The 72,089-nt window shown below is 37.0% G+C and overlaps 2 protein-coding genes across 2 annotated transcripts in view; one reads left to right on the forward strand and one right to left on the reverse strand.

Moving 5' to 3' along the window:
* si:dkey-10f21.4 (Transmembrane protein 56-B-like) overlaps positions 1-6,018 on the reverse strand; it is a 7,093-nt gene extending 1,075 nt beyond the window's left edge. The window contains exons 1-7 of the mRNA XM_056466183.1: positions 5,835-6,018; positions 4,039-4,205; positions 3,635-3,724; positions 3,127-3,185; positions 828-922; positions 670-743; positions 1-598 (exon numbers count right to left, since the gene is read on the reverse strand). The exon at positions 1-598 is cut by the window's left edge and continues 1,075 nt beyond it. Coding sequence (XP_056322158.1) covers positions 280-598; positions 670-743; positions 828-922; positions 3,127-3,185; positions 3,635-3,724; positions 4,039-4,193 — 792 coding nt within the window. The 5' untranslated portion in view covers positions 4,194-4,205; positions 5,835-6,018 and the 3' untranslated portion in view covers positions 1-279. The remainder of the gene's footprint in view (positions 599-669; positions 744-827; positions 923-3,126; positions 3,186-3,634; positions 3,725-4,038; positions 4,206-5,834) is intronic.
* A 7,368-nt stretch (positions 6,019-13,386) lies between these two features.
* cnn3b (calponin 3, acidic b) lies at positions 13,387-41,136 on the forward strand. The gene is made up of 7 exons (XM_056474143.1): positions 13,387-13,645; positions 36,042-36,163; positions 36,861-36,927; positions 37,059-37,196; positions 37,290-37,406; positions 37,508-37,654; positions 40,080-41,136. Exons 1-7 carry the CDS (start codon positions 13,589-13,591, stop codon positions 40,425-40,427), a joined length of 996 nt encoding a protein of 331 aa, XP_056330118.1. The 5' UTR covers positions 13,387-13,588; the 3' UTR covers positions 40,428-41,136.
* The last annotated feature ends 30,953 nt before the right edge of the window (positions 41,137-72,089 follow it).

A 72,089-nucleotide genomic window follows, 5' to 3' on the forward strand; every position in this document is an offset into this window, starting at 1 on the left:
TGCAACCACAACTTATGTCCTGATTGTACATTGTGATCAGTCTCATGCCTCTTAATCACCTGATTTCTTAAAATAAGTGCCTGTGACTGACTGATTTGAAAATGACATCATATAAGTCATTATTAACTCAACGACTGGCTTTCCACGCAGTTGATTGGTCGGTTTAAAAACTCAAAAGTACAGCAGCGGGAGTAACGCATATGACATTTGCACTCCAGTATCATGATACAAGATGGACAATTTGTGTGCTGATGTGTTGTTTCTGTCTGTTTCTCCATGTCAGTCTGTCTTTCTAGTTTCCATCTCAGTTCCTGCTGGTCGTGTCCAGGCCGAGCGAAGGACTTTCAGACACCCACGGATGATTCTGCGCATCCACATGATGTTCATGACATCCAAAGACACGCTGGAAATGACCCAGGCACAGCGGGCACCAATAGGTAGCCGATAGAAGTCATCTGTGCCGAAGACTGAGTACATATGGCTGTAGTAGCCTGGAATGACAGCGATCCTCACCAAGAAGAAGGTAAACGCCATTGCGACACCATTAAGCAGACTTGGTTTAGAAAGTTTGTGGTAGCCTAACATGTGAAAAAACCAACTGGAAAACAAAATGTGAAAATTAGATCTTGTGACTTGTGATTTTTAGATGCATTTCGACATATTACTTACCGCTGGTTCACAAAAGGGGTGGAGAATTCAGATAGCAGCCGAAAATTTGCAAAGTAAGGCAAAATCCCTTGACTCTGTAGAGGGGAGAAAAAGGACAAAATGACCTTTGAAAGATTGAGGAAGTAATATTACACAGGCCAGCTGGAAACACAACTCACCAGCACATAATAGTATGCATAGAGGGCAGCGAAATGATGAATGACAAAGTATTTCTCTCCAATTGACTCCCATGAAGTGAACATGAGCAGGAGATCTGAGACAGGAACACAGAGCATGTTAACTCTTAGTGTTTCTATGATGTAAAAATAAAGAAATGATTTCGTGCGCATCTTAATTAGGGCTGTGCAGTATGACAATATACATATACAGTGCTCAGCATAGTTGAGTAGACCCCATTTTGAAAATTAATATTTTTATCCATTTCTCAGTGAGTATAGGCAATGTAGTTTGGTGCATTTCATCAAAACAGATTTAGTAAACAGATATATTTATTAAAATAATATTTTAGTCATGAAAAATATTTAGAAATTGAAAGATAATGAAAGGGACTATAAGCATAATGAATAAATGAATGAATGAAAGATAATACAATTAAATTCAAGCTAAATATTGCAAAAATAAAATTACAACCTACAAAATTTCAACTAAATTTGTCTTTTTTTTTGCTTCTCTCGATTTTTCCTTATTTTTAAATTTGTATTTAATATTTTCTATAACATATACATTTGGGTGTACTAGTTTTTGGGCCGTTATCATAAGTTATTTTCTTTGTATAGCTACAAAATTTGGCTTTAGTACTGACTAATGTAATGTATATGCACAAACATAATATTGTATAGCTTCCTGTTATAAATATGAATTTAAAAGAAAGATTTGTGAGGGGTGTTCTTATATATGCTGAGCATTGTACATTATATGGATGAAACAAATAGTCTATCGAAAACAAAGCTTACATTTACCATTTTTTACAATATTTGTTAGGCTTGTAAGCACATTCAAAAAAAATAACTCATTGGATGAACTCAGGGCAGGATTTCCATCCAATAAATTTGTTTAGCACCAACTAAAAAAAAAACTTAATTACACAATTAAATGCAATGGAGATGCTCCAACGTGATTTTATCAAATAAAAGTTTAAATACATTTGTATTTTTATTTAACTTAAACTCAAAGGTCTGATAATACCAAGTATGTCTATTATGTGTTGTACATTTCGAAGTCTCTTAGTTTTATTTGAAGTTATCCTAAATGAATTAAAAGAGCCATTTTTAAGCATATTTCATGATTTACACATACAGTTGATTGAGACTGATCTCAGAACTACTTTTAGAACAGTTATTGTTCACTGAGCAAAGCAACAAACTGCATTTTTGCTAATTAGGCTGCCAACACACAAATCATGGGTGCTTCTGCAAGGTGGTAATCTCAAAACTCAACGCATTGCATAAAAATCTTCTAAACATTTAAACTAACAAATCTTTCTATGAACTTTAGACACCTAAGATTACTAATATTGTCATTATTTCCCTCTCTTAATTCAATTCCCATGCTGGGAACTACAAATCTCCCAACCAGAAAGCTGGATTAACACAATTCCTTCACGTTGTCCCAACACAAAACGCTTAAGTTAGCTTAATGGTTTACAAATTTAAGTGGACTGAACATAAAACAATTAAATTGGCCAAAGAAATTACAAGAATTGGGTTGTTTCGGCTCATTTTAAGCAGGTAATTTGAACAAGCAGGAGTGCATAAGCCTAATGGTTGTTTTTTTAAAGGGGTTTTCTATTTCATGAATATTTATTTTATTATTTTCTACATTCTTAATTAAACATTTGCCCAGTTTTAAATAAAGTGAGAAAAATAATCATATACTGGTGAATATTTTGACAATATACTTTAAAATGGAATAAATATATGTTTTATATAATATATATTATATATATATATATATATATATATATATATATATATATATATATATATATATATATATATATATATATGATATTATTTTGTAATAAACAATATTTAAACTATTATTTGATGTAATTTCTAGAAAAGGTGGTCTGTTTTTGTATTTCATCATAATCGAGATATGATTTTTTTGTCATATTGCCCAGCCCTTTCAGTCATTATTCTAAAAAATATATTTGCAATGTACAATATATAGTTTTTAAAGTAAAAACGTTTTTTAAATAAACAAACTATTAATTAAATAATTTAAAAAACATAGAGACTCTACCATTTACAATTTAAATACAATAATATTGTGTATCTATGAAATTGAATTATTTTTAAGACCCTGATTCATTTAATAGATGTATTTGCCAGTAAATTAACAAATAAATTAACTCGGTCATGATTTTTAATTAAGAATTGCATTAATTTGATGAACTATATTTTGTATTAATTTTTGCATAAATGCAGTGAATCTAATGCCACATAAAGCACTCACCTGAGATGAGATAGCCTGAAGTAACAGCCACATTTAGTTTCACCAGTGTGGCGTCCCCCCTGTTCACAAATAAGAGTTTAGATAAGAAACATTTTGTGATATCACCAACAACTTTAGGCAGTAGACTGAAAAACTAGTGAGGAAACACTTTTCCCTTCAGTTATTGTTGTTTGTTTCTTTTTAGGCTTCAACCAATAATTGTTGTAAAAACTATTTTTCCTCCAAAAACAAGTATAGAATCGGTTTTGATTATAAAATTAATTAAAAACTAAAACTAAACTAGTATTTTCTTGAAAAGCAGCCTCCAATAACCATTGTTTATTCATTTATATTCATAATCATTGTTATTGACAAAAAGGATATTGGCCTTTTTACACAGAAACCAAAGATGCCTTTAATTCAGTAGTTCTCTGTAATTTCAGTCCTCGGGACCCACCGCCCTGCAGGGTGAGGGGTCCCTAGAACTAAAATTATGAACCACTATTGTAAATAAACTTCAAATCCTCACCAGACAGGATCTTTCTGGATGGGTTCATCAAAGATGTATATGTAAAGGCAGAAAAGCCCCACAACCAAGGCGTGCACTGTAGAGACGGCTCTTGGAGAAAACAGAGACATTCCAACTTCAGTTAAACTCATTACAGTAGTGCACAATACTAAAAAAAACAAATGAATCACATGCTCTTACAGTCAAAACATTATGTTTCCTCAAACTACCTATTTTAAATGAGCTGGAAAAAACGCATAATTCAAACACAAGTGTTTTTAATTGGGACAACTTAATTGTTTTAAATTCAATCCACTTATATTTGTAAAAACTAATAAGTTAACTCAATTCCTTCAGGTTGTCCCAGCACAAATTGATTGTGTGCACCCAGCATTTTTCACAGTGTGGAAGATAAAGTCTGGCACCTGGAGTTCCACTCCGTCCTTTGTGTAGGGCTGAGCCTGAGGAAGCCCCCGCAGAGGTGCTGAGACACCCAAGGGCTTCCTCTGTGGAAGAGCCACTGGAAGCTCAGGAAACTTCCTGCTACAACCACCAGCACTTGCGGGCTGAGAGGCTCCATGCCTGCTGAGCCCTGGAGACAGAGAGAGAGATGAAAGCAAGACGCTGACAAACATTCAGCAATAACTCTTCCACTGACCACCCCCCCCATCCATCCCTTCCCAATAATAACCACCCCCAACCTCACACCACTATTTCACAAATCCAAATGTTTCTTACTCCAGACCAGTTGCGAGCATAAAGCCCCCAGTCATCACCTGAGCTGCCGCAGTACCTCTCCACTGCCAAATCCCCCAGTACACAGGCGCATTTGCATATGCGCTGACACAGCCACAACAGCCACCCAGAGGTCAGCTGACTCCAAAAAACGTCTCAGATTGCTCCGTCTGTGATTTATAGGAATCACGCGTGGCTTTTTGTGGAGATCTCAGCGTCCCATAACAAGCAGCTGATTGTGTGGCTTTAGCGCTGCATGCACTAACTTCCATCCTGGCTGAGGGGGAGTGTGTGTGTGTGCATGTTACTCCCGCTATACATTCCTGCAGTGTATGGGCACAGCGATCGAAATGAAACAGCAGGAAATCAATGCGTTCTGATCAATGTGGTATTGTTCTGGTCCACTGGGACGCGACCACTCCCCTGATTCGTCCTCGTATACCCTTGAAAAAGGCATCAAGCTTCGGTGCTTTTGGTAACTGGATAGTAGGAGGAAGTCATGCTGGCGTGACCTTGTCAGATTTGAGTTCTACTGACATTTTGCATTCATGGATTTTGCGAATGCATTTAATGTGAAGATATTGGTAGAACCCAAGTGTATTATTGATATGCCATTAACAGATTTGGAAGGAGGTTGGAGAAGAGGTTAAATGCAAAGGAGACATGCAAAAAACTTTTGCTTTTTAAATAACATGAGCATGTAAAAGCTCTAGTGTGTGACTTTATAGTGCCAATTCGTCAAATTCAATTTACAATAATTGATTTTACATGAGCTAAAAGCACATTAAATGCAGTAGATTTCTAATGCTATAGATTTTGTGAAAATAAAATATTGAAATATGGGTGAAAAAAGGTTCCATCATCGTTCTATTCTTTGAAGCAAAACATTTATGCAAGTATTAAATTTATTCATACCTGTACTTACTTAAGTGATCATAACATTTTTACAATTTTTAATGTTTAGAAGTTTGGGCTGACAAATAGGTAAGACCTAGCAATGTGTAGGATAGTAGCAAAGTCTAAAGATGTAAATGATCTGCATTATGATCTTTTTAAACATGTTTTTTAAATAGATTTATCATAAATATGCCTGTTTTGGTCAACTATTTTTACACAGAAAGACAGAATCTTCTATAAAATTTGTTAAAAATGTATGATATTCAATATTTTTGCTCAGGAAAAAGCAGGGCATATTTAGATGTATGAAAAAATTGGCCAACACTTAAAATTAGTGTTGTGATGCCTGAAAAATCCCTTGACTTGTACGTAAAACATAAAAAGGCCATAAAATCCAGAAATAAAAATTGCAGTAGGACATGTTGTGTTTTTCATTTTCAGTGTCTGATCAATCAATCTTGCCATTTGCTTTCATTTGCATTTCATTTTCTCTTGCGACAGCTGAATGACATGCATTTCAGTGACTATTAAAGATGATATGTGCTCTTAGCAAGCAAATACAGCCAGTGCAATGCATGATCAGACTTACCCGTTCCGTTATAAAAGACCCATGTTGAACTGGCCATGGACTGCATTCATCAACTCAGCTGGACACGAGGAGAAACACAGGGTGTAAGTAATCGGTACAGCAGCTCAGTTCACCTCAGATAGGAACAAAGGAGACTGGCATAGAGATGCGAACACAAATCCCTTCTCTTCTTCTCTCCACTGTCCTTGTGCAGTCAGTAAGTGCTTTCTCTTGTACCGTCCAGTGTCATTTTATATCTTTGAATGAACATAATTACATAGCTGGACCACTAGATGGAGTGAGATACCCAGTTGACTGAACATTCTCTCCATTGGAGAAACTGAGCTTCAGTCGTCAATGATGAGCCAAAACTTCATGACCAGTCACTGGTGAAGAAAATACCTTTGATCATCTCCTAATAACAACCAGTTCTTAAAGTCGATGCATTGTTGAGGAATAGAGATTCAAGCTAGTTTGAGAAAGGCTGAATTTGATGGCAAGAAGATGGAGTCAGGGTAAGGGAGTAAGATTAGCTCCCAGTCATAAAGGAGGAACAATCCACAAACTTGCATTGGTGTTGGGCACCAAAGCTCGATGCACAAGAGCAAAGAGAGCTTCTACATTTTCAGAAAAAAAATTACATGTACCTCATCAAAAGTTTTTTGTAACATGAACTCACTTATCACTCATAGGAACTAGCACCAGGCCCAGTTCCCCAAGTGGTTGAGTGCTAGTCTTCCCGGTTGCACACCATCAGTTGGAACTCTGAAGTAAAACAAGCTGGCTAACAGTGACACTTACTGTTGTGTTGAAAACAAAACGGAGAATGGAGGATGCCATAAAATAAACCAATAATAATGGAGATGGAACATTGATGTACACGTTGTGTGACTGAAACAGCTAAATGGACTTACTCTCCAATGATAATTTGAAGTGCTACATATGGTTAAGGCTGAAAAAGAACATAAGACCACAGACAAAAGCAACAGGTAAATGTTGCTAACATTAGTTTTCTGATTGAGTATCCCTTGTAACTAGGGATCCAGCGAAAGGAAAATTCCTGGCCAAAAACTGAAAATATTTAGCAATAATTAGTTTTAATAAATAATATAAAGTAAGACCTTTTAAATTTAACTCATTAACTTAAACTATAGTCAACATTGTGCTCGGCTGCTCTTGCACTTAGTTTGTGCAGCAACAAATCGCGCTTGCACAGTGCAAGCCATTGAAATGAATGGGTTTCATTGTGGCTGAAAAACAAAAATCCCAATTTCGGCAGAAAATTTTTGGCAGCCAAAAATGTGGTGTGTTCTTACTTTTAACAGTTTAAAATACTGCCAGTGTTTCTTATTGCATGCAGTCACCCAATCAGCTTATACTTACGTCAACTATAGTTCTTATTGTACCGGATTAAAACCTGTTCTGACGTACGAGATAATTTAGTTCCTCCAAATGATGTTTACTAGAACTAAAACTCTTCCTGACTCCTGTAGTGCAAAACCAAGAAAAGCAAGTTTTACTTCTAATAGTTTTAGGACAAAGTTTAAGAAATCCCAAATATATATGTGGACTTTAGGTGCTAATGCACTGTTAATAATTTCCTGTAGAATTTAAAGTAACTCATGGTAGCAGTTCGCTAGTAACATCCTGTAGATCAATTATATGTGCTTTGAAATCTGCATTTTTATTGGATGTTTGATGTAATCTCAAACGATGAGCGGGTGGGACATAGAGTAGCTCCTGCCCTTTAAAAAAAACAGCCAGTAGTGTTTTGTTTTATCATGGCTCTGTCAGTGAGAGTAGTTGATCTTAAGTGCATAAAATAAAAAGCAAATGAGAAGCGTCTTTAAGGGGGCGTGGCATGTCAGATACAAGAGAGCATTTGATTGGTTGAGAAACTGTAATGTGATGAGAAACTGTAGTATGAGGTGACGTGAATAAAAATCCATTTAGGCGAAAATGTCAGACTACAAGCTTTACATGTTTATATCAGTTTTATATCTTCTAAACGTGAATTTTGTCACTGTTTTGGAGCACACGAGCATATAGATATCCTAAAAAACGAATAATACTGATAATAATATCTAAAAAATTTTATTTTAATTTAATGGGATCTTTAATATTGCTGTATATGTATCTACAGAATTGTGTGTATATTTTTACTGTAATATACAGTAATTTTTACAATGCAACTTTTAAATACAGTAGAATACTGCACAACTGTCCTACAATAAAATACAGTACATTTTACAGTTAAATACTGTGTAATTTACAAAAATCGTTAATACTGTATATACCATTAAGTCCCCAATATGAGTCCTTGAGAGGTAAATAAGGTACAAACATGACCCTTTGAAAAAAGGACTGCCTATATATATATATATATATATATTTGTGCCTGTGATGGCACAGATATGTATCGTGGGACAATGACAAGCCAGCGCAGGAAGTTTGACGCCCTCAGCAGTGTTCTGCTTCAAAACCATTTTATTCATTCATTCATTTTCTTTTCGGCCTAGTCTCTTTATTAATCCAGAGTCGTCACAGTGGAATGAACCGCCAACTTATCCATCTCTTGGAAACATCCATACACACTCATACACTACGGACAATTTAGCTTTCCCAATTCACCTGTACCGCATGTCTTTGGAATGTGGGGGAAACCGGAGCACCCACGCGAATGCAGGGAGAACATGCAAACTCCACACAGAAACGCCAACCGACCCAGCCGAGGATCGAACCAGCAACCTTTTTGCTGTGAGGCGACAGCACTACCTACTGCACCACTGCGTTGCCCCCATTTTATTCATGTGGGTGCAAATTTGACACATGCTATAGCAGCTAAGCTTGCCTACCAGATACAACCCTTCAACACAATGCCTAGTCTGCATGTTAAAGCATACTGCCACCCTGCGCACACATTATTGCATGAGTTCAAGGGTTTTACCCTCTACTGCAGATTACCCAGATCTTAATGAATATGTGGGATGTGCAGGATCTATTATAGCCACAGGACTCCTTCAGGGGTCTATTGGAGTCCAAACTTCGAAGAGTGTGCACTGTTTTGGCTCCACACAGAGCACCAACAGTTCACTGGTCATAATGTTTTTGCTCCTCTGTAAAGCCCTGTCGTCTTTAATTTCCTGAATTCTCTGCTTAAACAGGATCCATTATCAGACCTAACCAAGCAAAAATAAACCTTAACCCTATTTAAAAATCACTTCAGCACGGTCTTCTTGTGTTTACTGCCATAATGAAGTAAGTTTAAGGCAAAGCAGTTAGTCCTGCCTTACAGCTTCAGGTAATAACACCCCAACCTCCTCTATAGCACAGTTGTTGTTGTTGAGTCCGTCTGCATGTTGCGCCTCAGGGACGAAGCAACAAGGCATTCCTGTTTGATGAACCATTCATCCCAAAGGATTGCTGCTCATGGAAAATAAAGGGATGTTGTCTCTAAATGTGTGTTCTAATATATTTCTCTCACTTATCAGCTCTGGGTTATATAACAGGATTGGGGGAACTAATAGCCTCCCACTGTCTCCTGTAGACGCTGAGTGAAATGAATACTCGAGAAACAAAAACATGAGGAAATTCTGTTGCTGACAAAGGAATCTTTTCACATCTCGTTTTGTGTCATGATGTAGTATTATAATTGGGAAAAAATGTGAAATTTAAGTACAGATTTAAAATAATATCAATCCATATATGCAGCTGAATATTAAGTTAGAAATGTTCTCTTGTGACAATGAAACCCTATACCTGTCACTTATAGAAATTCGTTCATTCATTCATTTTCCTTTGACTAAGTCCCTTTATTCATCATGGGTCACCACAGCTGAATGAACCGCCAACTTATCCAGCATATATTTCACACTTCCTTTCCAGCTGCAACCCAGTACTGGGAAACATCCATACACACTCATTTACACACATACACTACGTCCAATTTAGTTTAGTCGAGAAGGAAGATGTGTCTGTGTCCAGTACTTTACAGAGGCTGGAAAAACCTAAAGGAGGTGGTGGTGGTGATGGTGGTGGGGGGGGGTATCTGTGTCCAGTACCATTCAGAGACTTTATAGAGGCTGGAAAACTAAAGGGGTGCCTAGTCTGTCCTGTGCACCGGCTGCCATCGGAATAGTCTGTGATCCGGGGGTGTTATAGATTGTACAAGACAACTGAGGAACGGGAAGGGGGTGAAATTCCTGGAGTTTTCCGGGAGAAGTGACAAAAAGGGAGATGGGTCTGAAATACGGGAGACTCCTGGGAAAAACGGGAATGTTAGGAGGTATGATGCCAACTGACCCAGCCAGGACTCGAACCAGTGACCTTCTTGCTGTGAGGTTGCAGTGCTAACCACTGAGCCACCGTGTTGCTCCAAATAGAAATCATGCTATGGTAAACCTTAGTTATAAGATATAAACAGGGACTTTTTTGGGGCCCTAAGCATTTCCAGCCATGGGGCCAAACTCCTGAAATGCACCACCCTTTTTACTTCTATTTCATTTTTATTTATATTGCTGTTTTTTATATCACTCAATCATCTTTTACATGATTAGTTTTCTTAAAATTAATTTACAACTAAAAATAATTTGTACATTTTTTTATAAACTTGACTGCTGGACTGCATGGATATTTAATTTGGTAATATTATTATTATTATATAATATTACATTATGATAATAATATATTTGATTGTATACTAAATAATATTTAATTATGTTAAAATTGTATTTGTTTCTCACCAAATATGGTAGAAAACAATGTTATATATATATAGTTTATTGGTGTAATTTATACTTCTTGATATTTATTGAGGGCCCTCAGATTTTCTGGGGCTCTAAGTGGCCGCTTACCTCACTTATTGGTTAAATCCGCCGCTGGATATAAAATCCCATTTATGTATGTGACAGAACAGCTTAACAGTTATTAAAGAGTCAAATTCATAACATAGTCAATACAATGAGATAAATGAGAAAAAAATGCTGATGATAAAATCTAAACAATTACAAAAAATATGAATATGATTAGATTAATATGAAGAGAACAGTCATATTTATGTGATAAAAAAGTAAACATTATGACATGCAAGTCAAAGTTTGATCATTTTTATAATAAGTGACAAAAATTTTACTTTTGTTTGAATGACGTATATTGTATGTCATCATTTTTAAAAAGAGCTTAAATAGGATTCCATGCATTATTCATTCATTCATTTATTTTGTTTTCGCTTAGTTCCTTTATTAATTTAGGGTCGCCACAGCGGAATGAACCGCCAACTTATCCAGCATATGTTTTACACAGCGGATGCCCTTCCAGGTGCAACCCAGCTACACTCCCATTCACACACATACACTACAGACAATTCAGCTTACCCAATTCACCTGTACCGCATGTCTTTGGACCGGATCACCCGGGGGAAACCCACGCCAACACGGGGAGAACATGCAAACTCCACACAGAAATGCCAACTGACCCAACCGAGACTCGAATCAGTGACCTTCTTGCTGTGAGGCGACATCGCTACCCACTGCACCACCATGCAGATGAATCATCCATATTAATGTAATACAAATCTGTAAATACTCAAATTAAAACTATGGTAATTGTTAATTGAGGTTAACCACTGAACTGTTTTGCAGTGGAAATAGGTCTTGTGCTTTTCCTATCTTAAACCAAATGTCAGGCAACAATCACTTGCAATGGCAAACACACCTTGTTTTCAGGCGGTTTCTTTGTTCCATCACTATAGCAATGAGCTAAACACGAGCAACTATATCATTAAGATGCAAGTTTTGTCTTGTCTTAATTAATTGCATGACAAAAGGCATGATGGTACTTTCCATTTTGAGAATAAATCAGGTTGAAAGCTACATGTCTATAATGACACAGCATCTTTCATCTTCAGACATGATCAGGTGATGATTAAATTATAGCATTGTATGATAGGGCCCTGAGCTCAGACAAACAAGGAAGAGCTCGAATGAAAAGAGAAAGAGAAATCTGTCTGAGATGAATACCTTCTGGCATTAAGTTATTGTTGTTTCCTGAGACCAGTTGACAGCAATGTCTCCTGGGATGTGTCTTAGGAAACATGCTGAAGGCTGAACTCCATATGTAGGATGTCCCGCAGAAAAAAGTCATAAAATCAGGGCTTCAACCTCCAGATATTTTTAGCACATGTTAAACAGTCGACGATGATCACAATCACTAATCTACAATAGTAAATTCAATACACACTCACCGGCCACTTTATTAGGTACACCTTGCTAGTAGCGGGTTGGACCCACTTTTGCTTTCAGAACGGTTTTAATCCTTAATGGCATAGATTCAACAAGTTGCTGGAAATATTCCTCAGAGAAGCAGATTTGTTGGCTGCACATCCATGATGCAAATCTCCCGTTCCACCACATTTCCAAGGTGCTCTATTGGATTGAGATCTGGTGACTGTGGAGGCCATTTGAATACAGTGAACTCATTGTCATGTTCAAGAAACCAGTTTGAGATGATTCGTGCTTTATGACATGGCACGTTATCCTGCTGAAAGCAGCCATCAGGAGATGGGTACACTGTGGTCATAAAGGGATGGACATGGTCAGCAACAACACTCAGGTGGTTTTTCCAATCTTCTATTTGACAATTTTGGTGAGCCTGTGCGAATTGTAGGCTCGGATTCCTGTTCTTAGCTGACAGGAGAAGTACTGGGGGTGGTCTTCTGCTGCTGTAGCCCAACTGCATCCATCAATGTTGGACGTGTTGTGCATTTAGAGATGCTCTTCTGCATACCTCGGTTGTAACAAGTGGTTAATTGAGTTACTGTTGCCTTTCTATCAGCTGGAACCAGTCTGGCCATTCTGGCATCAACAAGGCATTTGCGCTCACAGAACTGCTGCTCACTGGATATTTTCTCTTTTTCTGGCCATTCTTTGTAAACCCTAGAGATGGTTGTGTGTGAAAGTCCCAGTAGATCAGCAGTTTCTGAAATACTCAGACCAGCCCATCTGGCACCAACAACCATGCCACATTCAAAATCACTTAAATCACCTTTCTTCCCCATTCTGATGCTTTGGTTTGAGCTGCAGCAGATCATCTTGACCATGTCTATATGCCTAAATGCATGGAGTTGCTGCCATGTGATTAGCTGATTAGAAATTTGCGTCATCATTCTATATTTATCATTAGTCATAATATATTTAGTAATATACATAAAAGTATTTAAAAGTAAGCAAAATACAAAAGTAACACAAAATAAATCACATTTGTTTTGTAGGTTTCTATTTTAATTTTTATTTTAGAGCAAAAATACATGAAATTGTACTACTGCGAAGGCTTAGAATTTGAATATTAATAAGGTCATTCGACGTCGCTTGGTAACCTCATTACATCAAGCCTAAACTAATTAGTATTCATAAGCCACATTTACATCTCAGCCATTTCACTCGCGCCACAATTCAGCGTCCGCCTTGTAGCCAATCAGGAAGATAGACTGGCCTGCGTCATGGAGCCTCTTTAATATTCAAGGCTCGAGCCTTCGCCATAGTAGAATTCGCAAATTCGTCTCCGTCTGCAGACCTTCTGCTGCTCTTTAATTACTTCGCTGAACAGAAACAGTGTAGTGCAATCCGCTCAGCTGGGGCAATCGGCAGTCATAGTTGACTTGCCTAAACTTACATTTTGTTGTTTTAAGTCGTGCAGGATCTTTTTTTGCAAAAAAGGAAGCAAAGAAGAATTTGGCAGAGATCACATCTTTGGTGCAATTTAACGTGAAATAAAAGACAATGACTCAATTCAACAAGGGCCCAGCATATGGTTTATCTGCTGAAGTGAGAAGCAAGGTAAGCTTTCAATGATTTTGCAGTTTGCGTACTTTAACGCAAGTCTTTTAATGCTTTATTTGCATTGCAAAAGTTAACCTGAATGAAAAGGCAACTGTCGGGAATCAAAACTGTTGAAGTAGACCGCTTCTCAGACAAATATGTTTGTTAACAATCAAATCTGCATTGTAGAATAACCACGAAAGTTGCCATAGGTGGCCAAAGACGCTGTATCTGTTTGAAGGAGACCCAATTGTGTTTGATTTTACCTAGTACATGGTTTGTTAGTTTTGAGATTTGCTTTTTATTGCTTTTTCGCATCTTGTTTTTTTTCTCTTAGTTCGTGTAGATGAATCCTCACATGTTTGTGCATTTAAAACAGAAAATAAGTATTGTTCGCGCAACGTAAATCACGGATTATCGATGAATGAAACTTTCTCTTTTGCGCACGCCACGCGTTTCGCTTTTGTCGCCATGTTGAGATGCCGCTTGTCAATTTCAAAACACACAACTTGTCATTTTATGCCCGCAAATCAAGTTTACGCATAGTAGTTGATAAAGCTTGCCTGCCGTCTGGTGTGTTTGTGGGTCATGGGGTCTTTTGTTGAGTTCAGGGTGGAGCTCCAGGTTGAGAGAAAGAAACGAGGCTGCCTCTGTCTGTGCAGAGACTCCAAACAACAATAAAAGCAGTCATTATCGGTCTAAATAAGCGATGGTGTATGTCTAATAAAGCTTTAGTGAAGTTAGCGATGTTATTTGCCCAGAATTCATTGGAAATGTGTAAGGGAAAGTTTGGTCGAGATTATGCACGTGCAGCATCTGTGATTTTGAAACGGACTTTTACTGTCTTTTTTTAATAGCTTAATTTAAACAACTGTGTAATGTTATGTACTTAATCTCTAGAGTAGATAGCTTTTTTTTATTAGATAGGTTTTCTCATGTGATGGGTTCACCCAAATATGACAGACAATAAAAAGGAATAGTTTACAGCATCCTTTGGAATATCTTGTTTCGAGTTAAATTAAGTATGAAATTAATAATTGGGTGAACTGACCCTTTAAAACATTTTCGTGTGAAATGCCCACTATCATGTTTGGTTTTTGGCCCGAAGTAAATATACTTTCCATGGGTAATTTCCTAGTTTATTTAGTTATGTTTAGATATGACTAGAAAACATTGCTTAATATGGTCTAATGCAGTTTTTACATTTTAATAATGAACTTATTACAGTAAAAACAAAATCTCAAATATAACAGAATTACACTTGTTTTTGCCATGATTTGCTTGACATTGTCTTTTGGATGGTTCTCAATCTGAGTGACAGTATTTACATTAAAATACAAAATCAGATTTATTGACTACAGTTAATTGAAACATTTAATTTCAGTTTGCTTTTTTGTAGCTCTGCATTAAAACAAACAAAAAAGGTTATGTCAAATTAGAAATGACATTGTCTGTGTTAAAGGCGTTTGCCCCAATCCTTTCCATCATACTCCCTTCTCTCAGATGGGATGGTGGGCCAAATCAAAGGTTACATTAGGCCAGCTTTGGCCCGCATGCCCTACTTTGGGCATCTCTGCTTTAAATAGTCTAATTATTGTATAGCAAATAGGTTCTCAGGAAAAGAGGGTAAAGAGTAAACGGCACATTAAAACTAAATTGCAGCTTTTTTTCTGAACGCATCTGTTGACGGGTTTTTTTCCCCTTTTTACTTGACTGTTGTGTACATTATGCTGCACATTAAAAAAAATGTGAATCTATGTGACAGTGTAGACCTGAGTCCTTAGTACACTTAAATTGAAGTACATATTTTTAATAATACCTGAGATAAAGGTAGATGGTAATAATATACACATCTGGGGCCTCATGTACAAAGACTTGCGTTGAATTCATAATAAAACATTGCGTACGCATAAAGCTGTAAATGTGCATACGCAGTAAAAAAATCAGATGTATGAAACACTGCGTACGCGGAATCCCATGCATATTCTCTTTGTACATCCAAATTAACGTAAAACCTCTCCCTGCCTCCTCCCCTGTATGAACATGCTAATGACTCCACTTTGGCAAAACCGAAAAAGTTAGGCAAGCAAAAGTTGGAGTTAGAAACGAAAAAGCAAGCAAAAAGAGAAACTTTGAACAGAATGTGAATTGGAGGTGCTCCTATCAGAGGTAGACTGGAGAAAAACTGTGTTATTTGCAAGTTTGTCCTCCGGAATTAATAACAAAAGAAAGAAAATAGAGTGGGAGAGTTTAGCTGACGCGGTTAACGAAATATCGCACTGTGAGTAAATAATAAAAAAAAAATTGTCTGATGTAAAGGTGTAAAATTTTGTAGCGTCTATAGCAGCGTGAGTGGTGTAGCTCGTAAAGCGCATGGCAACATGTTTTGACGTTAGAACATGGACTCTTCTTTTTTTCCCCCACTATATATCAGATTTTGCCTTCTCTTCATCACGAGGAAGACGAGTAGGAATTATTAATAAGTGTGTGTATTATGTTAAGCGCATTTGAGCGTCGCATATTAGTTGCACATTTATTGAATGGAAAGATTTCTGATTCATCCAAATTCGTCTTGATTCGTCTTTTATTGCAATGTGCGTGCAGTCGATCGCTCCGATTACATTGGGAAAACCGGCGATCGCTGCAAATGGCGCTTTAATGTTTGGCTGGTCAACTGCATGGTATGGAAACCTTATAAATCTGCTAGACATGCGGATCATCTGTCCCATACAGCTGGCATTGCACAGCTCAAAGATACTTTATGTGCAATTTAACACAATTGCCTCTAGGAGTTGCCAATGGAAATAAAACAAACACACACAAGAAATGCACGTACGCCAGACATGTTGGCGTGAACCAACGCACACTCCAGTTCATTTCATCGTTAGTAAATCCAAACGCGATCATGAAATCTGGCAGATGCAAAGTTTTTGTGTGTACGCAGCGTTGATGCATGAGGCCACTGTTGCTAGGTTATATTCTTAAATTTTTTTTTTTTTTAATATATATATGAGCCCAAACACAATAAAATGACTCAAGGAACTTTTTCACAGTTCCTAGAACTATTGGAGGAGTACCCATTTTTGGCATGTTCACACAACAGGAAGTGGGAGCAATTTTTATTTTATTTTTTTTATTGAAACACCATTTGGGGTTCTAAATGATATGGTTGGGATGATAAATCAATGTATTCACCAATATTCTTCAATTGACTTCTGATTAATTTGCCAATGGGGTAAATGACTGACAAATGGCAGTAAATGGTCAAATTACTTGCTCCACAAACAATTGTTTTCATGACTATGCATACAAATAACGTAAGTAAATATAATTTTGCAATTTCAAACAGCATTACGAGCTGGTTTTTTTTTTTTTTTTAAATGGCTAAAATTAAGTGGAAGCGAATGTAACCAAAAGTCTCTAATCGGTAGTTCCAATGGCTGCATTCGCTCTTACACAAATAAGGTCAATAGCGATTCATGGATCAATACTTAGATTTTCGGAATGCATTGCCATTTGCTCTGAAGTCAAGTTTTTAACAGCAATATGTTAACAGGCCATTGTAAACTCACTATGGTCACGTTTACACTGTCAGGTCTTTATACCCAACTTCGATTTGTTGCCTATATCTGATTTTTTTTTTTTTATGCTTTCAACAAGCTCTCAACTCCATAACTGCAGTTGAAATAAGATGTTCTGTGATGTCTTATTACAGAGAATAAAGCATGTAACATATTTCAGAATAGCATTCTAACAAGCAGTAACAAAGACATTACATACTATATGTAAGAAGGGTACCAATGGTGGGCGTGGTGTACGACAAAGTTTCAGTCGACGTCATTCTCGCTCAAGGAAATGTCAAAGTAAAGCTGTATGGGTTGTTCACATAGAGAAGCACTTCTCTCAAAACAGATGCTTTATACACATAAATACTTGTGTATGAATGTTCATCACTAATCTTTCTATGAACATGATTTGATTTTATGTGCAGATCAAAGATAGTGCCTACTGCAACGTCTGGGTTTTTTTTTTTTTTTTTTTTTTTTTTTTTTTTTTTTTTAAATCTGTAATAAATAAATGCAACATATATGAACACTCACAGACCCTTACAGTCTCCGATATGTTACTAATTACAAAAAAACTACACACAGCATACATTTAGTCCTTATTTGGGTTCAAAAACAACACTCAGCCCACACTCAGTGCAAACCTCTCATTCGTCTTTAATCTTCAGCAGCACATGTTACCTCTTGTTAGAAAGTAATTGCATCATTCTGAGTTCATAATAGTCCAAAATGTGATGAAATGGCTCGTTTCCACTGACTGGTATGGTACGGTTTGGTTTGGTACGGGTCACCTTTATCAGGCTTGCGTTTCCACTAACAAGGGTACCCTTTTGGTGGGCGTGGTGTATGACAGACAGTTTCAGTCGCATCATTCTCGCTCTAGGAAATATCTACAATAAAGCTGTACAGGTCGCTCGCATATCATATGAGAAGCTCTTCTCACAAAACAGATGCTTCATACACATAAATACTTGTGTAGAAATGTTTGTTACTAACTTTTCTATGAAAATGAGTTGATTATAACTGCAGATCAATGACAATGCGAAATAGCCTACTGTAACGTCTGTAATTATATAAAATAAATAAATAAATGAACATGTATAAACACATACAGCCCCTTACAGTCTCCGATATGTTACCAACTACAGAAGAACAACAGACATTTAGTCCTCATTTAGGTTAAAAAACAATGCAAAATATAGCCTACAGTCAGTGTAAACCTCTCATCTGTGTCTGTAATCTTCAGCAGCACATGTAGCCTATGTTAGACAGTGATTCTATCATTCCCAGTTCATATTAGTCCAAAAGGTAAAGATAATACAAATTAGACATGACATTTTGTTCACGTTTGCTGAAAAAATAACGTGCTCTCTTTTTTTTTTTTGGCTTCTCCTTTGCTTTTCGCGCTTCACTCTCGCGTTTGTCAGTGTCTGACAAGATCGGGTTTCAAAAGAACGTCAATAATCAAGCGCAGGTTATTATCATTAGCTCAAGAAGTTTGTTATTTCAGATATAGACGCGCGGCGAACTCAAGGAAGAGAGCGAAACTGCTCGCACTTCAGACTGCCTCGTAAAAAAAACTACGAGGCACAGGGTACTCTACTCCATGGCTTTGTGGCTGTTCATCAAGACAACGACAAGGTTTGTTTGAGCCCGGATCGACCATGGCTCGTTATTATATGTGTATATATAATTCTGCTGTAATCTCTCTGCTGTGTGTGTATTTTAAACATGGCGGGTTTTTATTTTCATTCTGGCTTGTTGCGCAAGCGAATGTTGTATCTCTGTAAACCAATAGCGTTCAGCTGCGCGTCTAGCTCCGCCTTCTGGTACCCTTTCAAAAGGGTGCTGAAAAAGTGGTACAGTTCGGTACACCGTACCTACCACTCAGTGGAAACAGGCCAATAATAGTTAAACATGGCAGTTTGCTCATTTTTTGCATTGCTAAAAAAATAATTCACTCTCACGTTTGCCCATTTCTGAAAGGATTGGATATCAAAAGCACTTCAATAATCACACGCGCGTTATTATCATGAGCTTAAAGTTTACTATTTTAAATGTAGTCGCGCGGCGCGCTCTCTGGAGAAAGTCAAACCGCTCGCACTTTAGACGGCCTCGTAAACCGCGATAGGGTGGATTCTCCTCTGCTTCTTGGCTTTGTGGCTGTTCATCATACGACGACATGGTTAGTTAGAGCTCGAGTCGACCATGGCTCGTTATTATATGTATCTATTACATCTAATGTAATGGTATATAATGTGTCAACATATAATGTAAATTTTTTTTTTCAAAATGGTGCTTCCTTTGTTTTTATTCTCCTGGCTTGTGCACGAGCTAGTGATGCTTCTCTGTAAACCAATAGCGTTCAGCTGCGCATCTAAGCCCGCTTTTTGGTAATCTTTTGTTGTGCTAGGTACTCTTTCGAAAGGGTACCCAAGAAGTGGTAAGGTACGGTTTGTTTTTTGGTACCTTTTGAAGTTGAAACGGTCATAAAAGCGTACCATACCGTACCACTCAGTGGAAACAGGCCATTAGCCATGGGTCCGTGGGTGATGCTTGGCGTGATGTCTGATGGCTTGGTTCTATAACCAATTTCCTGTAACTACCCATGCAAAAAACCCTGTAGATATTGAGATGATGTTTAAAGGGTTGCTTATGCAAAAGACCATCTTTGATCTCATCACATTGTAATTGTAGTGATTCATTGTTAACCAGTGTTGTTAACCAGTGTTTATGTGCGACGTATAGTGTGGACTGAGAGCTTTTACGAAACGCCAGTGTGGACCTGGATGGGTTTTCATTCTAAAATGTCGTTTTAAAACTAAAATGTATTGATGTAAACAGGGCCTAAGTCTATTGAACAAGATTTCCATTACCATGTGTGTTTGGTGAGAATGTGGGAGGTTTGAGCAAACAGGGTAAACCAGTGCGGTGATGTTTTTTAGTGATGTTTTCCTCTGCCATCTTTAGAGGTGTGAAGACCATTGCCACCAGCTGACTTTCATTATCACTCGTTGAGTTCTTGTGAATATCTGAAGAAAATTTGCTGTTGGACACTGTTATTCATAGGGGATTGTGTGCGCAGTGTAAATTAAATTTGCAGTAGTAAATTCAGTATTGTTCTAAATTCATGTATTTAAATAGGTTGTACAGTATGAAGTTAAATGATACATACTGACATGAAAATATGATTACAAATATTGTGCTCACCAAGCCAAAGGTTTGTGGTGTCTCTTTGTAAAGAGAAACTAAGTACCTGCATTTTTTTTTTTTTTTTTTACAAGAAGTAACTTTAAAAGTTTGCATTTGGCACACAATAGTACGTGACCAAAATAATTAATTTGAGATGAAATTATTTGTGTGAAGAAAGAGACTGTTGAGGCAAGTTGTGTTATTCACAAACACAATTAATAGTTGGAAATAGGCATAGGATGATAACCATTTTCAGGGTTATCCAACCATGTTTACCGCGGTTTGGAAAAGTCAAAATTATCTGTAATACTGTTCCTAAGGTATGGGTAAGATATTTTATTTTTTTTAGGACTACAGAATCTCCAGCTGAAAAAATATCCAGAGTTTTAAATTGTAAAGAGATCAGTGTTGTATTTTATTTTATTTATTTATTTATTTTTAGCAAATGAAGACCCCAGAATCCAATGATTCAATTTCATTATTCAGCCTGACATGTTTACTGTTCCAAAATATTATAAATCTTTCAAAAAAAATAATATATATTGTTTTCAAAGGGGGAAAAGTTTTTGTTTTTTACCCAGACATTTAAAAAGAACATATTTTAGAGCAGTAATCACAATACTGTTAAACTGTGATATTTTTATCCAAGGTTATCATCTAGACTATCAGAATGCCTAGTTGGAAAAGTTGGTAAGATTATTTATAATTTTGAAAACTGCATTGGTTTACGTAAAAATGCAGAAAATCCAATCACATTATTAATTTTGTCCTATGCTTATCATAGTAAAATGTTGATTTGGTGCTCAAGAAACATTTATTATCAATGTTGAAAGCATTTCTGCTTTGTTTATTTAGAAGGTGTTGTGTTTTTAGGATACATTAATGAATGAAAGATTGAAAGGACAGCATTTATTTGGAATAGAAGTATTTTCCTTCATATACATGATATAATGGCATTACTGCCACATTTGATCAATTTCAATATTAATCAATAATCAATATTTGGTATTTTTGTTGATTTTAGAAAATATGTATTAAATACTGAATTCACTTTAAATTCATATGTGCACAGCAGATGTTCTCCAATTTTCTCAAGATTCACCAGGGCAATAGATTTTAATATGTAGTGGGCACTTGGTTGTTATGCAAACAAATCATGTAGTATGTGTGTGTAAATATAGGTGCATATCACAGGCCACATTATTTTGTCTGTTGGACATTTCCAGAGCAACAGGGTGAATAATTGATTAGCAGAAACAGCTGTGCTGTTCACCAAAGTCTTTAACAGCATGAGATCTTTGTTCGAGCTTTTCCCTCCAGCAAATATATCACCACATTTTAGGCAGGATGCTTTTCCTCTGTGTAGCTCTGGCTGGATTCCCCAAGTACTTCCTGAAAGTGTTTCTTATTTTTATTATTCACAGATTTTTGCCCCCTCATATGATTGGTTTTGTACATGAGGCCAGCAGAACTCCCAACATGATGTTCTCACAGGGCCAAACACAGATGTTCTCCCTCTATTCTGTGTCTTCAGGAAGTTCTGGGGAAGTCAAAAATGTATCAGTATGCTATAGCACATTTTATTTGATAATTACATGATGATTATAAAAGTTATGTAAGAAATGGATTGTCGGAAACTTGCCTGTTAAAAGATTTATTCTAACACACTGCACTATAATAAGATATTACTAACAAGTTAAGTGAGGAATAAATAGGTAAGAAAATCTATGTTTAGCAAAATGCTCCTCCTTGGAGGTATTTATTGCTAAGAAATGAGTTATGTACACAGAATTGCTTATAATAATCAAACAATAATTAAACCCCAATAATTCAATCTTCATACGATTAAGACAATATTTTAAGAGTCTACCATGTAAATGCTTATTTATTTTTATTTTTTCAAATCAAAATAAGACATGTACTCCTGCTGATTTTAGTCGCATTATTGATGACATGTAAACACATTAGTTTGATAAGGATTTTGCTGCATTGTACAACAGAACGGTCTATACACATGACTATTTGACACTATTCTCTGCACCTATTGAGTCCGTGAAGGACCACAAACACTTGCACCGCAAAATGCGATTGGTTTTGTCCCATACAGCGTACGGTATCAAATTACATTCAAACAACACTCTTCCAGCAATTCATACTCCTCCTCTGATATCTCGTTTGTCAGGGGGGCATGCATGAAATATTCTCGAATGAAAATGAAAGCACCGAACTGCAGTTAAAGTTAACAAATTAAAAATGAATCACCCAAAATTACATGAAACCCAAAATTACATGTGCTATAACATGTAAAACAGGATCATGAAAGGAACATTCAAAAAGTAACTCATGTAAACACCTTAATTATATTATTATCCTATTCTGATTAAGGCAAGTAATTTGATTACTGATGTCCACGTAAACGTAGTCAGTGTTTTTGTAATCTGCATTTCATTTCTCTGGGGTTAAAACGCTGATAATCTGCAGATGGTGGTACTGACACCTGATTCAGTTGTGCTTTAACTATTAATAATATGAATAGTTTAGCAGGTTTTGTCCTTTAGAAATGCACGTTTGACAGTAGCTTGGGTTGAAAATACGCTGTACACAGGGCTTGACTTTGTTTTTTTTTTTTGGATCACCAGCCACTGTGGCTAGTCATTTTCCAACATGACTAGCCACTCGCCATTTTCACTAGCCACAATTGTATTGTTGGGAAAATATATTTTATACACCTAAATAGGACATTGACATGCTAAAATTACTTGATTTAGATTTTCACATGCCTCATTCATTTCACTTTTTGTGTGTTGTGTATGAGCTTCCTCAATCATGAGCAAATGGGTCATGATTTCATAGTATTACAGTTAGTTGCTTACAATATGTCAACTCTGGAACTCTTGAAAGCAGCAAGACTGTGGGTGATGTTCATCACGTTTTGTCTCGTCTATTTAAAAGCGAACCAATCGCATCAGTCGTGTTTCTAGACACAGTCGCTTTATAAAAGCGCACGCGTAACAAACTCACGCGCATCACCACAGCTGTTAGCGTGAGTAATTATCCTCTCATTCGGTGTTCACCTGTTTTGCTCGTGCGAAGTTGCTAACGCAATTATTTTTGTCAGTCGTGTTGCTTCTCAATTGTAAGATCGCCTTTGCATGCATATTGAACCATCCTTATAGTCCAACCCTGCTTTTAAGACTTATTATCTGGGAAAATTATTTTCGACCAGGCAAAGTGGCTAGTGGGAGTGTCTGTCTTTCCCACCACTGCTGAAATCTACCCGGATTTAGCGGGTTCGCGAGTGTTAATGTAAAGCCCTGGCTGTACATGTAAATTTGTTTTTATTACCAAAACCAGAACCATCTTAAACACAAGTACTGGGTTAATCTCACTAGTAAAAAGCAGAATAACTTTGTTTGTAGGGTTGTCACTATACTGGAATTCGGTACCTATCAATACTGAAGTTCTAAAAAATTTCATTTACCACTAACATTTGAGTGCTACTAAGCTCGTTCTTAAACCGCCCTGATTTGCCATTGTGTTCACATGCTCAACAGAAAAGACTGTGATTGGCTGTGGAAGTCATCAGTTCGCCGAGCTCACCGCTGTTTACTGAGTGTAACCACAAATACACAGACACTAGAGTGTTTCAAAGTCATGTCGATCAGCAGGTTTGTCAGTAAGCTGACATACGAGCGATCCGCTGATGAATCGCGGCTTTTAAAACGATCCAGTGTCCCTGTATCTGTGGTTACACTCAGTAAACAGCGGTGAGTTCGGTGAACCGATGACCTTCACGGCCAATCACAGTCTTTTCTGTTGAGCATGTGAACACAGTGGCAAAACAGTGCTGTTTAAGAACGTGCTCAATAGCGCTCAAATATTATCGGGAAAAGGACTGTTCTAAAATTTCAGTATCGATTGGTACCGATTTCCAGTATCATGCAACCATATTGGTTTGTTTGACATTTTATGAGAAATGAAGAGTGTTTTTTAGATTAGATTCAACTTTATTGTCATTACACATGTACAAGTACAAGGCAACGAAATGCAGTTTATGTCTAACCAGCAGTGCAATAGCAGCAAGTGCAGGATACAGGTATAAGTTATAAAGTGCAGTTATAGAAAAACTATGGTAATATTTACAGATGGATGTACTATGAACATTATATACTGGTTGTATTAGCTATGAACAGAGATTTACAATAAATGAAAATGTGTAATGTGTAGTGCAAATGTGTAGTGTGTAATGCAAATGCACAGCTAATATGTCTTATTAATGTAATACAAGTATAGAATATACTTAAATGGTTTCTTTTAAGATATTCAATATGTTAATGATATTTTTAAAAATCCAATATGAACATTCCACATTTCTGCTAAGGGTTTCCATTAGTATTACCAGAGTAAAACCATAGCAATTGTTGGTGGTTAGTGGAGCAAAAACCATTCTGTCCTGATCATAGTTTCACAATGTTTCAGCTGTTTTCCATGTCATAATGACTGTTTGCATTTAGAAATTCTTTATACACGGACAAATCAGTCATTAGAATGATAAACTGTTTATGGCGACAAATATCGCCTATTAGCTGAGATGTTTAAGGGAGCAATGCATACAGGTTGATGATAATAATATGATCATCAGTTTATGTGCATTTATGTGTTTACGTATGTTCTAGTGTTAAAGGATGTCCATATTGTTAACCATGACACACCTTGAGGCTATGTGTGATAAGTGATGATTGTTTCTTTCTTCGGTGTGTTTAAGGACACTTTATAAAATCACCTTTAATAACTGGTCATGCCGTGCTTGTTTCCATTCCACTTCTGCTTGTCATCCGCCTGTTGTTCATTCACCTGAATCAGGAGCTCTCCAAGGACTAATGATGTACTCATGCATGCGATGCATCAATGGTCCTTTTGTTTGAATTGTCTCATTTTTGACACCAACCCATTTCCTGTCACCCTAATGCTGACATGCAGCTGAAGAAAAAGCAGCCACAACAGGATATTGAGTATTACCATTGTTCAAGAGATGCAGATTCCTTTCATTTTCTGTTTGCAGAAGATGGTTTTAATTTGTTTACACTATAGGCACTGTTTTCTGGGATTTCTGATGTCACAAAGTTACTCATTAGAAGATCATTATAACTAACAAAAATAAGAATAGTTGGGGAGGGGCAGTAACATACAATAACATTACCACTTTGATGTATAGCTTGCAATATCAGCGCATGCAAAGGTTTTGCGCAATCCTCTTGATCCACATTTTTGGCTTAAATTGATTATAGAGAAATCTCATATGAGGGCTGCACGATATCAGAAAAATTAGATGTTTCGAAAATTTGTTGTGCCGTGATATGTATTGTGAAATGAATATAATTTTACCAAATTACTTAAATAGCTCTGTTTGGAAGATTTTATTTATTGAGATTGACTGGGATAATCAAATCTTTTTCTATGCAGTGAATCTGCATAAATTATAATAAATTACAAGAAAAAATAAATAAATAAACACTGCTTTATGGTTTTCTAGAGAGTCTAACAATACAGAAATTGAACACATCAAATATAATAAAAAAAACACCATGGTCTTTATTGTATAAATAATAAAAAGATCATATTTAATATAATTTATATTTTACTCTTTAATAAATCATATAATCCTGCAATGTGACTAATACACTGCAATTTTGATGCTCAAACGGTATATTTAGTCCTATACCATCACCTAAACGCCTGTTTTGTCATTTAAAGTGCTTCGTAATGATTATATCCATTATTTTATGATGGGTGTTGGCCACTGCCATGTCAATATGCAGATGCACTGCAGTGGAGTATTCATAGTTGCTGGATTTTCATAATTTAAATTTATCAACTTCTCCCAAAATACATAAAAGTGAGAGAAGAATTCAGTTTAGCAGCTGGTAATGTGATGCACTACACGCTCTATTCATATGCGCCACTGGTACCAGCCTAGACTGATCACACCAGTGTGATGATACTCATCAAAGAGTTGCCTTTCTGTGCTGATGACAAGCAGTGTGGCAGAACTGAAACACCACCACAAATAGGGGTGTTCCGGTATTCAAACTACATGGTATACCCCTACAGTAAAAAACATATAAACTCTGAGGCAAACTGAGGTACCACCTTCCACCACCACAGAACATTGATGGAGGACCGAGCAAATCCTTTCACTGAAACGAAACATAAATATGTGCATTGGTTGTATCAGCTGGGCTTGACAAAAATACAGAATGATTCAGAGAACCCAATCAGGGAGAGAAATTGCGCAGTCAAGCATTCATTTTTAGAGGACTGCATTTTAAAATGAAAACAGAGACTTTGAAATTGCAGCAGAACGGTTTTACAGTATCAAACTAGTAATGAAGATAATGTTAATTTTATTTTGAACTACCAACTATAAGCTCATAGTGCAAGATTACAGTAAAACAAGTATAGCTTAGTTTACATCATACAAAAATATATACATTTTATTCACACAGATGAGATTAAGCTCTAAATCACAGAAATTGGATCAAAATATATGATGTATGATGATATTTATTGCAATAAACTGGATTAAGCTCTGACTAGGCTTCAACACAGCCCCGTGCAATCTTTGGGTAAAGATATGGAGCAAAGAAAGCAATACAGACAAGGCAGTACAAGGACATTGCAGTTTTCGTCACATCTAAAATGTTCTGCATCTCTGACTATGCTCGAATTACCTCAGAAAACATCCTATTTATTAAGAACCGAAAGTATTAAAACAAGCTCTACTGCTTTTGGGCTGCTTTCATTGGTCAACATCAATAGTTTAGCCACACAATCCTGTCACAAATTACACTTCTCGCTAATGATACCTGCATAACAGCTGAAGTAAAATAAAGGGCTGGCCTTCATACAGCGGTTACCTGGACTAATATCAGCTGGGGACATCCCAAGAGCCCACAGCTTAGTAGTTGGTTAGAGAAATGAACTCTAGAGAGAAGCATTTCAATAAATAATTGCACTTTATAAGGCATATAATCACTACGCTACATATATTATGAAAGTTGCTTATATATCAAAGTAAATGATTAATTTTTCGACATTAGCTCAGATTTGTATTTTATCTTAAGAAGATTGTTATTATAATTGAATTTATTCAAAAATATATGCATTGCATCATTTTTGCGCATCATAGCATCCCACATTCACACTCATACGCAGGGACGCATGCATGCTATAGCACAAAGAGTATCATATAACATCAATGTAACAATCAAATAACACCCCACCCCCCTCTCCCTGCCATTAGTAGTGTTTTGGTTCATCTCATTGTTCATTGGTTTGATTCATGGCTCTGAATTGTTTATAATAGGATTGTTTGAAATGTTTGGGTAGGAAGAGAATGGGGGCAATAATGCTTAAATCAAGGGGGTGGACAGCGTTATGCTCTATTTGTCCGCTCATAATGAAAAACTTCATAAAGGGCCAAAGTTATGTTGGCAATTGAAATGTGCTTTTCTTTTGTCTATCCATTTCTTAAGAGGAGAGCAGAATTGAGCGTAAAAACAGACATGATTTAACCTGTTACTCCTTTGAACGCTCATTCAGAAGCCGAGCCTCATTTGTTTCGTATATGGAATATGTTTTACAACTCATTTACAATAGATTTCAAGACTAGACCTGTTTAAAGGAAATTAAAGAACCTTAAAATGACAATGAAAGGAAGGAATACCTCTTTATTTAAACATGAAGCAGCTTGATTTAATTACAATACGAACTCGGTTTCTGTGCCTGGGCACTTTTTTTGGAAGCATGATAAGCTCTTTCAATATTATTCTGTTTTCTAAATGGCCATAATGTAGTATGACAGGCGTCTGGAGCTGCTCCTGAAGCTGGAGTTCACAGATGGGGCAGCGCTCGGTAATTTCCTGTCCATCTTACTGCATTTGGCTCTGATCCTGCACAAACTACCAAGAGATGAAGAGGAGACAGTTTTCCAAAACTAACCTTAAAACATGACCGCACCTGCGCACTCAAACTCTTTGTTTGGAAGTTTATGAATTCATGAATTGGAACGGTGCAGAAGTTTCCATGCGAGTTTCAAGCACGTTCTCAGTTCCAGTTGTAAAAAGTTCACATGGCGAACAAGTCTATTGGTTCCAGGGCCATGCTCCGATCTTTTTTAGGGGCTTGTGCTGAATAAAAAAAAATATATTTCTTCACCGTAACCTGATTCTGTAATGTTTTCTGAAGTTAGTACAACAACAGTACTGTTTTAAAACCGTGATGTAAAGAAGAGTAGAGAATATATAATACTAAATAAAAAGATTTAAATAGCAGGCAAATGCATCCAGATTAAGCAGATAAATCTTTCTATGACCATATGTAATGGGAATGTATAAAGTATCGAAAAATGATTGTTGTCGCAATAATAATATAAATATTGCAGACATGTGTAATAAATTACATTTTATTTTATGCATTTGGTTATCTAAATTTGACCAATCAGACTATCTTTATCCCCACCTCCACAGTAGTTACTGTTCTGCTATTAGCTAGAATGGCCCAAAGTTGAATCCACAGCTACAAATAAATACTAATGGCAGATGTCAAGACCAGAGAGAATAATGACAACAGCCGATCAGAGTCAGAATATCGCCTTAGTCACCAGGTTTTTTTTCACATAAATTCACATTAATTGGATCTGAATAATATCTTTTATCTGTTCATTTTAATATCAATGCATAAACCATTACAAAACTTGGCTAAGAAAAATAGTGCAGCCCTCATATGATTAAATAGTGTTAATGTTGTTAATAAATTAAGTGTATCAGCAGAGAGCCAACCAGAATCAAATTTTTCAGAAATATATTTTAGATGACGAAGATCACTTGGTGCTTTGTCAAACTCAAATGCATTTATGGTCGGGTTTTTGATTGGTGAATGTGCAACAGACAATCACAGTCAGAATATCTGCATAGTCACCAGGTTTTTTTTTTTTTTTCTCAGAATTCATATAAATTGGATCTAAATAATATATTTTGTTTATTTTAATGTCATTGCATATAAATAAATTATTTTAAAAACTTGGCTAATAAAAATAGCATTTGACGTTATACTGTATGAAATATCGTTATCGCAATATTCAGCAACAATATTGAATATTTTCCCAAGTATACTGCAGCCCTAATATGATTTAATATTGTAAATATGTTAATAAATCAAGTGTATTAGCAGAGTGTCACGGATTGGCCAGGCTCTTCCACCAATTTCACACAGCGCCCATCATCACCTGAGTATTAATCACGCACAGCTGCACCTTATCACCCTGGCACTATATAAGCACACATCTCACTTCAGTCAGTGTCCGGTCTCGTTTATACGAAGTGGACTCATAGTGGATACTCTCCAAGTATTCGCTATCATTATACTGCCGTTTGAAAACTTACCTAATCTCTGTTTGTCTCCAGTCTGTCCAGTGTTCCCAGCGTCCAGTCAAAGGTGTGTGTGTCATCTGTCTGTCTTCCCCGCAAGTCATCTGGTGTGTGCATTCGGTCTCCCTCTTTGCCTATCATCCATCCTGCTAAGGAGAAGGACAATCATTTCATCCCGGACTCCATTCACATTCCCCTTGTTTTCCTTCAGATGCTCCGCTGTTTCAATAAACCTTTATAACCATTTACTCACCCTGTTTGTCCGTCTGCTTCCCTAACAGAAGACCGGACCAATTACAGTTAACAGCATGAGCACTCCCGATCCCATTCAAGAGCTGGTGGACTCTTTGAAGAGAGTTTTGCTACCGTCAGCACCACTTCCCGATGCACCACCAGCACCGAGCACTTCTTCGTTGACCACCAACTCATCCAGTCCCATGGCTCGACCAGCGCCCTACTCTGGCGGGGCGGAGGAGTGCAATGGATTTTTATTACAGTGTTCTCTAGTATTCACCATGCAACCTGCTTTATACCCCACAGATCGATCTAAAATTGCTTTCATTATATCGCTTCTCTCTGGATCTGCTCTCCGGTGGGCTGAGACCATTTGGCAACAAGCTGGGCCGGTAATTAATTCCATTCAAAGTTTCACTGAACATTTCAAGGAGGTTTTTGGTCGCTCTGATGGAGAGGTAGCAGCTGGAGAACAACTCTATCATCTCAAACAAGGAACCATGTCCACACAAGACTATGCCCTCCGGTTCCGTACTCTGGCTGCTGCAAGCGGATGGAATGAGCGATCTCTCCTTACCACTTACCGGTTCGGATTAAAACCAAAACTTCGTCTACATCTAGCAGCCCTAGATGATACTATGGGTTTGGAGAAATTTATCCAACTTTCTCTTCGATGTGCGGATCGTTTGGAAGTCTACCAGTATGACCCAGATCCAGTACCTCAAGCACTCCTCCGCCCATCTGCGCCAGTAATCCCTCCAGAACCAGAACCCATGATCATTGAATCTGGTAGACTCACGGCCGCTGAGCGACAGAGGAGGCTGACCCGGGGTCTGTGTATATACTGTGGTGCAGGAGGACATGTCAGGCTAGACTGTCCACTCCGTCCCATACGCTCCTTGGTGAGTGTGTTCAGTTCAGACATTGAAAAGATGCATCCCCTCACTACCAATGTTCAGTTAACTACCCAATCTTTATCTGTTTCAGCCACTGCCCTTATCGACTCCGGGTCAGCTGGAAATTTCATCTCATATGCCCTCTGTCGCCAACTCCAGCTCCGCACCGAAGCCTCGACACAAATCTACCAGATTCAACCCATAACCAACCATATTCAACCACAGGCACGTATTCATCGTAAATGTGAATCCATCAATCTCCAAATCGGGCTGTTACATAAAGAGGAGATTCAATTCCTGGTTCTGGAGGGCGCCACCATGGATATCATCCTAGGGCGACCGTGGCTGGTGAAGCATGATCCTATCCTCTCTTGGGGCACAGGAGAAATAAAGAAATGGGGTAAAGGATGTACACCAGGCTGTTTTCCCGATCTCCCATTACAGAGTCGTAAACCCCTATCTGTCTACGTCACGTCAGTTGAAAGCCCCGTCGAGAAACGATCCGTCCAGATTCCTGAAGTCTACACTTCTTACAAAGATGTGTTTTGCCCCAAGAGAGCTTCCCAGCTACCTCCACATCGGCCATGGGACTGTGCCATAGACCTAGTTCCAGATGCTCCAATGCCCAGAGGCAGAATCTACCCGTTGTCGCTTCCGGAGACTAAGGCCATGGATGAATACATTCAGGAGGCTCTGAGTCAGGGGTATATCCGTCCTTCCACTTCACCCGCAGCATCCAGCTTCTTCTTCGTGGCAAAGAAGGATGGAGGGCTGCGGCCGTGCATCGACTATAGAACTCTCAATCAAGGTACTGTTAAGTTCCGGTATCCCCTTCCTCTCGTCCCTGCGGCCCTAGAACAACTTCGATCCGCCAAGATCTTCACTAAGTTGGACCTCCGCAGCGCGTATAATCTGGTGAGAATACGTGAGGGGGACGAGTGGAAAACGGCTTTTGTGACCCCTACTGGCCACTACGAATATTTGGTCATGCCCTATGGTCTGGTCAACGCCCCCTCCGTATTCCAGAACTTCATCCATGAAGTCCTCCGGGAGTTCCTCCATCACTTCGTCATTGTCTATATAGATGATATCTTGATTTACTCCCGGAATGAGGCCGACCATCGCCAACATGTTGCGGAGGTCCTGCGAACCCTCAGGCAACACCACCTCTATCTCAAGGCTGAGAAATGCTCATTCCATCAACCCTCTGTTCAGTTCTTGGGATACATCATAGATCATCAAGGGGTTCGTATGGACGAGGGGAAGGTCACTTCTGTTGTCTCCTGGCCAGAACCCACAACCATCAAAGAACTTCAACGATTTCTAGGATTTGCAAATTTCTATCGACGTTTCATTCACAATTACAGTATCGTCACCGCTCCACTAACCAACCTTCTCAAGAACAAACCCAAAAAATTATCCTGGCCTACCGAGGCAGCCGCAGCCTTCCAAAACCTCAAAGAGGCCTTTACTCAAGCTCCACTCCTGACTCACCCTGATCCCGACCTACCGTTCGTGGTAGAAGTAGATGCCTCCACCACGGGAGTAGGAGCTATCCTCTCTCAGTTCCGCGGTACTCCTAAATTACTCCATCCATGTGCCTATTTCTCCCGGAAGCTTAGCCCGGCGGAGAGGAATTATGACATTGGGAATCGCGAACTTCTCGCCATCAAGCTCGCCCTGGAAGAGTGGCGACATTGGCTGGAGGGTGCCAAACACCCCTTTCAGGTAATCACAGATCATAAGAATTTGCAATATCTCAAAGAGGCTAAGCGACTCTGTCCTCGCCAGGCCCGCTGGTCATTGTTCTTTTCCAGATTCCATTTTTCCATTTCCTATCGACCAGGATCAAGAAATGTCCGAGCAGATGCACTATCCAGAATTCACGATCCTCAAGTAATCATTGACACACCAGCCAAAATCCTTCCAGATCACATTTCTGTCTGCCCCATCACATGGTCTTATCCTCCAGCCGTCGCCACTCCTGACTCCATACCTCCGCCGGGCTGCCCCCCTGATCGGCAGTTTGTTCCAGAGAATCAACGGGTAGATCTCATCTACTCCACTCATACATCTCTGGGCACTGGGCATCCCGGGGCCAACAACACCCTCTCGCTGCTATCCCAACGCTTTTGGTGGCCGGATATGGCAAGGGATGTGAGGAGGTATGTACAAGGATGTAGAGAATGTGCCATGTCAAAGAGTCCTCGCCATTTACCTGCAGGCAAACTCCATCCCTTGCCCATCCCGAATCGTCCCTGGTCACACCTAGGAGTAGATTTCATGACGGACCTTCCCTCATCGGATGGTAATACCTGCATTCTGGTTATAGTAGATCGATTCTCAAAATTCTGTCGCTTAATTCCTCTGAAAGGTCTTCCCACAGCCCTAGAGACGGCTGAAAGTCTTTTTAACCATGTATTTCGATGTTTTGGTCTTCCAGAGGATATAGTCTCGGATCGAGGTCCCCAATTCATCTCCAGACTATGGAAAGCATTCTTCAAACTCCTAGGTGTGACCGTCAGCCTCTCGTCTGGCTATCATCCTCAAACCAACGGCCAGACGGAGAGGAAGATCCAAGAAGTGGGACGATTCCTCAGGACCTTCTGTCACGGTCACCAAAATTCCTGGAACCAGTTTCTGGGCTGGGCAGAATACGCCCAGAATTCACTGCGGCAAGCTACCACTGGACTCACGCCATTCCAGTGTATTCTGGGATTCCAACCTCCACTCTTCCCCTGGGATGGCGAACCATCTGATGTACCCGCAGTGGATCACTGGTTTCGGGAAAGCGAGAGGGTCTGGGACGAATCGCATCACCATCTTCAGAGGGCAGTTCGCAGAACCAAGGAGGTGTCAGACAGGAGGAGGATTGCAGGTCCCATCTACAATCCTGGACAGAAGGTTTGGCTCTCCACCAGAGACATCCGCTTGCGACTGCCCTCCAAAAAACTTAGTCCCAGATTTGTTGGTCCCTTCCCCATCCTGGAACAGGTCAACCCCGTCATCTACAAACTACAACTACCACCTCAATACAGAATCCACCCCACATTTCACGTTTCACTCCTTAAACCCTATCACGAACCTCTGATTCCCTCCACAGAGCCTGGCCACGAGGAGGAACCTCCTCCCCCACTGATGCTGGAAGAAGGTTCCATTTATACCATCAAGGATATTCTACGGTCCCGGCGTCGTGGTGGTCAACTAGAATACCTCGTGGATTGGGAGGGATATGGACCAGAGGAGAGATCGTGGATCCCCAGATCCGATATTTTAGATCCTGCAATTATGGAAGAGTTCCACTCCAGTCACCCCGAGTTCCCGGCACCTCGTGGACGAGGTAGACCACCACGACGTCGGAGGTTTAGGCCCTCAGGAGCGGGCCCTGGGGAGGGGGGTAATGTCACGGATTGGCCAGGCTCTTCCACCAATTTCACACAGCGCCCATCATCACCTGAGTATTAATCACGCACAGCTGCACCTTATCACCCTGGCACTATATAAGCACACATCTCACTTCAGTCAGTGTCCGGTCTCGTTTATACGAAGTGGACTCATAGTGGATACTCTCCAAGTATTCGCTATCATTATACTGCCGTTTGAAAACTTACCTAATCTCTGTTTGTCTCCAGTCTGTCCAGTGTTCCCAGCGTCCAGTCAAAGGTGTGTGTGTCATCTGTCTGTCTTCCCCGCAAGTCATCTGGTGTGTGCATTCGGTCTCCCTCTTTGCCTATCATCCATCCTGCTAAGGAGAAGGACAATCATTTCATCCCGGACTCCATTCACATTCCCCTTGTTTTCCTTCAGATGCTCCGCTGTTTCAATAAACCTTTATAACCATTTACTCACCCTGTTTGTCCGTCTGCTTCCCTAACACAGAGAGCCATCCAGAATCGAATTTTCTAGAAATATATTTTAGATGACAAAGATGCCAACCAAGTGGGTCATTTTGTGTGAAGCTAAAATGTAGTTATGGCTGAGTTTTTGACCAGCGAATGTGCAATTTAGCCTTCATTTTAAATGGGGGCATCACATTATTTTTTCGTTAACAGTGTTTATAGGGTATATGCTGAAGTATGCTAATAAGACTTAATTTGCCAGTAACCTGGGTTAAGCGCTTCCAGTGAACTATATGCCATTGCAAAATTGGTGCGTTTAAGGTCTGTTTTCTTTAAAAATCAGCGATCTCCTGGCTGAGTGATATCTGATATAAAGTGAGTCTCTCTGGGAAACCGCACTCATACGTCACGTTGCAGTGGGCCTCAAAATAGGAGGGATTTGGATCCTATTTTTAACACCAGGAAATTAAAAAAAGAGACTTATTGTCTTTCCATCACCCCAATATATGACTGTGGTCACACTATACCTACACTCTGTTCTGTCCAAACAGCTTACAAAAGATGATTTTCATCATAGTTGCTATTTAACTTACTGTAGATGGCTAATGCCCTCTCTCTGTCATTATTGCTCCACTCTCTGACCTCAAATATGTAAAATATGAGCCTTTAGATACGTTGGGGTTTTCTGCTTGAATACATTGGTGTACTTATTCAAACAGCACAATACAGATTTTTCTCTTGGGTTTTTGCCTTTGAATGAAAGCGTGAAAGAGGCATTATTTCAGCAAACTCAAACTGTTCTGTTTTTCTTGGTTGAGATGATCTGCTGTGAAATGCAAGTTCTCGACGTAGTCCATCAAGGCAGTTGGCAGATTTATAACGTTTGACTGACACAATCTATCTTTAATACATTTCACTGGCTAAATGTATTTGTAAATCAAACAAACAGACAGACATAAAGGGTGACCAATAGCATTGATATTGTAAAGGGAGGAAAAAGAAAAACACCTCCAAAAAAAGGCATGTGCATGTTCCTAATCAGAAGCTTACCTGATGTGTTATATGTCTATTACATCGCGTAAGTGGAGAAAAAAGAAACTAAGCTGTAATGAAAGTGTAACGTAGAAAATGTCATTTTCCAATACTCTCTTGTTTTAAGTGTCTTTTTGTTTGGCAAGCTTTGGATTACATATGGAAAAACTGTTGTCTTTTTTTTTTTTTTTTTTTTTTTTTTTTTTTTTTTTTTCTGGTAACTGTAGATTGCCCAGAAGTATGACGTGCAGAAGGAAGAGGAGCTGAGGCACTGGATTGAGGATGTAACAGGAATGCCAATTGGAGAAAACTTCCAGATGGGATTGAAGGATGGCGTCATTCTGTGCGAGTAAGTTTATGAGCGTGATGTGCTTTTCAGTTTGATTGGAACCTCAAAACAGTGGAGCTCTGTTTGTTTGTTTGGCTCCAAATAATGACTCTCAGCTCACCTGTAACATTTTTGTCTTGTTTATTTTAACCCGACAATGTGCCAGATTATGGGGTAGTATAATATTCAGGCATGAGTGACCTAAAAAAAGCAACAACAACAACATTTTGCCATGTCGTAACTACCAGTCTGGTATCCATGTCAACTTTAGTTGGCTCTTGCCCTTTCCAGAATGTTCTTTCAGGGTTGCCTTTTGAGTTGCATGTTATCTTTTTTTGAAATATAGTAAAATCTGTAATCTTTTCAATTGAACTTGTATTTGAATTTTGTTTTCAATTTAATATATCCATAGCATAGCTGAGTTTTAGCATTATTACTTTAGACTTCAGAGACTTGTGAACCGTTGGAAATAATTTTAATATGCTGAGTTACTCAATCTATTTTGTTGAAGAAAAGATTCTGTTTAATAGTTTTGTGAAAACCATCAAATATATATTTGGAGGATTCTTAAAATAAAGGGTTAAAAAGATCAACATTTGGTTAAAATGGAAGTTAATTTAATGCATTAATGGTGAAAAAATTGCAGATTGTTATGCACACTGTAAAATCAAATCAAATGATTTCCCCCCCCTAAGTGTAATATTTCTCTTTCTTATAGACTGATTAATAAACTTCAACCAGGATCCATTAAGAAAATCAACCATTCCAAGTTGAACTGGCACAAGGTGAGGAACACAAGTTTCATGTGTAATGCATTTTATGTTTTACTATTAGAATTTTAATCATGTTTCAAGTTAGTTTTTTCTTTGTGTAAAACGTGATAGCAAAGCCACTTATCTTATTGTTTTCACTGAAGCTTGAGAACCTGGGCAACTTCATCAAAGCCATTCTTGCCTATGGCCTGAAGCCTAACGACATTTTTGAGGCCAATGATCTGTTCGAGAACGGAAACCTGACTCAAGTCCAGACCACACTTCTTGCGTTGGCCAGCATGGTGAGTTTTGTGCATGAGATGAGAGTAGGTTTTATACTTCATGACAACAGTTTGGGTTTGAGTTTGCTGAAATAATGCCTCTTTCATTCAAAGGCAAAAACCAAAGGTATGAACACAAAAGTCGACATTGGTGTTAAGTATGCAGACAAGCAGACTCGCAGCTTTAATGATGAGAAAATGAAGGCTGGTCAGTGTGTGATTGGACTGCAGGTGAGGGGAACCCTTGAGTTGACATGGGTCTTTTTTTGTTTTTCCAATAATATCTTCATGCTTTGTATGTTCATACGCATCCTTCTTTTCCCAATGCCTAGATGGGGACAAATAAGTGTGCTAGTCAGGCTGGAATGACCGCTTATGGTACTAGGAGACATTTGTATGACCCAAAGACTCAAGCGGACAAACCATTTGACCAAACTACAATCAGCCTGCAGATGGGAACTAATAAAGGAGCAAGCCAGGTGAACCATTTTTTTTAGGTTCATTTACCAAAAAAAAATACAATTCTGTCATTATTTGCATGGCACTTACGGTTGTTAAATGTTTTTAGTTCCGTACAAATCGGTACTGAATTTGCTGTCGGTCACGTTCTTAAACACTGATACACGGTAACTGGAGCGTTTTAAAGCACTGTCGATCCATCATCAGATTGTTTATTTAAGCCAAAGTCTCTTTAAGGAAAGTCATTTTACTCTGCGGCCATCTTTGAAATGCCTCCCAAGCAGTATGCTCTGGTATTCTGTTTGAACGGGTAAACATCAAATTCTACAAAAGCTTGCCAAGCTTACGATTACATTTCATATCAGGAATCACCAATAAAGTTAAACGACTGTCTTCAGTTTCATTTCTAATCATTCAATCTGCAAAAAATCTGCAGAAACTCATGTCTAGTCCGAGCCCCTCTCCCAGACAATCGTCAGTCTGTAGCGATCACTGATTGGCTCCTGTACACGAAGGTGGGGCTTTATTCGCCATATTGAGCGTTACACTTTTCCCTATTCTAAACATTGAGTGACGTGTCTTGTGTATTCTATAGTCTTTGTTTCAGCTCATAGACCGATCAGCTGATTGACGAGGGTTTGAAACGCTCCAGTGTGTTTGTTTGCACTTGGTTAACAGTGGTGTAGAGTGGTCAACTGATAACCTTCATGGCCAATCACAGTCATATCTGTTTATCAGGTGAACACAATAGGTTGTTTAAGAACGCGTTCAAATGTTAGCGGTTAATGTACATTTAAAAAATTCCGGTACTGAACTCAATACTTTTGACAACACTGATGTCATTTGAAAAATGTATAAGACTTTGGTTTATTTTTGAGACACAAGTTATGTTTAATGAAACAACTAAATTACAAAGCCCTATTTGGACTGCAGTTGTTTATTATGGTGATGTCTGTAAACGAAAAATCTAGAGTTCCTCACTGACTTAAACATATGCTTTAGGGTTGAAGGTAAATTAGCAGTCGACGTCTAAGTTTTTAATCCAACAAACACTGAACTATTTGTCTCGTATGATCTTTCACGTGCTTAGTCAGATGCTACTTTTTATATGTGGGATCCTCAAATATGGCCGATGAGGTCCCCTTTTTTTTTTTTTTTTACAGGAACTGCATTTTACATATGCAAATTTAATGGTGGCCGTCGTACTGAATGGTTTGATATTATATTGATTTTTAGGGAAACTCTGATACGTGGACCGGATATCGGTTTTATACCACATATTTTTGCAGGATCGTATCAGCCAGCTGTTACCGATTTAAATCCGATCTTGTGCGTGTGCTATATACTGTGGAATTTAAAAGCCAACAAAATCCACGAAGGTAGCCTAAAATAAGGCACTAGAAAGTTGTCAGGTAGGCTTACTATATGCCAAATGTTCGGAAGCTATTCGATGGTTTAATGTGTGAAGTACAGATGAATATTCAAGTGGTTAAATTCATGTTCAGTGCTTCTCTTGGCTGTACCTTGTTAATCATTCTCCATTCATTTCACAATTCAACACTTTCAGTGCTGTGAAGCCTGGCTCGTTGTGGTTAAAGTAGTTGATTTAAACGAATAAAACTGAAACTGATGGGTGCATTGGATGTTTTTGTCATTAACAAGGAAAATTATTTAATATAGGCTATTCCGAAACGGAATATTTCACTGTAATTTTATGTAAATTAATCTTTAATTTAACAAATCAGTTTGTGTTTTGGCGCTGAAGCATATAAGCAGACCTTGCTTTGAACCACCTTAAATGTTATTTGTTCTTATTTATTCAGTCCATAAATGACCAACAAAAATACATTAAATTAAGATACAAATAATACCAAATGAAATTCATTCCAAAACAATAATTTTTCAAGCAAACATATATGAACAATGGACAACTGTGGATGGATGATTTGCTTCGCTCCATGCAGTATAAGGATTTAATTAATGTTTCACTGTAAGTAATTTATCACAAACCTCTGTCATATACTTGCTACATTTTTAATAAAAAATAGTAATGTTTAAGAATTTTAAACCTTATTTCTTGAGCATCTGATTTTTCCTTGGTGCTGATGTGCTTTCATTTTCTTCAACTCATTCATGAGAGTTAAGATGAGGGAGTGTTTAATAAATAAAACTGACCTCAGACAGTTTAGTTTAGTCTGCGTCAAACCTGCAGGAAAATCAGGCTTTGCTGAAAGGCTGGTTATTTTACCAGTGAAGTGTGGTAGCCTATCAATAGTGGTAGCCTATTACAGATTTCAACGAAAAAATCAGATTGGGATCAGATTGTTTTTTTAAAAAATGGTATCTGTGCATCCCTATTGAGTATTCTGGCATGTGAACACAATCCAGTGGGGAAAGAGAGATGAACAAACACCAACTGTCTATTAACCTTTTCTTCTCCCTCAGGCTGGCATGTCAGCCCCCGGCACCAGAAGAGACATTTTCGACCAGAAAGTGGCTGTTCAGCCTTTGGACAACTCCACCATCTCTCTGCAGATGGGCACCAACAAAGTGGCCTCTCAAAAGGGCATGAGCGTGTACGGGCTGGGCAGACAGGTGTACGACCCCAAATACTGCTCCTCACCCACTGAGCCCACTATCCACAGCAACGGCAGTCAGGGCACTGGCACCAATGGCTCCGAGATCAGCGACAGCGACTACCAGGCTGAATACCATGGCGAATATCAGGACGAATACCAGGCAGACTACCATGACGAATACAGAGGCCACTATGACCATGGCATTGACTATTAATCCACAAGATCATGGCACAGATGAATATTTTTGGGATCTTGGCTTCAACAGAGCGAGTTTGTTTTATTTTTAAAAAAATTTTCTTCCCCCGCTGGCCTTTTTTTTTTTATACGACAAGAAACAGATGTTAAGGGGAGTTTGTTTTTTATGATTGCTCTATTGATTACACAGTATTTTATTAGGTGGATAGATGATTAGATTTTAGTTTTGGCTTAAAATATTGGTCCTTTTTTAAATATCAAGATTGATTAGGAAACGTTTGTGACATTTTAAACATAATTGTTTTGTAAAATGATATTGGATACCAGACTCTGGCTTGGTTTTGAATGGATGTTTTTAATGAATACATGGAGATTTCCTCCAGTTTCCATACTGACTGCAGTGCAAACAGAAAAGATATACATATTCATTGGTTCCCAGGCCGATTTAAGCATTGTGGCTCTTTAAGATTTTCTTTCCTTTTAAAATTTTATTTTTTTTATTAAACCAGTTTATTTTTTACTTCGGTCTTTTTGACCAAACAAAGCATTGCTAAATTGTGCCATAGGCCCATCTTTACATGTAGACCAACTCGTATGTGTCCCCAGTCATTCCATTTGTGTTGTATTTATTGCCTGAGATGCTCAATAGAGACACCAGTCTTGTTGAATGGCTCTTTTTTTTTATTAATTATTTTATTTTTTAAATAAAATTTTAAATTTGCAGTCTACTCTGTTGTCTTTCTGGTGTGCTTTTTGTTTTTAATCAGTAGAATTAGCATTTTCTGGTAAACACCATGGAATCAGAAATTACCCTAATTTTTAAAATTGTGATTAAATAAAGGTATGAATTTGAAACTTGTTAAAGATTTTGGCACTTTCTGTCAATGACAAAAAAGTTAAATTGTCCTAGGGGGAGACATTATGATACCCTTTTTTCAATCTTGATTGCTTGGCTCTAGGTATCTTCATATAGAGGTTATATTATATATTCATTGGGGTGATTGTCATTGGCCCATGAACTTTTCCTGCTTGCCATCAAACTATTTCACGACTAACAAGAGGCAATTCACTCATAACAGTGTTAAAACAGCTATCATAACATTATTTAACACTATGTGGCACTTTTTGGATTCTCAAAAGCTTTAGAAATTAAACATGTAATATAGGAAATGCGCTGGGGACATTGTTTTTGTTCACATCCCTCGAAATGGTCTATAAAGAGTACTGACATAAAATATCTAGGTGTGTATTTGTACTTCAGGTATATACAGCTATTAGTCCAAATGAATTGATCTGATTATTTTATGGTGTGCTTCAGATTTATCCCTTAACATAACGTGAATAAATGCATTCAGTGAAATGGAGGGGTTTTATAATCAGAGCGGTATGTTCAGCAGACTTTTGCATCTTAAAGTGTTTAGTCATGTTAAAGAATCCGAATCAGAAAGAGCTTTTATTGCCAGGTATGTTCACACATACTAGGAATTTGTTTTCATGACAGAGCTTCTACAGTGCAACAGCATTACAGAGACATGACAAAAAAAAACAGATAATAAATATATTTTAAAAAATAGAAGTGAGTGCAAATATACAGATTGAAAAGTGTATGTACATGTTTATTACTATATACAATGTTATATGTGCTGCTGTTATGTGCAAATTGGCATGTAAAGTGTGTTGTTAAATAAGTGTATATGTGTATAAAAGTGTATAGCAAGTAGTGATGTTGGTTTAGCAATTATTATCATCAAGTGTTCATGAGATGGATTGCCTGAGGGAAGAAACTGTTTCCGTGTCGGGCTGTTCTGGTGCGCAGTGCTCTGTAGCGTCGACCAGAAGCTAAAAGGTTAAAGAGGCAGTGTGCTGGGTGTGAGGGGTCCAGAGTGATTTTGGCAGCCCTTCTGCTCGCTCTGGATAAGTACAGTTCTTGGGGAGTAGGAAGGGTTGTTCCAGTGATTCACTCAGCAGTCCAAACTATTCGACGTAGTCTTTGGAGGTCGTATTTAGTAGCTGAGCTAAACCAGACAGTTATTGATGTGCAGATGACTGATTCAATGATTGAGGTGTAGAACTGTTTCAGCAGCTCCTTTGGGAGGTTAAACTTCCTCAGCTGACGAAGAAAGTACAGCCTCTGTTGAGCTGAGTGTCCCACTTCAGGTCCTGAGAGATGGTGGTGCCCAGGAACCTGAATGACTCCACTGCTGCCACAATGCTGTCCATGATGCTCAGTGGGGGGAGAGCAGGGGGGTTTCTCCTGAAGTCCACTATCATCTCCACTGTTTTGAGCGTGTTGAGCTCCAGGTTGTTGTGGCTACACCAGACAGCCAACTCCTTAACCTCCTGTCTGTAAGCAGACTCGTCACCGTCCTGAATGAGGCCGATAAGTGTGGTGTCGTCTGCAAACTTCAAGAGCTTCACAGAGGAGTCTTTTGATGTGCAGTCATTCGTGTACAGGGAAAAGAGCAGTGGGGAGAGGACACACCCGTGGGGGGCGCCAGTGCTGATTGTGCGGATGCTAGATAAGAATTTTCCCAGCTTCAGCAGCTGCTCCCTGTCCGTTAGGAAGCTGTTGATCCACTGACAGACAGAGGTGGGCACAGAGAGCTGAGTTAATTTGGGCAGAAGTTTTGGGATGATGGTGTTAAACGCCGAGCTGAAGTCAACAAACAAGATCCTCACATAGGTCCCTGGTCTGTCTAGGTGTTGCAGAGCATAATGCAGTCCCATATTTACTGCATCATCCACAGACCTGTTTGCTCTGTAGGCAAACTGAAGAGAGTCCAGTGAGGGTTCAGTGATGTCCTTCAGGTGGGCCAGCATCAGTTTTTCAAAGGACTTCATGACCACAGATGTTAGTGCCACCGGTCTGTAGTCATTTAGTCCTGTAAGTTTGGGTTTCTTTGGGATGGGGATGATGGTAGAGCGTTTGAGGCAGGAGGGCACTTCACACAGCACCAGTGATCTGTTGAAGATTAGGGTGAAGATGGGGGCCAGTTGGTCAGCACAGGATTTTAAACAGGCTGGTGTTATAAAATCTGGGCCTGGTGCTTTTTTCCTCTTCTGTTTCCGGAAGACCTGGCGCACCTCATCTTCATTAAACTGTAGGGCAGGTATGAGGGCACCTATGATGATAAATCATCTCTATGAAGCTGTTTGGACAGAACTGTGTGTAGGTATAGTGTCCACAGTCATTAGGGTGATATAAAGACAATACGTTTTTTAAATTTTTTTTATTCTTGACGTTAAAAATAGGATCCAAATCCATCCCATTTTAAGGCCCACCGCAACTTGACATAGGAGTGCCATTTCCCCGCTCACCGAATTGACTGACAGCTGTGTATTAACATGTCTCTGTAGTAACACGTATAATCATCAAGACAGGACGTGCACAAAGTAACTGGGATTAAAAGATCTGTTCAGCTCTCTGTGATCATCAATCATCATCAAATGTGATCAAGAATGAGTTTTACAAGTTTAAAAAGTTTTTAAAACAGCGCATGTGTGTAATGAATTACAGCGATTTTTTTTTTTTTTTTACCGTCTTTATCACCACAGTTACGTGTCAGAACAATTATAAAAGAAGACACTTCCCGGCGCAATAGCCTAGTGGTTAGAGCGCCGACATATGGTGCAGTAGCACGTCAGGGCGTTCTGGGTTCGGATCCCTGCTCAGGGACATTTCCCTACCCTCTCACTCCATCTTCACTTTCTGTGTCAATACTGTCCTGTCTAATAAAGACCAAAAATAAATATATAAAAAAAAAACGCTTCCACCCCAGTTTGTGCACATTAAATCAGGTTTATTTTGTACATTTAACAAAACGGATATCCATGCAGCAGTAAATATTAATGTGTATCCTTTCACATTGGCCGTGCTAAAAATGTGTGTGTCTATATGTGTGAGTGAACTTTGTAACGACATTGTGTGTGACTCATTGTTGCAGAAAGGCTTGAATTATCTCCACAACAAATATATCAAATAATCATTGGGAAAGTTCTTACTGTAGTATTTCTCACAAACGTTACATGAGATCTGCTTCCTTCATGTCTGTCACTGTGCTGTTTATCTAATGCAGCCGAAGATTGAGACACTAAAGCTGCGGTCACACTAGAGTTTGAGCTTGCGAAATTCTGTCGTAAGGCGCTGTGAAAAAGGGCGGGACTAAACAAGATAATAAGACGTCAAAAAACGCGAGCGATTGGTCCATATTTTACATTTCTGTCCAGAGAGGTCACGTTTGGATCCTCGGTTGGTCTCACACAGTCAAGTGATACGATTTCGCAGGTCAGAGTTCATCAAGCTTGAACTTTGCACCGCAGCGACCTGCGAAATGTGACGCATTACCCTGCGTTTCCGGTCTGACGCATTCGCGTATGTATGAATGGAAGTCTATGGGGAGAAAAGCCCAGTGTGACCGCAGCTTAACAGGCATGTGGGCAGGGAGATCTAGCATTAAAGGCACAGGCAAAAAAACTGCTACGTTGTGTTTACAGTAGAAAATTCCAGTATTCTGAAAGGTATAATAAATAATCACAAGGGTGTTTTGAGATGAAACTTTACAGACACATTCTGGAGACACAAAAGGCTTATATTAAATGAAAAAGGGGTAAAATAGGTGCCCTTTAAAGTTGCCAATTCTTGTCCAATCTGCAATTTTATTGGCTGGTTGATTCAGTGTAAATTATCCCGGTCTCAAACAGTGGACATACTGCTAGCGCATATTATTTCTTCTTCGCAATGTATTGACTTTGAGTTTACAGTAACTATATGTATCGGATTGGTTTATAGTTTCAAATACTCGCCAATACCAATGCCAGAATTTTTTTTGCGGTATCATTAACATTTCTGATACTTGTATCAGATTTGGAAAAACCCTCAAGAAAAATTCACATTGTGTTATTCATTGTTAAAAATAGTTGTACTGGAAATAAACAAGGAAACAAATAGCTGTAGCAAAAAAATTGTTAGTCTACATCAAAACAAAATCTTACTAAAAGCTTACCCATCCCCTCCATCCCATTTTTTGTAGAGGAAACAACCGTTTTTTTTTTTTTTACAGTCAAACATGTTTTGCAAAATAGAATGCTGCTTTTTGACTTTTTCATAAACATAAAGGGGTGGTCCACTATGATATCATATTTGAAACATTAGTTGATGTGTAATGTAGCTGTGTGAACATAAACAGCATCTCTGAATGTAAGACACTCAAAGTTCAATGCAAAGGGAGATCTTGCATTGCGAATTTTAAACACTTCAAAAAAATACTTCAGGGCCTGTGAGATCACAAACGTTCTTTTACCGCGCACACACACTGCACAGCTAATGGGCGTGGCCAGAGGCGCTCTTATGTTACAGCAAAGAGAGAGCTAAAATCCAAAGATTTCCACAGGACTTCTTCTGTTTCTGTATTTGGGCTTCCAAATGACATGACACAAAGAGAGAAGTGCTTACAATTCAGCAATAACAATGTTCCAGAGAATTATAAAATGCATAGCAAACATGATTTGACAAAACACAGCTTCCAGAATCTCTCCCAGTTCAGTGCTGGATTCGGTTAATCTCTTAAAAGGAGCAGCTCCAACAAGCAGAAACTGTGAACTGTAAGCCACGACCTGTTAGTGTTTTTATTTTTTAAAATTGATCATGACATGTACAGTGTCTAGCGTTAATGGTATGCTGTAGCAAGGAATGCTGTTTGGGATCGCTAACGATTTAGCTACAAATTCATATTTATCAGTCAAACTACTGTAAACACACACTCACACACACACACTTCACCAGTGCTTGCATGTCTCTCTATGAGGCGCAGATAATGAACTGGCAAAAGATATGTGAACGATTCATATTACTTACACATGCATATTCTGGATATATGTGAAAGACGTTGTGTAACGCGCTGAGTTAAAAACAAATACAGGAGAGCTCGCCTAACTCGTGTAGCAGCAGAAAAATCAATCAAGGCTCACACAGGTCGCATCCCACATCTTGTGCTTTATTCTTCTGTCAGGAGTGTCACTGTATATTACAGAACAATAACTTAATCTGAGCATCAGAAAACATTAAAATAAACATCGGTCCCGCGCACATGCGCTTCTCCTGTTACACGCGTCTACAGACAGTTCACGCACACAATGGCGATCTCTCTTAAAGGAGCCGCACCCCATTTTCACTCGTAGACACTTGTCAGATGTTATTTTAGAGAGCGGGCATGAGGTTGACTGACTGTTTTTACAAGCACACGCGTGCTTGTGCGTGCGTGATGTGGGGCCGAACAATGAATTTTTGCTATGATGACAGTAAAAATAAAGGGACCAAACCGAAAAGAGAATGAATGAATGATGACAGTACATGATATTTGACTAGATATTTTTCAAGACACTTCTATACAGCTTAAAGTGACATTTAAAGGCTTAACTAGGTTAATAAGGTTAACTAGGCAGGTTAGGGTAATTAGGCAAGTTATTGTATAGCGATGGTTTGGTTTGTTCTGTAGACTATCAAAAAAATGTATAGCTTAAAGGGGCTTATAATTTTGACCTTAAAATGTTTTGCAAAAGTTTATTCTGAAATAAAACAAATAAGACTTTCTCTAGAAGAAAAAACATCAAAAAATGCTGTGAAAATTTCCGTGCTATGTTAAATGTAATTTGGGAAATATTAAAAAAAGGAAAAAAATCAAAGGGAGGCTAATAATTCTGACTTCAACTGTATATACACACACATTGTGTGTAATCTTCATTTGCTCAGAGGGTAAATATTCTTGCATATCCATCCTGTAAATGACGAGTCCTTGTGTTTGGACAGACGGGCATGATGAAGTCTGAATGCTGCCTTGTGTCTGCCTGAAGAGGGAAAAACTTCCCGCACAGTCTGGCTGATCTCACAGCAGCAGGGAAGTTTGGAGGACAAGGACTGACTGGTGTAAAGAGTTCGTGAGAAAAGCATCGAACCCCCCCACCTCCTCCCTCAAACACCCTGACGGGGAATAATCCCTGCTTTGTGTGCTTGTGGAATTTGGCTCTGATAATGCAGTACTCAATTAGACAGTCTGACAGAACAGCACAGGTTTCCCCAGCAACAGTCCCTCTCTGTCAAATGATTGCGACTCCACAAGCAGCTTAAAAACTGAAAACTTCTACCTGCTTTGGGAAGAGCTTGAGTTTTACATAAAGTTGGAGAGTTCTGCAAAAATAACGGACTCTGTAATTTTTTTATTTATTAAACGCTCCAATATTTGAATGTAATTCTTCTCTTTAATTTCAGTTGTTACTGGTGTTGGATAATCTTTTTTTTCACTGTTGAGTTGAAACAGATCTTATCCTCAAGATTAGTCTATTCATGTTTAGTACAGTCTATTCAATTTTTATTTTTCAAGTTTAAACAAACATTATTCTTTACAGTGCTACTCAAAATTCTTCTGTGGATTGTATCGCTCTCTCTCTCTCAAAATATCATCTTTTGTGTATATATATATATATATATATATATATATATATATATATATATATATATATATATATATTCTGTCATGTGAAGGAGATGCTGTCAATGGAGCTCTGGATTCAAATGCAGGATTTGTTACACAGAGAATGGTCACAATCAGGGGCAAACGGTAACACACAGGCAAATCCAGAAGAGTGGTCAATAGCAGTTGATTTGGGTGGCAAACAACATAAAACAAACAAAGCAAAGAGTGGGGCAAGGCAAGACGCGTCATAATGTTCACTTGACAGCTTACAAGACTCAGCAATGCAAGTGTGTTTGAGAGGTGTTTAAATAGTCTGTGTAATTAGTCCTGAACAGCTGGGTCTGTTTGCAATCAAGAGGGATCTAGCCCAGGTGTGTAAGTGAAGTGCATGATGGGATTTGTAGGGCAGATGAATGTGAGTGTTGTCCAGCAGTATGTAAACATTAGTTCTGGGCAAAGATTAAACGCATTTAATTACATCCCTGTATACTTGTGTGTATTATATATATATATATATATATATATATATATATATATATATATATATATATATATATATATATATATATATATATATATATATATTATGTATATGTTACAGACACACACATAGAAACAAAACTATTCTGTTACAATGATTTTGCTATGTATGCTGTGTAAAATTGTATTAAATTATATATATTTATATATATTGCATTCATTCATTCATTCATTTTCTTTTCAGCTTTTATTAATCTGGGTTAGCCACAGCGGAATGAACCACCTATATATATTTATATATAAATATAAACTTTTTCTTAATAAGCATGAATATATATATATAACTGTATATATACATATATATATATATATATATATAGAGAGAGAGAGAGAGAGAGAGAGAGAGAACATGCAAACTCCAAACAGAACTGCCAACTTGCCTAGCTGGAATTCGAACCAGTGACCTTTTTTTTTGACAGTGCTAACCACTGATCCACCATGTCGCCGCATATATAATGCAATAATGTAAATACAAACTTTTATTTTGGATGTGATTAATCATTTGACAGCACTAGAAAAAAAGCTATGCAAGTCGTACCTTTTCCCTTTTTTACATTTTTGTGTTTTTAATACGAGTCATGATATTTCGAGTTTATATGAAATCCACTTGCATCCTTGTGTCTTCAATTTAACAAACTGGCTTGATGTGAAATTGCTAAAAAACAAGCTTAGAAGTAATGTAAGACCCTGCAGGCATCTGCTGAACACATCCTGATAGATCATTTTTTATATCGTACGGAAAAGCATTTAGCGCAAGACACACTTTTTCTTCAGGGAGTTTTACATTAGTGCTCCATTTTGTGCATTTTAAAGGAGAGAAATGGAGGAATCGTATCAAAGAAAAGCATCTCATGAACACCAAACGTCTGTCTCAAAGAAAACAGTATCATTTTTCTCCACAAAACCACAAGATCAGTCTGTGAAAACACTGATGTAACTTTAGACTACAAATATTTAAATTCTGCTGCTACTCTTTGGTTACAAAAGCTGAAATGTGCACTTCTGTGATCTCTGGGCCATTCGAGGAGTTTAATTCGGCTTTTACACACTGTGAATACTTTACATCACAGCAGGCTTGGTTTCAAGTAAATGAGGCTGCACTTTTTTTTCTTTTTTTGATGAATACTTTCCACTCGTGGCTTAAAGAGGGGTTTTCTCAGCGTTCAGCTGGATTCCGCAGCTGCACAGGGACTGGAGCTGGAAAATCTTCATCACACACATCTTTTTCTGTGTCCCCTCGCAGATACAACTGAAGATGAGGATTTGGGCTTTATGAATCATAATATAGGATATAGGATTCCTGTGCAGGAGATCTTCTGCTGTTTGTGTAAAACTATAATGTTTCATTTTACAACCTTGGCTCATCCGGTCAGACGTTAGCTGTGGGAACAGTACACCGGACATGATGCCTAAAGTTTATTCTTTGTTTTGTACTCTTGTATACAACATCTCTGTGTGGTCTTTTTCTTCTAAATTCGACTCTCTATGCTACTAGTGTCACTAAATTGAAGTGGAAAAATGATTGTTTGCAAAGCGAACCCAAAAATGAACTTTAAAGGCACCATAGAATGCATTGATTGACATGTTAAATTGTTCTCTGATATTTTAACGAAAGGTATATGTGGCTTATATAGATTCAAATTCAATATTCAACCATATGAATTGGCCCTATTGATATTGACCATATTGTATTCTGAAATACACAATAATCTATAATCTTTTCAACTGAAATGGTGGTGAGGTTTATTTTAAATATACAAATGAGTGAGATCTTTATGCCACCAGTCATCTAGTTTGCTCCTGAGTTGTGTTTGGATGAAATATGAGCTCAATTATAAGTATGCTTTGACAAAAAGGGGCAGACAGATGTATTTAGAGTTACAATTTGATGTATATGAAAAGACAGGCAGGAATTAATATCAGCCTCCACATAAACAGAAGAGTTTTTGAAGTTTATTGCTGTCCTTTCACAGTAAGAAAGGAAAAAAAAATCACAGTAAAAGTTAAGTATTACATAAAAGAATGCATAACCATGCATTAAACACTTATATTCAGTTGTTTACGTATGTTTCTTGCCTTATTACAAACATTCACTTGTCTTTTGCCTCATTACAAATATACATTTCTCAATATACATGGTAAACTAACAAAATTTACATTTAAACAGAGTTGTTCCCTCTTCGGGGGGCGCTGAAACAAACTATAATCCTATATTCTATGTTTTGCATTCTGATGTGCTGCTCATCACTGTCAGTTCCAAAGCAGTAGACCAAGAAGACCAGGCAAGCATTGCAAGTTTTAGTTTGCAGGCACTCAGTGGCTGTGTCAAGGTGCTCTAAACTGTGCTTTTCAGAGTATTCTCTCTCACGTTTTTAGATGCAAAGATGTGGTCTATGTGAATGAGCACTTACTTTTCCCTTTGTCATTTTAAGAATTACATACAAATCAAGTATATCACTAAGAAAGGTTTTGACCAATCAAACTCTACCTAGGGCATACATATTAATGAAACGGTGGATAGTCACTGTTTTGTTCTGGTTAACCTGTTTTTTGTTTCTTTGTTTGTTTGTTTTTTACCGGGATTTACTTTTACTGGAATTACATGAGAACAAGGAAGCAATGGTGTTTAAGGCTTACTGTATGACATTTCCATACTGGACTCTTAATATTCAGCTATGCCTATAGGTATATCCTGATTTTCATTATATGACATCTTTAATTCTGTATTTTTTTAATCAGCATCGATTTAATACAAACCTTTATGACCCTGAACACGCTGTTATAATTTAAAGAATGCTGGTAAGCAAATGGTTGATGGTATATGCACTGACTTCCATAGTGTTTTGTTCCCTATTATTGAGTAAATTGGTTACCATTCACTATTTAGTTCCCAACATTTAAAAAAAAAAAGTTTGAATTGGAATATAAAGTGAGTAATATTTGAAACGCATGGAGACTTACTCTGTGTAAAATATAAAACTTCCTCTTGTGTGAATGAGTACTTTTATATATGTTCAGAAGTATTGCTGTAATTCATGTTTTGTTAAATATCTTTAATTGACATTTTTGGGTGCTGTTTGTATTTCTAATTCAAACTTACATTTCTACCACTCATATATATTTCACTCATATATATTACTGCTTAATGTGCATTTCATTTTTTTTTCTTTTGAGTACCCTCAGGGTAACCTTTTATATGTTCCGGATATCATTTATTATTAGCTCTAACTGTGGTGATGGGAATCTGCAGAGACACCTGCTGACTACTGGCAGATTTACACCCTCTGTAGTCAGCCCTGAATCTCATGCTAAAGGCAAATGCTGGAAACTCTATTGAACTATTGAAAAACTATTGTATTTTACCGAAAACTGAATGATAGGCCATCATTTGCTCACCCTAGAGTTCCAGTGTCATATGTCCTTTTTGAACCCCAAATCATACTTAGTTTTAGCGTTTAGTAAGCTTATCCAGGCCTGTCGCCAGTGGGGGTTCTAGTGGTTTGAAAGACCCACCCCTCTTCTGGCAAAGTGCAGAATTGGGCCCTATATGAGCTCATGTGTCCCATTTGTGAAAGTCATAAATTGTGAAAATAACCAATAGAAGAAGGTTTTAAGACTAATTTAATATTTAATTATTGGACAAATCCTGACTGACATGAGCAAGCTAGATTGTTATTTGCCTATATGGCTACAGTTTTTGATTTAAAACAAGTTTTAACACATTCCTATTTTTTTTAAATGATGGATGATAATAAATTAGCATTACATTTTTTTTCAAATTTCTTTGTTCAAAAGTTTTATTTAAATTGCATTTAATATCTCATGACAATAGGTACTGTAATAACGTACAGTTTAAATGCATATTTGTAAATAAGTAGAATTTTTTGTAAACATAAAATAGTATGGTATGCACTTTGAGAAAAATGAAGGAAATAATTTTGTTGCATCAACAAGTGTGGTATGATAACAATCTGACAAGCCAATCCAGCAAAAAATTGTGCTTAAAGTGTCACTAAAATGTAGTATTTGAACCTCATAATTTAATAGAAAATGAGGTGAATAACTGCAAAAAGTTCCTTTTTGAGATTAAAAAAATAAATAAAGGACCATATCCCTTGCAATAGGCTAGCTACGATTATAAGCATACACTGAAAAAAATTATTCAAAGATGATTCCTTGGATTTTTTTACGTTAAGTGTTTGCAAACAATTTATTTGGGCTGAATTTAAACAAACAAATTAAGTTGAACATTGCTCAATTTAATTTGTTTGTTTAAATTCAACACAAATAAATTGTTTGCAACAGTTTTGCATACAACACTTTTTTCAGTGGGGTACTCAAAATCTCAGAACTTCAGTATGGAGTCTGTGTAGACTAAAGACCAGTGCAAGCAGGGAACTGACTAATCAATTAGGTGATGAGAAAATTTATTTATTTATCGATTTATTGTTAATTTATTAAAGTATTTCTTTATTGTATTCAGGAAAAGAAAATAAAGTTCAATTGAACAACATCAGGGTGAGTAAATGACGACTTCATTTTCATTTTTTGATGAACTCGTTAGCAAATTCTGCTATTTAGCTAAACCAGGAATATAATTCAAAATCCAAGTAAAAAAATTAAGCACGATTAAAATGATTTTACGTTCACATTAAATTAGGTAGGCTACATTTACAGTACAACCAGAAGGTGGCACTCAAATAGCAAGATACAAAAAGGCGCAATAAAAGATTTATACAGACATGTTTTACTCGGGATGATTTGCAGTTAGTCAGGGAAGCTAAAAGCCACTAATAACATTGAACTTATCAGGAAAGCCAACATGAAACTGCTGATAACTGTGAGAAGAATCAGTCACGGACATTCCAGCCAAAACGGCATTTCATCACTTCAGAATGAGAAAACACAGTGAACACATCTGCTTAGCACAATAACAGCTCTGTTCAGACTCAAACAGAACATGCGGATCATGTGTTTCCAGATCTCCAAAGCTTGCTTTGAATGATTTTACTTTTTTTAAAAAAAAGGGATATGCTATAGTGTTTTATAGGTAGGCCATACATCATAATATTTCCAACACTTATCAACATCATGTATTATAGTGAAGTAATAAACTGTAATAATAGACTATACATTAGATTTTACTACATCAAACTGTGGTATTTAGTATAACATATCTTATAGTTGAAATAGAAAGAAATATTTATATTACATAACTGTGTGTATTACCACATAAACTGTAGAATTACCACAAGAGAGTTCACAGTTCGAAAACACTGTAGCATTTACTGTTGCCTAAGTTACTACAGTATTTTTTTATGTGGGAATTTAGCTTAGACTGCTCAAACATTGAACAGCTCTTTAATTTAACCTCAAATTGCAAATCTGCCCTCATTTAGCCTACTCTACTTTCTTTCTTCTGTAGAACACAAAATGAAGTAAATCAGGATGTCAAAGATGCATTTTTTACTTGAGTCTGTTCCTCACACAAATTATTGTATGAATCAGCAGCAAAAAAGCAAGCTTATGAATACACGATGCACTACAGCGATGATAATTCATGCTGACATTATTATAAATTAACTATAATGTATACATTACAAAAACTAGCTGGGTTGATAAACTAGCAGGGTTGATATGGTTAAATGAACTGTGTGATTTCACACTATTCAAGATTTATTTGATAAAAATATAATGTAACTTTTTTTTGTAATAACTAGCAGTGCAGGTAAATTAGACAACTTATTTTATATTATGTTTAAATCACTATTTTTTATAGTAAGTATAATAATAAGGATGATAACACTAATACTAGTACAGTGCTCAGCATATATGATTACACCCCCCACAAATATCTCATTTTAATGAATATTTTCTATAGGATGTTTTACAATATTATATTTGTGCATATGCATTAGTTTAGTCTGTACTGAAGCCAAATCTGGAGCTTATTTAACAAAATAACTTACAATAATGGTTAAAAAAAATAGTAGCCCAAATTTACATGATATATTAATTATAATGATATATTTTATAATGATATATTATACCACACTGAACTGAGCTAAACTGAACTGAACTTAAACACTACAAACTGAACTACACTGTTCCAATTTACTATGACTTTTTATGTGAAGCTGCTTTGACACAATCTACATTGTAAAAGCGCTATACAAATAAAGGTGAATTGAATTGAATTGAATAAAAATATTAAATAACATTTTCAAAAATAGCAAAAAATCAAGAGAAACTAAAAATATATACAATTTTGTTGAAATTTTGTAGGTTGTAAATTTATTTTGCAATATTGATTATAATATGATTAATATTTAATATATTAATAATATTAATTATAGCAAATTAATATAATAATGCAATTTATTGAGATAATTGAGAATATAAATGCCTGATTTTTATTCTACAGAAGAGCAGTAAATAGTCTGAAGTTTCCATTTTTATTTACTATTTAAAACAATTGGATCAGTATCAACTGTGTTATTGTAAGTGGTAATGAGTATTTTCTTTCTCTAAATGATCTGATATGGTAGTTTTACCAGTTGAATGGAAATAGGAAGTTTTACATAACTTCATAGTGTCAGCATTTTTAACATTAGATTTATCAGTCATGGCTGTAGATCTTCTAACCACCATCTGTGTGACTTGTGTGAGGTCACAGCTTTAGGGTCATGAGGAACTGACTGTGATCAAGTGATAAGACGCAGTCATGTACATGCGATTTAATTTCAAAATAAATTAATTGTAAAACTAAAGTCATACAAACTGCACTGCAATGATTTTTATGTACAGTGTATAAACAGAGCACCATCAAAGGCCATAGAAGCTTAGACACAGCTGCATCAATACAAACACACATGCTCAGACCCCACACACAGGAATGAGTGAGCAGCATTGACAGAAAATGTTTTTAAGATGTACATTTTTAAGTAATTTACATCAAGTAACCTGACTTAAAACTTCAGGTTAGCACGTAAAACTAAAAATAAAGTTGAAACCTGATGAACTTAAAGTTAAAATAAGTTACAGTGACATAAAACTGTTGTCATGAAATGTTTAATTATTCAGACACTATGGAAAACACATAAAAAGAAAGTGGTAATTTCCAAATTTACTGACTTCATTGTAGACATTATGAACACAAAATATTTAACGGTCAACTTTATAGATTATACATCCTTTATACATCCTTTCCAGTCATTCAGACCTGCAACACATTCCAAAAAAGTTGGGACAGGAGCAATTTAGGGCTAGTAATCAGATAAATTGGTCAAATAATGATGTGATTTGGAGGTGATGATAAAAGGTGATTATAATTATGATTATGAATTATGAAACCAGTGGTGGAAAGAGTACTGAAAAATCATACTCAAGTGAAAGTACCATTACTTGCCTAAAAATGTAGTGCGAGTAGAGTAAAAAGTATCTGTAAATATTACTCAAAGTATGAATAAAAAGTAGACCTTTCAAAAGTACTCAAGAGTAGTGAGTATTACACTGTTAAAAGCTGATGCATTTAAATGTAATTTGTGGATGTTTGTAAATGTAACATTCTGTAGTGCATCTAGTTATTGCCCAGCAGGCACACAACGCCATAAGATGTTAAATTTTGGTTGTGACGTCAGGTGACCAAAATTCAATGTCTAGTCAGCGTCTAAGGACAATGTTAATTTGATGTGCAATAATGAAGTCAAATGACGTTGATATTTGGTTGATTTTAGGGTGTTAGAAAGTAACCAAAATCCAACTTCGACCCAACATCTAAAATCAACATCATATTTACGTCTAATACTGACATTTATTCATCAGGTATGACAACCAAAATCCAATGTCTGATAAATGTCAATAATGGTAACATCCAAACAACGTCAAGTTGTTACATCATTAGACATTGATATTTGGTTGGTTTTAGGTTGGACGTTGGAAATTAACATCGGCCTGATGTTAAGTTCGGACATCAACTCAATTTTCAATTCCAAACAAAATGCAACGTCCCCATGACATTGAGGTACAACGTCAATCTGACATCATGTTGACATCTTGTGCCTGCTGGGTGTTTAAGGCCATTTCGGTCATCATACAGTAAACATCCGTCATCTTCTCATCAGTGACATGCATTTAAACAGTCTCTGGATCAATGCGTGTAAAGAGTTTGGACATCTTCTTGGACACTTTAAATGCTTCTAAACAGTTTGCTGCAATTATAAGTCACCCATGTCTTAAGGTAGTTCATTATTATGAGATTTACCTTGTATGTGTGATTTGATTGGACAGGAATGACAGGACTGATTTTTCTGAATCCCCATAGACAAGAAAAAATAAAGTAGTCACTGCAGGTTGAAGAAAAGAAGTGGAGTAAAAGTACCGATACAGCTCTAAAAATGGTAAGTAAAGTACACATTTATAAAACTACTTAGTAAATTACAATTCCTGAGAAAAACTACTCAATTACAGTAATTTGAGTATTTGTAATTAGTTACTTTACACCACTGTTTAATACAAAAGCAGGATCCAAGAAAGGTCTAGTCCTTCAGGAGCAAGGATAGGCCGGGGATCGCCAGTTTGCAAACAATACTTGAGAAAATTATTGTAATGTTTTATAACAATGTTTCTCAAAAAAAGATAGGAAGACATTTGGATATTTCACCTTCAACAATTCATAACATAATTAAAAGATTCAAAGAATTTCAGTGCGTAAAGGACAAGGGCGCAAGCCTAAGCTGAACTATCGTGATCGCCATCCCTCAGGTGACAGTGCATCAAGATTCGTCATTCGTCTATAAGTGATATCACCACATGGGCTCAGGACAACTTTGGCAAGCCTTTGTCAAGTACCACAATACATAGTTACATCCACAAATGCCAGTTAAAACTGTACTATACCAAAAGGAAGCCCTATGTTAACAGTGTCTAGAAGCACTGTCAACTTTTCTGGGATCTGAGGCATCTGGAATGGACCATCACACAGTGAAAAGTGTCCGGTATTTTACAATTTTATCCCCCTATCATCCTGTAAAGGTATTTTCCCATATTTCTCCCGTATTTTAAATCTACCTATGAATAGTGGCAATAAACACAGAAGAACCAATCCTCCCAATACCCGTCCCATACCGCCGAACCACCAGGGGACGCCCCTTGCTCTTAAATGTGAATCTGTTCTGTGCTTTCGCTTTATTTAGGCATGTAAATATTTAGAAATAAAGATAAAAATGGAGGGATTCCGTTCCTTTCCATTACAGGCACTGTTGCTGCTCTTATGCAATCCTCAAAACAGTCAAGTAGCGGTGCGTGACTTTCAGCTGACGCGCTCCATAATGATAATTAGACGCTATTTCCCAAACGCATTTTGAACATGCGATTTTAAAGTGGACTGAAAGTCTGGGTTTTAGGTGCGAGTTTAAACAGACATATACACATAATTAATAATAATAACATCAAGTGAAACATCTAAATGAGAGATTAATGCAATGCTCTTTAATCAGAATGTTTAAGTTATACAGTGAGGAAAAGATTAGTGAGATTTGATAACTTGATTTAAATTCTTTATAATTGCTATTAGTTTGGGCATATCCCTTATTTTCACATCCCAATGTTGACAGGTATGGTACTGTGGTCAGATTTGGAGAAATGGACGTTGTGTGCTCCGGACCAAAGGAGAAAAGGATCATCCAGACTGTTACCAGAAACAAGTCCAAAAGCCAGGGTCTGTCATGGTATGGGGTTGTGTCAGTGCCCTTGGAAAAGGTAACTTGCTCTTCTGTGATGGCACCATTAATGCTCAAAAGTACATAGAGATTTTGGAGCACAATGTGCTACATTCTTTTCCAGATATCCATATTTCAACAAGACAATGCAAAATCACATTCTGCACACATTACAAAGTCCTGGCTGCGGAGGAAGAGGATACAGGTACTTGACTGGCTTGTCTGCAGTCCCGACCTGTCTCCAATAGAAAATGTGTGGTGCATTTTGAAGCGCAAAATGCAATAATAAAGACTGTTGCCCACTTTAAGACTTGTTTGCAGGAAGAATGAGACAATATGACACATGAAACACTTCATCACGTTGTCTTTCTTCCCTAAATGTCTTTTAAGTGTACTAAGAAGGAATGGCAACATTACAAATTGGTAAATGCTTTACTGTTCCAACTTTTTTTTTATGTGTTGCAAGAACCAAATTTGGAATATAAATCACAAGGGACATATGAAATAATGTCTGTTGTATTGTCTGCAATAAAATACAAGTCAAAATAAATTTCTTTTTTATTTGCGTTTTCCATACTGTTCCAACTTTTTCCTGAGATATTCAGCATTAACTATAAATAATATTGATATTACTGCATTTTAAACTTCAGTGATTCTTATATATTGCATTGATACAATATGTTAAATTGTTATCTGATATCTAAGATATCTAAATTAAAGGTTTGTGGCTTAAGGAAGGCAAACAGGATCAAAAAACTGTTTTACAGTTCATTTCCAACCACATGAATTGGCCATAAATTGTAAATATCATTGATAAAATAAATATCAAATATAAAATTATAAAAATTGTTTCTGTATTTTGTGATTCACAAATGGTTTTTCATTTATTTATGGTTATGAATTGCATTGTCTTGACCTCTGTTCTGTTGACTTTTGATGTTGAAAATTCAACTTTGCAGTTTAAAATGATTTTTATTGACATTTTAGTAGTTTGAAACAATAAACAAGAAATAATATATCTGTAACATAACAGAAAAACTCTAATTTTAACCATTTTAGTATGTTGGTTCATCGGAAGGCTGAAGATGATTGATACTACAGTGTTTCAGCAGGAATGAAGAGGAATGTGGAGGTTGTGCTGGACAGTGTTTATCAGTGACTCCCTCCTCATATGAGCTGTTGTATAACCATCCTGAGAACGGTTTAAAGGTTCACATATGAAACAGAAAATGCAGTTTTCTCTACCCTTTCATGTTCGTTTTCTATTAAAAGAGCAGTCCCTGGAGTGAACGGCTCACAGCATCAGTAAAATGGGCAGCAAGCCCAGTCTGCAGGGGTGTGATCGATACACATGAGAGCATGGGAAACTGAGAAAGGGACTTTCTTTACTACATCTTTATTTTGTAGATTTGTTTTTACCAATCTGGGAGAGGGTCCCACAGACCTGTTACACATAGATGACATATCAATAAATGCAATTTCCCATATTTCAGTCACATATTGGTATATTTTCGTCTTCATTTCCAATCTGTTAGAGGTGTAATCACACATTAGAGTGGTGAATGAAATCTGCTAAAATGGGAGATTATTAATCAAGGGTGTGGTACTGAATGCTTGTTGATTATGCCAGTAAATGTTTATAGAGAATGATAACATTTTTTAGTTCATTTGCAGCTGGGATTTATTAAGACTTGTTAATGCCCCTGGCAAAGAGTTTTACAAGAAACATCTTGTGTTTTGTTGAATAACAAGGGCTTGTCAGGCTACAAATGAGTATTAAACAGGGTATGTAGCATATACATCATATGTTTGCATGGATATATATATATATATATATATATATATATATATATATATATATATATATATATATATATATATATATATATATATATATATATATATATATATACTTTCCATCAATCATCTTATAATCTTTTATCCATTAATTATGTTTTTTCTCTCTTAATTTATTTTCAGTTCATTTACATATCTAAATCTATCAATATTTTGTAATTTACATCATCTTTTTGCATCTTTCTGGCCATAAAAAATCTTTAAAGTGTTCCATTGATATATAATTTATTCTTTTGTTGTTTTTATTCTTTACCCATCAATCACCTTGTAATTGTTTTTTACTTCTCCATCCATCATCTTTCAAACTTTCCATTTATCTATCCATCCATCCATCCATTCATCCATCATCCATATAATTTTTTTCAACTTTCCATCCATCTTTCCGCTCATCCATTTACCCATCAATCACCTTGTAATTTTTTTACTTAATCATTTATCATCTTTCAAACCTACCCTTTATCCATTCATCCATCCATCCATCCATCCATCCATCCATCCATCCATCCATCCACCTTTTTAAACTTGCCACCATTCATTCATTCATTCATTCATTCATTCATTCATTCATTCATTCATTCATTCATTCATTCATTCATTCATCTATCCATTCATCTACCCATCCATCCATCCATCAACTGATACATTGTACTTGAATCTTTTAATTTCCTGTCATCCATCTATCTTTTAGTCATTCCATCCATTGGTCTGTCCATCATTTTTTAAACCTTCCTTTCATCCATTCATCCATCCATCAATCCATCCATACATGACACTTGAATCTTTAAATCTTTCTACAGTCCATCCATAAATCAATCTGTTATTCTATCCATCTTCCATCCATCCATTCATCTATCCATCCATCCATCCAGCCATCCATCCATCCATCCATCTATCTTGGTGTTTTTTTCATTCATCCTTCAGTCTTTCATCTGTCCAATCATCTTTTTAGCCTTAATTACCACTTTTCTTTCTTTCATCCATCCATCCATACACCAATCAATCCATCAGTCTATCTATCCATTCATCAATCATTCCTTCAATCTAATTTTCTATCTATCCATCCATCCATCCATCCATCCATCCATCCATCCATCCATCCATCCATCCATCCATCCATCCATCCATTCACCAATCATTCCTTCAATCTAATTTTCTATCCGTCCATCTGTCTGTCCATCCATCCATCCATCCATCCATCCATCCATCCATCCATCCATCCATCCATTCATCCATCCATCTTTGTTTTTTTCCATTCATCTTCTAGTCTTTCATCCATCCAATCATCTTTTTAGCCTTAATTGACACTTTTCTTTCATCCATCCATCCATCCATCCATCCATCCAGTCGTCCATCAATCTATCAATTCATGATGCTTGAATCTTTCCATCTCTATGCTCTCCATTGGATGGATCCATCATCCATCAATCAATCAGTCTTTCCATCTGTTTTTCTATTCAACCTTCATCCATTCATACACCACAGTCCATCAATCTTTCAGTCCATTCAGAGCAATCTTTATCCAGCTGCTAAAATTTAACTGACATTCAACACTTAAATTGGAATAAAAGGTAAAATTCCCCGATTTATGTGTTTACTTTGATTTAACTCAAATTTGATCCTAGTACGAACAGCTAAATGACGTCAATATTACATTGAGAAAGTCAACAACCAGCCAGCCGTAACCCTAACCAGAGCAGAGCGAACACTGTGTGGAGAACAGACCAACACTGTTGACAGGTATAATAATCAGTAATATCCTGGAGCCAGTAGAGAACAGACATCCACTCAGTGTCTCTGAATTTGAACTAATGCTCTGGCCACGTGTTCACTATTTCCTGTTATCTTAAACCAGGACCTACTGTCACTACGATGACTACTCTTGACTTGTAACAATGGTTCAATCAGAGATGAAGAAAGCATAGTCTTATGGGATCAGTATCCTTATGTGAGTGGTGCTAGTGTATTTATACTGGATTTGAGGCAGACATGTTGGAGTCAGGAGCACATCTGGGATTTCTGGAGTTGGGGGTGTAGTAATTTCCTCCCACCACAGTTAAATTCCTCTGCATACAGGGGTGTTTTAGCAGGCCTGTTTCCTCTGAGGGGCAGTTTTAGGGGGTGTCTGAGAATGTGCAATCTGTTGAGACAGACTCACAGCATGACATGACACAATAGAAATTAAGCTTAAGTTATTTTTTAATAATTTCTTTAGCATTAGACTTGATGCAATAGGCAAAAGGGCACGATGGAAGGACACGCTGAGGAGGGTTGAGGAAAAAATAGCTTTCTAAAAATAGCATTTCGTCAGGCATTTGTTTGGCCTGTTATCACCACAGACCTGATTAGAAACATTTTAAAGACACACACTGTAGACTTCTCTCTAAATGTGAGCAGTTAGCAAGCAAAGTGTTAGTCAGGTTATTAAAGGAAATGAATGGTGATGACACTTTTCAAGTGACCATGACACATTTTTTCCTCATTAATACGCCTTTAAATAGACAGGCACTGTCTGAACTCTGCATATTGACCTTGTTGCCACTGTATTGACCTTTGTGCTCTTTTGGCGGTTTTGTAATCTGTATTACTAATGCTAATACACAGATTCAGTGCAGTTAAGAAGCATGCTAACAATTTTCTAAAATATGTACTGCTCTCTAAATGAACTCACCCACAAGGATGTTTTTTTTTTCATATTTAGGCTCTGTTAAAACTCCAAAAATTGAAATGACTGAAGTGTTTTCTTTATTCAGTAACAGAGGTTATCATTACACATTTTATTTAAGAACATTCTCTTTCTGTGAAACTAAAGGCTGCTTTGTTCAGTTTGAGTTGTTGTTTGCTGTCAGCCCAAAAGCTTCACTCTCAATCTTATCACAGCAGATTTTTGGCTTACTTTTTGTCACATGGTATGACATAACCTTTCTAAGAAACAATTCCCCTGGATAGTCTCCTTTGACAAAAATGTTAGTGGTACCAAAGTGTCTTTCAGGCAAGTCATTTCACTCGAAGGCCATCTTTGCAACGCCTCTCAGGCAGTATACTTGAGCATTCTGAATAGGGAAACATCAAATTCTCCATAACTGTTTGTCAAGCTTACGATTACATCACATATTGAGAATCAACAATAAAATTGAACAGCTCTCATACATTTAGTTTCTAAACATTTGAATCAAACAACATCAGCATTTTTTCACGAGATCACGACACCAACCTCATTTATGTCAGTGATATACATACCACACATATCATTCTCTGAATAATGCTCTGTCAGTTCGCGCTGCTCTTCTGAAGTAATTCACAACTTGGTCTTGATTTCCTCCAAAAATGACAGCGACTCTTTGTTTACAAGTTTGTGGGTGTTCTTGTAGTCTCTGTGATGTGATGTGCTTTTGACAGAACAGACTGTACCTTGCGTTCATTTCATACAGATTACAAAACCAAAAAACTTTTGTTAAAGAGCACTCATGGTTAATTTTAAAGTAGAGATTTCAAGCTTTATGTGGATATATTTCTTATGTCTGTGAAGCAAGTATTTGCTGAGATTCCAGTGCGTTTGTTGACCATAAAACCTATCATGAAAGCACACGTCTGGTCCGAACCCCTCTCCCAGAGAAACGTCAGTCAATAGCGAATGGCTTCATTGGCTTCATTCGCTATTTTGACCGTTACACTTTTCCCCATTCAAATCTATAAGAGGGACATGTCTTGTGTATTCTATAGTCTTTGGTGCTACTTGAATCTGCTAAAGGTTTCGTTATGTTGCTGTGCAGTTGCTAGGGTCTAAAATCCCACTGATACCTGTGTAATTCTGTGATGTAGGAACAATTGGTGGTGGATTATTCAATTAATCTGAAATAATTCATGACTAGCTATGCATTCGAATTGTTTAATGTATAGATAGCCATGGATTATTCCATTTATACCACAGGTTTCACACATTAAGACATTCTTTAGGCTTACTGGTTTGTTTTATAATCTGCCAGGAAAGACTATTTTATATCTAGTTAGTATTGCATAATTCTCAACAAGCTGTAATTTTGGTCAGCTTGTAAACTTCTTTTACAAGTTCATTTTATGCCTTTTTTTCCTGTCAGGATTCAGCCAAGCATTGTGGTATAGTGGAAACTGTCTATGTGTCTATGTATGTATGTGCATATATGGGTTTTTAAAAACCTTTTTATGTAGTCATTTTTGATTGTTTCAACTTGTGTATTTTTCTTATTTACCTATTTATTGGTTAATTGGGGTGATCATTGTTTGCCGGTTTGATGTCTAGAGTTTGATTATATATAGCGTTCTCTTGTATTTCGTGTGTGACCTGATGAAGACCTTGTGGGTTGAAACATTGTTCAATTAAATTGTCTTTTGAGAGCTTAAGTGGCAGTGTGCCGATTGTCTTTACTTTTATTATTGTGTTTGGCTTGATCGAGCAACTGCCTTTAAGATTTTCTTAGAAATGCGAACACTGATGTCTTTGTTTCTAGTGGAAACTCTCTCTCATCTTTTCTAAAGGTATGCTGAAGTCATTTCAATCCGCAGACCACACTGCTGTTCAGAATCACGTCACACTTTGAAAGCTCCATATAAGGCCCATGACCAAAAGTGGAAGCCAGACGGCCCATGAAGGCTGGTATTCTTTCCCCTTACGAATAATTCAGACCAGGCCACGAGGACGGTCATAGAAATTGCGCACCACGCGTCTGCCACACTTATATGTTATTACGTCTTCAGGAATGGAAGGAAAAAAGACAATGTCAATAGATTTTTTAAATAGAGGAGATGTGAAGATGTCTCACTTATTGTGCTGTGTTCCTCAACATAATATGCTATTTAAAATAAACCATTCAGCTCATTCTTTGATAAGAGACCCAATTGTATAACATGAGAAATCAACAGAGACTGAAAAAATCTCTTGCTAGATTGTAATATTTTCATAAACATTCCTAAGGCTGCTGTTAGTACAGCTGTAAAAATAAAGAAAGTATTCAGTACTCTTGTGAAGAGTTATAGTTTTGCACTGCTGAGAAACTAAAATCTAGACTGTCCATTTAAGGATTTATAATAGGATTGGATATTCAATGTAATTCTGTCCAAATTGTTGTATGCTTATTTTATAATAGGCTGGTTTGGATGTGTGGCACAAAGATGTTTGCTGCTATGAATCCAATTCATCAGAAGAAATGTTTCATTACTTCCCCTTTATTCCTTTTGCTTTCATTTTGCTGCTGTTTCTTCTGAATTTGTAAAGCATGCTTTTTACAGGAACTGATATTTTCCATTATGTGAACATTCATCAGTAGCAGTCATGAGCCGCAGTTGCTTTGCTTCATTCTGGCACTGTACCACCTTTTAAAGATTCTACATGAACCTGAGTGTTATTAATCTCGACTAAAATCTAAATTCTATATTATACATATAAATATTCTTATTATAAAATCTTATCACCATGTTTATAAACTTTTATGCATTACATCTAATCAGCAATGATTACGTTCTGAGAAGGTTTAGACAATACCAGCTGTCACCATACTGTCAGGTCCTTTGCAATACCAACCACTTCCTCTTACTCAAATTTGATTAGAATTCATGCTGCGACAATTAAGTAACTGAGGACAAGCATATAATCGTTTGAAAGACATGTGACAAGAGATTTGTGTTTTTACACATATACGGCAAACTTGTTGATCTCAAATGTCATGGGAAATCTTTTTCACTAGTTTGTGGAAAAAAAATCATACAGCTTTAAAAATCTAATCTTGTACTTTACAGAAAAGGTATGCTTTTAAAATAGTGTATGAAAAAGATGTGTACATGTTATATTTTTCATAATCTCAGTAGGGTTTCCATTAAAATATTGTTACATTTCACAACTTCAAAGATCACTACATATATTAAAGGGACAGTTCACCCAAAATAAACATTTATTCACTATTTACTCACCCTTAAGGGGTTCCACACCTTTATTTTTTATTTTATTTTACTGAACACAATATATATTCAGGATGTCCCAATCAGGTTTTTTTGCCTTTGAGTCCGAGTCATTTGATTTTGAATATCTATCGATACCAAAACCCGATCCGATACTTCTGTAATACATAAAAAAATGAAAAAAGAAGAGCGAAGAAAAAGTTCTAGGATGGAATCAATCCATTGTGCGGCAAGGCTTAGTAGAGACATGTGAGCTATACGGACAAACTCTATATGTCTGTAAACCAGGGGCGATTTTAGGATTTTCAGTTTAGGGGGCTCAGCTCCTTATAAGGTAAAAATTATATATATATATATATATATATATATATATATATATATATATATATATATATATATATAAAACATAATATTACATTTATAAGTTGTAATTTAATAGTAATACACTTAAAAATGTTTGTTTAATATGGGTTGTATAGTATTCCACTGTTTATAGACAGGCAGAGCGATTTGAGTTCCAAATAGCCTCAACCTACCTGTTTACTGTAGTAAAAACACTTTCTGTATTCATGTGCATTTTTTGTTTCCATGTATTAAATAAATAAAACTGCCACTTTTCTTATTAAATGACATACATAAAACTATGTATTTTTAAACTTACAGGCTAATTCACATATTTCATGATCTGAATGATAATAAAAAATAAAAAGTATTTTTTTAATAATAGACAACACTTGATGTTGATCTCAGTGACAGTTAAAACGAGTACATTCTCTTAGCGCTTCTGTCACTGTGTTTAATCCTTCCTGTGCAAGACTGTATGGTATAGTTAATGCCACACGAACTGTAAAGTGTTTAATATTGGTAGTTAATTTTGAAATAAAATTGCGAAATGTTCGTTAAGAGTTTTGCTGGAGGAAATAGCTGTGCTGATGAGGTGAACGATGAGAAAACCCGACTGCTCCTCCATGACTTGGGAGACAGGTGATACAAGGTTATCTATATCAAAGAACTGCAAATAAGCAGAGATTATAACAATTTATCAATAAACACACACCTTCTTCTCTCGCTGTCCACAGCTGTGGTTTGCTGATCAAATGAAAAACAAAAGAGGGGGAGGAGCCGAATTCTGCCGCCGTTTTCTTATCAAATTTAAAGGGGACTGAAGCGATAATTTAGTGTACAGTTCATAAGCCAATCGCAAAAGTTTTAGGGGGGCTGAGTAGAAATATAGGGGTGCTACAACCCCCCTAAAATAGGCCTAGCAACGCCCATGCTGTGAACAAAACGGTACATCTTATAACAGGACAAGTAGTTTGTCAGAAATCTTCTAATGAAGGGCCGGCAGAGCTTTCTTGTTGAAATAGTGGCAAAACAGCATTTCATATTGTTTATTTTTTAGATGTCTTATCAGGTTTGTTGTGTTAAATGTGGCCTTTTTCTTTCGACCTCTTGCAATGCCAAGTTTACATATCTCACAATGTTGGCAATGGCAATGTTGTCGTATATACTTTATAATACCTCCAGACCGCAGACATACTCACGCTTTCTGCTTCAAGCTGCTTCTGTGTTCTACCTTGCCAGCATTTAACCAATAGGGTATATGCGGAAGTATGCGAAAAGACTTTTAATTTATCTGTAACCTGGGTTAAGCGCTTCCGGTGAACTGTATGCCATTGCAAAATGAGTGCGTTTAAGGTCTGTTTTATTTAAAAATCAGCGATCTCCACCGGCTCCATCCAATATAAAGTGGGTCTCAGATTGTTCAATTGAGCTTCTGCTGATTGTATTTTAATTACATTACAACATTGATGCTGTAAAAGGAACTGTATAAAATGGAAAAAAGTTACATCAACCGTTCACCGGAGGTATATCAGTATGGGAAGAAACACTAGCTCTGCATATACTCTATAGCGCCTCTGCAACAAAGGGGTGTCATGCCGCACGTGTTGCTGTTTCTGTGTGAAGTCAAGAAAAAGGTCTATCTTTGTGCCACAAATAATGAGAATATTCCCTGATCGGGAAGTAACATCCAATTGCAATTGAGTATGAAACAGCGTGATCGGGCACGATTTCCGATAACTTGATCGGATCTGGACATCCCTAATATATATTGAAGAAAGCTGAAAACCTGTACCCGCTGACATGCATAGTAGGAAAAACAAATACTAAGAAAGTCAATGATTGCCTGTATTCAGCTTTCTTCAAAATAGCTTCATTTGTGTTCAGCAGATAAAAAAAAACTAAAAAAGGTTTTAAAAAATAAAGGGTGAGTAAATTATTTTGGGTGAACTATCCCTTTAAGCCCACTGATATCTTTTTTGATGTTGTCATTTTCAGCCCCAAATCTGATTTACATTATATTATCATCATAAATAATGTCATAACACCATGTGTTTTTCCCCATACATGTCATTAGACTGTCTGACCAATGTCTGCGTGACTGTTAGCTTTGAGTTACCTCAACAATCTGCTGTCACGCTATTAGGAATCACTCAACTTCCACTTTAATGTTAATTAAACAGTCACAGGAAGCAAATTCCACTATTACTCAAACAGTCTGAAGCATTTCACATGTTTACCACTTATAAATAAATAAAGTGACATTGCAAGTAGAGCACACATAGTACTCTAAACATTTAAATTCAGGTCACCGGACACAAGCTTTCAATATAAACTAACTTTATTAACTCTTTAACTCCTGGTTGTCCTTTTCTGCATAGGTTAGCATGAAAAAAATTGTTCCTAAAATTTGGCTTAAACAAAATCAGATATGCAGCCACTAATTTGATTTCATTTTATTGACAATGATGTATTGTATGTATTGTACTGTAAGAGTATATTGTATTATTTTTTTACTGTTAAATTTGTAACAACTTCCTGCCCAAGGACTGCAGATGTAAATTAGCTTTATAGCTAACTCTGACACAACATGTCATGTTGTACATTGTTCCTGTATAAATAAATAAATAAATAAATAAATAAATAAATAAAAATACATTTAAAAAAGCTCAATACTTACACTCGAAAAATGATGTTTGGTGTTTGTTGTAATAATTACTTATTTTAAATGAGCTGAACACAAGTGAAGTTTCACAAACTAATTTATAGAGGAGCACGTGATATGATTGACTGCAGCTGGTCACCCATCTACAATCATTAGTTAACCAATCAGATTAATCCAAACTCACTATAAGTAGCCTAGCAAGAACTACTCCCTTTTACCTTCGTTATCTGAAGAAACCCCCCATCCACCCCTTCTCCTCCTTTACCACGGGGAGCTCTCGAGGACCACCTGCTCTCGTATTCCCCTTACATGCTCTATTGACCAGGCGGGAGCCCTGGGCACAACTATCTCCAAACTCAGGGTTCTCTACCGGGACAGCATGCCAAACCTGCTAACATGTATCAAACAATATCTAAGTGTGAAATCTTGATTATTTTGGGGGGACAACTTAATTGTTTTATGTTCAATTCACTTAAATTTGTAAATAATAAGTTAACTTAATTTTGTCAAGTTTTCCCAACAGACTGTATGGAACCCAGCATTTTTACAGTGTAGAGGGGTGTCAGAAACACAATTAAAACAATCTTTAAAAAAGTGTTAATGAGATAGCTCACCTGACAGGACAATTTACTATTTACTTACAAGATACAAGATATTTTAAAGAAAGCTGAAAACCTCTAACTGTTGACTTCCAAAGTAGGAAAAACAATGGAAGTCAATGGTTACATGCAGGTTTCCAACTTTTACCAAAATAGAAGAAAGAAACTCATAAAGGTTTAAAATAAAAGAAGTGAGTAAATGATGACAGAGTTTTAATTTCTTGGGCAAACATCTCATTAATGAAATCCTCCATCTTTTACAACTCATTAGTAGTGAACATTTTATCTTTGTATTCTCTTAACGATAACAGATTGATTGGTAAAATGCTTCATTGCAATGAGGCCGGTATTGGTGCAACGCCATCATGACTGATATGAAACTCTGTGCTTTTTTTGGCACTTATATGAATGTGACAGCAGAGACCATTAAACAGTAACAGCCTATTCTCATTTTAGCCAACAAGCCTGACTTTGACCTGTCGTAATGTGAAACAAAAGTTCATAAAGATCCTTGTTATTGCCAAAAAAAAAAAAAAAAAGAAAGAAAGAAAATCTCACCGGCCATTTATTTCTCCCAAAGGACCAATATTAAAAGGATAGTTCACTCAAAACTCAAAATTCAGCCATTGACCACCACTTCACTTGTTCTGAATCTGAGTTTCTATCTTCTGTTAGACCCAGAAGAAGATATTTCGAAGAATGTTGTAAACCGGTTACCATTGACTTCAATAGTATTTGTTTTTCCTACAATGGATGTCAATAGTTTCTAATATTTCAGAAATATTGTCTTTTGTGTTCAACAGAAAAGAGTAACTCATAAAGATTCTAAACCGCTTGAGGGTCAGTAAATTGTAAGTAATTTTTCACTTTTGAATTATCTTCTTTGCTAATATTTCCCTCACATTCATTCATTCATTCATTCATTTTCTTTTCAGCTTCGTCCATTTATTCATCAGCGGTCGCCACAGTGGTACAAACCGCCAACTTATCCAGCATATGTTTTACGCAGTGGATGCCCTTCCAGCTGGAACCCATCATTGGGAAACACCCATACACTCTCATTCATACACATACACTACAAACAATTTAGCTTTCCCAGTTCACCTATAGCGCATGTCTTTGTACTTGTGGATTTCCCTCACATTATGATCTAAATTAAGAGTTGATAAATGTTTTAGACCAAAGACAGTTTATTCGAAGATAGTTTTAAATCACATCCAGTATTGTGATTTCTAATCTTCTTATCCATGCTTGAAAATGAATGCTTGGAAAAGAAGATTCGCATAATATTTACTTTGGATTTTGCTCAGCTAAGATCATTTTCCTGGCAGTGAGGAGGTCCGTCAAAGTCTCTTGTGAGGAAAGAAAGGGAAATATTTGCTTCTAGGTGTAAATTCAAGTGACGAGTTTACAGAAAGTTAAATATTTTTTCGAGTTCATCTGTTTTTCTTTTCTTTATACAGACGTATTTAGTTTTCAAAGGGATTAATTTGTTTTATACTAAGTCAGAGAAGCTCATACAGGCCAAATACAGGACTGTGGTTATTAATCATATTCACCTTGTTTTATGATCTTTGCCACAGTGTTACTTATGAGTTAAGATGGCAAACACACAGCAGTGGAACATCTGCCTGAATGAAAAGGCTGTTTAATGAAGACCTGCTTATGGAAATTGCAAATAGGAAATGATGATATTTTTGCCTTTATTTTAATAAGGAAATAAGCTTGTTTCTGTGAGGTATTCAGATTCATTAGCAGCACATTTTTCTTAAGGAGTCCACTTGTGTTTACTGTTATGGCTGGCACTTTTTTTTTTTTACTTTAAGAAAATGTGTGAAGTGATTAAAACAAATCTTTTAAGTGAAAAAACATCGATTTTTTTTTTTTTTTTAAATAACCTTTTTTTTACCTCCTGTGTTTATGTATGTAAGTTCTCTAAAGTGAAATAAGTGAACAAACACAAGGACGCTGAGAAAACGCTCATTTTAGAAGAAAATACAAGGGCTCTTAGAGGTTTTGGGTTTGAACACACACACACACGCACGCACGCACGCACACACACGTTAATACATTTGCGCTTTAAATGTGGCTTTTGAGGTTTAATGGGTGAAAAGTGAGTAGAGCAATCACCGTTTGCAAATCGTTGCATTGCATTTTTTGTGTGTGTGAGAACGGTGAAATAAAGGTAATGTTGTAAACAATGTTCTTTTTGTTGCACAAATTGATCGTTTCAACTCATATGACATTAATATAGCCTATATGTTGTCAGATGATGCCAAGGGTATTGGTTAGTTGGTATAGTTTCAGCTATAAATCATATAGAAGCAAACGTCACCTACATTTCGCATGTGGCTGATGGTGACTAAATTAAAACAAGTTTCAATTTTGGGGGGTGAATTATCCCTTGAAATATAAAGTGACTACAGAACATATGAAAATACATTTAATATGTCTTCACAGCATCGTTATAGCATCATTATATATTATAACGGATTAATACAAATAAATTGCAAACTAAAGAGTGTGTAGTTTGAACTAAATTAAATGGTCTACTATCAATGT

This window comes from Danio aesculapii, chromosome 2 (assembly GCF_903798145.1).
Source record: "Danio aesculapii chromosome 2, fDanAes4.1, whole genome shotgun sequence".
In the NCBI taxonomy this organism is placed as follows: domain Eukaryota; kingdom Metazoa; phylum Chordata; class Actinopteri; order Cypriniformes; family Danionidae; genus Danio; species Danio aesculapii.

Bases quoted from the DNA above. Each gene is read 5' to 3' on its own strand.
- cnn3b (XM_056474143.1), top strand. From the start codon at position 13,589: ATGACTCAATTCAACAAGGGCCCAGCATATGGTTTATCTGCTGAAGTG. The intron at 37,197-37,289 runs GTGAGTTTTGTG...TTTCATTCAAAG, and splicing joins TTCTTGCGTTGGCCAGCATG to GCAAAAACCAAAGGTATGAA. The intron at 37,407-37,507 runs GTGAGGGGAACC...CCCAATGCCTAG, and splicing joins AGTGTGTGATTGGACTGCAG to ATGGGGACAAATAAGTGTGC.